Below are 71,588 nucleotides of genomic sequence, written 5' to 3' on the forward strand. Positions count from 1 at the left end.
ACCCCCCTAAAATACGATTCTACATCGCCTTCCTCGAGTATATGTCATCAATTTCAAAAAAAACGCTTGCCCAAGCTTTGCCCCCAATTTTTTTTTGATCAGTTGGACTGCCCCAGATCTCTAGACTCTGTCCTCGCCGCTGCAAACGCCATCCATTGTCGTCCTCGGAGCATTTCCATTAAATCTTAGTCAAGCTTTAGTTCATCCTAAAAAATCTGAATTTAATAAGCTGAGTAGTGAGTGCTTCGAAAAACGCCCTCAAAAGCAGTGACCATCATATCCCATTACGTAGATGTGATTTAACTTGGCTCTAGACTTCTTCACTTCTTGATCGAGGTCGATATCAAACTGACGTTTATTTTGTTTCGTGATTTCTTTTTGTCTTTTTTTTACCCAATAATTAAGTAATCACTGGATAAATAATCAGCCTTTTTCCATCTTGATCGATCAAAAAAAAGACACATACATACGTGCTGAATCAGAGAATAGGGCAGTGACTTAATGGACATCAGGGTAATGAGGATCAACCCTCACCTTCAACTTATTTCTATGATTTCCAAAAACTCTTTTCTGGTTTGTATATGCAATCTTGTTTGCTTGATAAGCTCCAGATTGAATTTCTGCAAAGACTACATTGTGCCCCTGATAACCACAGGTATGTATATTTTGATATCATATCTTGTGTCCGATATTGACCGCAAGGCGGCTGCAAATTAGCGGTAAAGCTGGGGTAGGATTTATGGAATTGCCTGTACGTAAGGATTCAAAATGCTTGCAGTCACAAAGGAATGAAGCAAGAAGAATAGATATCGATCTCTGCAGTCGAACGCCGGAACGTGTTGTGATCAGCTTAACAAAGCCCTATGTATCTGCGCCGCCGCGTTCTGCCGCGCAGATAGGGCTTTCTTAAGCTAAGTGTTGTGAATCGATGGTGCATTCAAGAAGTATGAAATCATCTTGAGCTTTGTCTTTATCTTGAATAAGTCTTTTGATCAGATTGAGTTTTCTTCCTTCTTAGACTTGGAAAACTCTTGGAAATTTAAGATTTGATCATCATGTGTATGATAATGTAACACCGACCGTATCCACAAAAGCCTTTCAGCGATATTTGAATCTATTAAGAGGCGAATGTCGATTCGGAATACCTGATTGATAGGTCATGAATTCAGTTACCTGAGGCACTGTGCTTTTGTATAATTGTTCTGAGTGGATGTCTTTCAATACGAGTTGAACGCTGCGGGATATATTCCGAAATCTTGACAAGAACAAACGACAAAACAAATTTCAGGTCTGAGGTTGTTAATGAGCAGCAAGCTTTGAGGTATAAGAAGATAGTTTTGGTTTGTGATAAGAGTGCTCGATGAGGAAACAGGTTTCTTAGTGCACCTCATAAAATTGTAGAGAAGGTCCGACCGATGGATTCATAAGGTAAACAAAATCAAATTGTGGGGTCCGCAGTGCGTTTTGGCGCGCCCTGCATCCCACCCGTCATATCACAGCGGCCTCAAATTGGGGGTGCGACGAGTGCGATCACTTCGGAAGCCTTTTCGCAAAAATGGGGCAAGATAAGACAAAGGACAAGGTTGAAGGAATTCTCGAATGTGATTGATGCTTGAAGAAGCTCTGGCTAAGCCCGAGACTGAGTGAGGATTCAGGAATGGCAGATTGATTTTTTCAAGGTGGATATTTGTAGAGGCACACATTCGATAATGAACGCACAACAACATCATCCCACGCTCTAGCTTGACACAAGGCCCACGAACTGCAAAGACGTCCCCCGGAGCCTGGCTCCGAAGGACACGCGCGCGCTCTCAGGAGTGACTTAGTTAGTCCCACGCTGCACCTCGCAACGCTCTGCACCACGTTGCACCGCTTCAATATGTGATCGTGTTTGCCTCGGCGCGGCACAGTATATCCAGTGATTATCATGGCTTGGGTTTTCTAGATGCTATAAATCCAGCAGCACTTGGTGATAAAAAATTCTGCCTCACTCCATCACCTTATCAGCGTCTTTTCCTCGAACATACTATCTTGAACTCTCAAAAAGAATGTTTTCTAAAGCTCGGTTGTTGGTGTTAATAGGCTTCATAGCTTCAATCCCTCTTAGTCATACTCAAGGAGACAATGTGATTCCATTGGTATGCAATGCTCGGTTTGTGGGTAATATCAATGGGGGAGGTGAGCTAGACACTCATCTGTGAAATGATACACTCTTAATAAGCATATTAATCTTGGCTTTTTCATTAGAATGTGCATCTAGTGACAAAGTGCGTTATCAATGCCAGGATTGTCCCCCGACAGCTCAATGTGAGTGCTGTGCTTCCCATCAAACTCGTACTCCAATCTGATCGCCAAGTTTTCACCTTCAGCTTTCCGGTACTGCCTTCCGCTCAACGGCGCATTGATACCCAGCAACGCCCGAGTTCCAGGCGCAGGAACTCGAGGGATAATAGGTGGTGACATAGAGTGCCCTAATTTTACGAAGCTTATTCGCAATGGGAAGGCATTTGGTTATGGTAGGTCGTCTCGGTGTAAGACATCCGCTGCTCACTCACTTATACTTTCCACATCTTTCAGCTTGTATTGCGCCCGTAGATAAATCAATGACACACTTTTGTGGCCAAGTAGCGCCGAATTCTAGGTAGGTGTCATTTCATCTATTGATCATGACCAGAACCCATCGATACACACTTCTGATCGACAAAATCACATTCATTCATATCCATCTTCCATGCAGACCAAGAAGTGAGTAACCTTAGAAATCACATCTTCCTCTATCCCAACTCACTTGTCGCGGTCTACACCAGTGATACCGGCTGAAAGAGTCAAGTGTCTTGAATGCAGCTGATCATCATTTTTCTCAACAGGATGTGCCCGTTGCATTCTCCCAGGCGAAGTATGGGACGGGTGGACCGTGTAGGAACAAACAGCATTGGGACCGCGGTTTTCCATACAGTTAGAATTTGATTCTAGACATGAAGGGTATTGGTTGCTTGTCCTCGCAAAGTTGTGAATTGCCTTGTTTGATTCTCTAGCATATCCACTTGAAAGAAATCATCAAGATGTGTTTGGAAATTGCTTTTGAATCTCTTACAAATGTTGTCAAACAAAACTTGCTTCGCCTCACTCCATCAAGCCCCTTGTTGGTTCTCACATCTTGTTTTCACCTGATAAGCTTCAATGTTATCATACTGGCAAAGCTGTTTGCAAAATAGACAATTATATATTCCACATATTCTCTGAGTTAAATTGAAGTTTGTCAAGCTGTGTGATGAACACCAGAAGCGTGACGTCTATTGTCAGGACGAGAATCCAAACACACCAGCAGCAGTATTGTAGACCAAAATCTCCACAATAGTGAGCGCATTGGTACGCACACACACACATGATATATGCAACCAATGCTGTGGGAATGGTTCAGTAAGACTGTATATGTTTGGGTCTGATCAAGTCAAAGTTTTGATATCATCAGCTGTTTTAACCAATTGCAATCTTGTTACTATATGGTCATGGTAACTTGTGCAGACCAAGAACTATTCCAACGTTCTCAGTTCCTACATCTCCACGCAGCTCCCGTAACGGAAGTGTCATACAGGTGTTTGTCTGCAATTAAATGTTCGAGTTTCCACTATCAATCGGATAAAGTCAAGATTCCGCGTAGATGACTTCAGCGTCAAAAGATCATGTTTCGATGGCAGATAAATCAATCTCATCTTTGAATAAATGTTTGAACACGTACGCTCGAATGTCTGAACCTCTCGGCATGTAGTGTGACCTAGTGTGACGCTATCGCAATCTTTGAATGATAAATATGACATCACAATGAGATGAGAAGCGAAGAGAAAGATAGAAATCATCTCTTGCAAGTAACAAAACATAGTCAAATGTAGAGGAATATTAATGGGTGGAATCTGTGGCTTTGTGGCCTTGCTTTACTGAGCTTCAACTCTAGCTAACCGAGGGGTAACAATGATACGCTCCCATTTAGACGTCACAACTCTGCTTCAGACGTCCATTACCTGGGGAATACAGTAAAGAAGCAAAGTATGATCCTCTTTTGATTACACGATAGCTGAATATGCATGTTGTCCGTATACATATATAGATGACGTGTATACAAGAAGAGATCACTATAGCCAACATGTGAATTATCACGGATTGCGTATTCATATACAAATTATGTTTGGAGATAAATGCTAGTGCTTCGAATCTGTGTTAGCTTCGTGTTTCTTTATTCAAGTGGCCATTGACTTTTTGAGCAAAGTGTCATGATGTTCTCCACAAGTTTTTTGACGGTTATTAAACAGCAACAGACGTTGCAGAAGGGGCCACATCAAGAGGACATTTTTCATCGGAGTGATTGACAATCACATCTGCCTCCTTGGCTTCATTCATTCGATGGATGATCTTGTCATGTACGTCAGCCAGAGCTCGAGCATCAACTGGGCTATCGGTTGATCGCTCCAAAAGTACTTTCCACCACGGGAAAAGGAAACGGTCGACGATCAACTTGAACCAAGGCGTGAAGGCATTATCTGAGTGAAGTGAGATTGAAATTGCATCAGTAGGCTGATTTTTCAATCAATATTGTAATCCAAGGCATGGCGCCAGCTTCTTGGTCACATACTTGGTTCATTTAACATATCCTGAAGTTCAGATTGAGAGACCCAAGCGACGTCGGAGCATTCATTAGGATTAACTTCCAAGTCTACTTCAGCAGTGATGAAAAAGATGTAATCGACTAGTACAAAGGGATCAAATTGATGAGAGTTCAAGTCAGCAATCTACACAGGCAAGGAAGCTTCGAAATAGATTCGAAATCAAGCTGTTATGAGCAAACGTACTTTCATGTTCACCCCATAGACCATCACTAGGTGCCAAATAGTGAATCCGGGTAAGGAAGACAAAGTCTGACAAGGGGACTTGACTAGCTTGGATGCCTAATTCGTGTTCAAGTTTTCTTTGCGCAGCACGTCTGATACCTTGAGTGAAAAATAGAGACATTCGGCAATCATATGAGAATCCGAATGAAATATGAGATTTGCAGGAAAGATAAGATATACAAAGATTTAGTATACTAACCAATGTGATCAGCTATTTCCATCTCATCTTTGGTAGCAAGTGGGTGACTACAACATGTGTTGGTCCAAAGGTCTGGAAAGGTAATCTTTTCACTTGCTCGTTTTTGTAATAATAATTTTCCATCCGATGGGCGAAACAAGAAACAAGAGAACGCCCGATGAAGTAATGAGCGAGGTGGCAAGATGTTAGCCATTAGATGACCTATTCAAAGACCAGAGAATGAATGAACCAAATCGAAAAGATCAATTTAAAAAGATCCAAGATCATCAGTCAAGTGTTCAACCCTGAAGAATCGTGACTTGATGGAATTGAAAACCATTTTGGAAGTCAACTTGCATGTCTTTTTACTTTCTACTCCAATCGGATTATCTTCCTGATCGACAAGAATCAAGCATTCCTCCATCATCGCGACTTGAACGGCATCGTGCTTTTTCATTTCCTCGGAGAGGGCTGACGTAGAATTATCCATTGGATGCTAAATAATAATGTTGATCTGAATGAATGGATCAAGTGATGGTCAAGAGGACCAAATCGAATGATATCGTGAAGCGAATGATTCGAAAGAGGAGACCAAAAGCGATGATTGTTATAAGTCGTCGACTTGAAAGATCTATAAAAAACAGGAGTCGAACGGAGATATGTTCAAATGAGCTTGAGAAGAACGAGAATATCTCGGAAGTTGACTGACTGGTATCATGAATTCAGATCTGACGCGGATGCTGTGTATGTATGCCGAATGAGACGGTCGTTAGATGTGTGGAGACTTGGATCGACAAAACTGTGTGTGGAATCGGTCTGACTTTTGAGATGCTGCTGGTCTTGTCTGTCTCAAAGTTGATACACTTGATTAAACTAATTTACACCTCACACTCCAGAGTCCAAGATACCCTACACCTTCCCCTCCTTTTTCATTGACGTGCATATCAGCTCATCACCGCATACAGATGAGTCAGAGAAGAGCCCCCTACTCAATCAATTTAAGCACTTCTGAAATTTCAAGACTCAAACAAAGCCTATGAAATCAAGCTACAAAGCATGAAAAGGCCTTGTATGCAAACTAGCCTAGGAGCCTCACAAATTGACGGCTTTGAAATCAATTCTGAAGAAAAAGGGGTTTATCATTCACTCTCTTGTGATACCACAACCAACTTTACAAGTGACCATCACGATTTGTAGCATGGTTGAATGATTGGAATGATCTATATGTACTCTCCACTGCCAGAAGTGTATATAGACTCTGTTTTTTCCGAAAAAAATCTGTGTCGTGTCATTCTACATTCCATGCTTTGCAATAGATATATATACAGCTATTCACGAAATTCGTGTCCTGTTCGCACTTTTTTTTTCTTTTTTCCCCCCCAAATACAGCTGACGCGCAGCGCAGCAAGCCTGTATCACACCGTGGATTTGGTCAACCCCGAACAGCCCGAACCCCGGGATCTCCTGAGATACATCCTCCCTCCGATTTGGTGCTTGCCACGTCGATAATTTTCACACCGACTCCGCATGCCGAGTGATCACGATTGATTGCTGTTCACTCTCACTATTGACTCATCAACTTATCAACCTCAATTCACATATGAATCTGTAAGTTTACATCTCTCTCATCTCTTCAAAATGTTATATGAATAAATAACTGAGATTCCGAGTCTCCTTTTTTTATACAGTATAGATGGATGTCAAAAGCTAAAGCAGAATCTACAGGACTTGAAATCAAATGTGAAGGTAAAGAGTTAATTAAAGATGAATCACCACCATGGAAAGAAATAGCGATCAAGATATATCCATTAGTAAGTGATTATAAATTTCCTTGAAAAACTGATATCATCATTTCAAATTCTGATTTCTATGCGTTTGTAAACCTTTTTTCTTTGAAGTTTTAGTCACTGGTTTACTTCCCTTACAACTCATGTTGTGGGCGCGGCGCAAAAAGCGCGAAAAAGGCGCGCCTGGGCGCGGGCGAGCCGAGGCGCGCCCTAAAAGGTCAAAATGGGTAGGGGCGCGCCTGTATATAAGTTATTCTGCAGGTAGCAAAAGTATCCTGTATAAGCTTCAAATGGACAAGTCAAAGACCCTCCTCTAAATCCAAACCAATCAATCTTCAATGCCTTATGTATGATTTTCGCTACCTACAAATCAGATCCGCCTGTTTGCCATCAAACTGCTCAAACTGGTAGCCCATGCTGGTGGCGTTGAAAGCCTTTTCACGTGTATGGCAGCTACCAAGACTAAGTCTTGCAAGCGGATGACTTCAACTCACCTGAAATGATATCGCAAGTCGAGCTATCATCACTTGCGCATCACTCAAAAAAGATTGAAAGCGAAAAAAACAACAATCCTAATATCGAAATCAAAAGCAAAATGTCCCAAGACTTGGAACCTCAGCGGACTTACTTTTTGGGAGTTGGAGCACTTGAGGAGTTTGAAGATGGAGTCCTATGGAGTCTTGTCTCAACAGAACCCTGCTGATCTTTTTATTGTATGTACAAATAATTTTTATGAGAGTTTTTGGGGTTTTTTTGCAAAAGGCGCGCGCCTCACGCGCCCCAGTGGCGCCCGCGCCTGCTGAAATTCAACTTTTCGCGCCTGGGCGCGCCTCAAAAATTTAGAGCGCGCCCACAACATGACTTACAACTCTGGAGCCAAACACATAATTAGTTATTCAATCGTATCCAATCATTCTTTTTACTTGTTTAGTCGATGTGATATGCAATCAATTCAATTTCACACTTGTTTAGAAAAGGCCAATCATCCCGTCTTCGAATTTGATGAGTACAACATCGCTCGCGCCATCAGATCCGTAAACATGTTTTTGCAAGCAAAATGGCTCCTTTTGAACGCCTCGGAGATCTAAAGCTTCAGCGGTCTCTGGACTCAGGATAGCATGAGATGAACCAAGGTTATTCATCTGAGAGATCCTTGGATGTTTAGACTGGAATTCATGGTGCAGAGACCAAAGCCAGTAACTGCTGCAAGTCGAAGTTGTCACAAGAAATCAATTTTTTGATGTTTAAGATGTGTATCGTCCATATGTCTTTCATATATCTCCCCTCAAGTCATGTTTTGCAAATCCACCCAAGTGATGATTTGACCAGGTTGTTAATTCTACCAAAGAATTATGAAGTGTTTGAAGCAGTATTAGGAAAATGAGATTGAAGGCGTGAACTGATGAGAAAAAGATACAGCATAATATTGATCATAAATTTTTCAAGAACTTGATAACACAAAAATCAACTATGAAAAGTCTTTCGAAAGGCTACATTGTTCAAATGTAAAGAATCCATTTAAGAAACCAATCACTCATCACCTCAAAACATTTAGATATCTAGGTATTCAAGTTTGGTTGATCTGTCATCAATTCCACACTGAACTCCTTGGTTCAGGATGGCTCCAGATACTGAAGAGTGAGCCTATAGAATATCAATCAAGTAATCAGAATGCGTCAGGAAAGCATTTGATAGCACCACCATTATCATTTTGATAATTTGATTGATCAGATTGATTTTGGTTTGATTAGATTGGATCACTACTTATTTTTTTGGTTCCGAATGGATGTGCTTTAAGTGACATGAACCAGTGACTATATTCTTCCATAACCTCAAAGAAAAAAGATTACAAACACATCAGAACCAGAATTCAGACCGATGATAATAGCTTTTCAAGGAAGTTTATATCCACTTACTAACTTGATTCCCAGTTTGTGATTCGTATGTGAATTGAAGGAGAGTGGAGTAGATAAGTTGGTAGGGATCGATCATGATCACGGATTGGGTGTGAAAATTTGCAACGTGGCGAGCACAGAATCAGAGGGAGGAAGTGGGAGGAAGTGGCCCGCGGGGTTCGGGGTTGACCAAATCCACGGTGTGATACAGGTTTCCTGCGCTGCACGTCAGCTGTATTTGGGGGGGGGAAAAGAAAAAAAAAGTGCAAACAGGACACGAATTTCGTGAATAGCTGTATGTATGACATCCAAACTTTCCTGAAATTGAGTGTCGCGTAGCGACGACTCCAAAGAATGCATTACGCGTCTAATGGAGGTTGTGGTAATATGAGCATTACTAGTTCTTTCTAACATCATGACGTCATTCATTAAGCTCGATGATCACATTATATATAGATCAACTTCTCTTTCTAAATGTTGTTCTCTTTTTCTCATCGAACTTAATTATTGTTTTTACAATCTTCTCATTTAGATTGTGATTTCGTTTTCGATCAACCATCAGTCTTTTGTCAAAGACTGAAGTCTGATCTTAACTGTTTCCAGATACCTGAAACTCTTTGGTTATGAGCCCAGCGCTCCGATAAATTCATCTCTGCGCTATCAAATCTCGTTCCTAAAATTCAAATCGATTCTTTCAAAATTCTCGAAATTTTCGAACATCTTCACCAATTTTGAAGATGTCAAACGAAAATAGCGGGGGAGGCTCAGCTCGGACTCACTTTCCGAAGCTGGCAAAAACCAACTACGTCAAATGGGCAGGAGATGTTCTCTCACATCTCATGACCTTGGGTCTTGAGGACTTCATCGACATCAATACTCCACTCATCGCTCCTATGAAGGCCGTCGATCCCGAAGCTCTCAAAAAATTTCTTTTCAAAAAGAAAAGAGTTGCCGGGATTCTCTTTGGATGTATCGATCAAGGCAATCGAATCCGTGTGATGAGTAAGGACGCTGTAAGTGATCCAGTCAAGATGTGGAAAACCTTGAAGGATCATTTTCAATCATCATCAAGCGAGAATCAAGCTCGCGCCTATCTGAGGTTCACCGATCTCACCTACACCAACGATCTAGAAACCTACATCTCCAAAACACATCACGTTCTAGCAGGCATGTTAGCTGTTGATGGAATCAAAATGATCGATCAAGCATACCTTGGCGAAACAATTGTCACCAAGCTACCATCATCGATGGACATCACCAAAACCCTCCTCCGAAAGGAGCACCCATTGACCACTGAAAAGGTCTTAACTTATCTCGAGGATCAACTCGTAAACATCAAAGATGAAGAAAATCATTCTTCTGCTATTGCATTGGCAGCTCTTCACACTCGTTCCGTTCAACGTTCTGTTCCTCCATCATGTAACTTCCCTTATTGTTCAGATGGTCGTCACAACGACTTGGTCAAAGGCCATACGGCAGCGGCGTGCTGGCAACTTCATCCTGAGTTGAAACCAGCCAACATGAATCGTCGTAACAACAATCGACCTCGTGCTGCAGTAGCTGTGGCTACGACTGACTTCTTTGAAGCCCAAGCCTTTATGGTCACGTCTTCTCCAAATAATGCTATCCTTCTTGATTCTGGTTGTTCCCATCATATGGTACCAGATCAAGATCTCTTCATCAACTATGAGCGTGTATCATCCAACGTCACTCTAGCGAATGGTCTAGACATTCACATAGCCGGTAAAGGTGATATTGTATGTAAATCAGCTGATTACAAAATCATCTTGAAGGCTTTACATGTTCCGGACTTAGGTTGTTGTTTGATAAGCATGGGAGCCTTAATCATGGATGGTTATAGCGTAGAAAATTGCGTGGATGACATTATTATGAGAAAGGCGGGTAAAGGTGGTTTCATAGGTCATGTTGTCAATCAAGTGATTGAACTTCAAATTACTTTAGGCATGTCTCTTTCTGATTCATCTGACGACTTCATCCAGCCCCAAGCCAACATTTCAGTCGCTGACTACAACACTCTACACAGACAAGGTGGGCATCCCGCTGAAAATCGATTAAGGCTTATGTATGATGTTGGTGCTCCGGAGGATTGGCATTGTGAAATCTGTAAACTGTCTAAAGGACATCAACTTCCCTATCCTGGTCATTTTCCTTCTACTTCTCATCCTTTAGAAATGATTCATAGTGATTTGAGTGGGAAAGTGGCAGTACCTACAGTGGGAGGAGGTCAATACTATTTTAAACTCACAGATGCTTTCACAAATTATAAATATGTGTATATTATGAAATTAAAATCAGGCACCTTTCAACACTTTTTGCAATATAAGTCCAACGTAGAGAATTTTCACAACAGGAAAATTCAGAGTCTTGTGAATGATCAAGGAGGGGAGTATATGTCAAAAGAGTTCTTGAAGTTATTGAAAGAAGATGGAACTACTTCTCACCTGAGTGCACCATACACTCCACAACAAAATCCGGTATCTGAACGAGGAAATCGGACGACAACAGAGAAAGCCAGAACTTTGTTGAGACAGGCCAATCTTCCGTACAACTTCTGGGGTGAGGCTGTAGTAACTTCTGTCTTTCTTGAGAACATCACACCGGCAAAGATCACGAAAGACAAATCAGCTTATGAGCTGTGGTGGGGAAGAAAGTTTGACTACTCACGCTTGAAGCCTTTTGGTTGCAGAGCGTATGTCCTGATTCCTAAACAGTTCCGACGAAAGTTTGATAACACCTCAACTCCCGGTATTCTTCTGGGGTATCAAGTTGGAATGAAGAATTATCGAGTGCGTCTGGACAACGGAAGAATCGTGTATTCTCACGACGTTACATTTGACGTTAACAACTTCCCAGGAATCAAATCAGGAGCAGAGTCACAGTCATCAATCAACAATCTGTTTGAGGAAGACGATGAAGACTCAACTGCGGAAATTCAAACTACTGATCCACCGTCACCACCTCCACTGCCTGATTCTCCAACTTCATCATCAAATGTTGAACCATTCACAACGCCGGTAGAAGATCAACCTGGTTCTGATCCGGAGGCAGAAGATGAAGAAGAGGAATCCGAAGAGGCCGACGTCGTTCAGCAGTTGACTCAAAAGTCAAAGCCTAGTTGGGAATATCAAGTGTGGAGTGAAGCGCCAAGAGACATTTCAAGTAACATCAGCACTTTCAACATTCTGCCTGAAGGATCGAGACGAACAGCAAATGTGGTGGTCACCAAAACTCTCTCACCTCGCACTTATCGACAAGCTCTCATGTCATCTGATAAAGACGACTGGACGAAAGCAATTGAAGCAGAGCTTAAAAACATGGATAATCGAAAAGTCTGGGAGGTTGTGATTTTACCAGCTGGTCGTCGTGTGATCGGCACAACGTGGGTCTTCAAGAAGAAGCTAGGTGCAGATGGAGAGCTGTTAAAATACAAAGCTCGACTTTGTGCCCAAGGTTTCTCTCAAGAGTTTGGCAAAGACTACAACGAAACGTTTGCTCCGACCGCTCGCCTCATCTCATTGCGAATTGTGTGTGCGCTTGCGGCAGTTGAAGATCTGGATGTCTATCAGATGGATGCTGTAGCAGCGTTTCTCAACGGAAAACCGGAGGAAACAATTTTTATGAAGATTCCAAAAGGTCTGAACATTGAAGGAGCAACTGCAGAAACCGTGTTGAAACTTAGGCGAGCTCTGTATGGTTTGAAGCAAGCGCCGAAAGTGTGGTATGATACAATCAAAGCCTTCTTTGCCACCATTTTCCTGTTTCCTTCTCCTGTCGATGCTAGTGTATTCATTTCCAATGACCCAAGTTGGAAATGCATTGTTCATCTTCATGTGGACGACATGGTTATCGCCACTAACAATTTCAAGCAATTTCACTCAGCAATCACTTCAAAATTTCAGATGGACGAGAATGTAGAGTTCAAATACATTCTAGGAATGAAAGTCACTCGCAATCGTCAAGCTAGAACAATCACATTATCGCAACAACAATACGTGCGTGATTTGCTAGAAGACTACGGAATGACAGATTGTAAGCCTGTCGGATCACCAATGGTATTGAACAGTTACTTAACACCGGGATCGGAAAAAGAAAATGAAGAGTTTGATAATCTTAAAGTCAATTATCGAAAAGCGGTGGGAAAGCTGATGTACCTAAATAACACAACAAGGCCTGATTTAGCATTTGTCGTCTCTCAGCTTTCACAACATCTCAATAGACCATCAGTAGTGCATTGGGTAGCATTCAAGAGGGTGTTACGCTTTTTGAAGGGTACGCAAGATCTAGGTTTGGTGTTAGGAGGAAAGGATTTGGAACTCAGTGGGTTTGCAGATGCGGATTTTGCGTCATGTCCGGTTACAAGAAGGTCAACTGGAGGTTATGTTACGAAGATGGGTACAAGTACGGTGAATTGGAATAGCAAAAAGCAAGAAAGTGTGGCGACTTCTACAACAGAGGCTGAATATAGGTCGGCTTATGAAGGAGCGCAAGATATTGTTTGGGTGACAAATTTAATGAAAGGAATGAACATTGGTCAAAAGTCAGCTCCGATATTCAAATTAGACAATCAAGGAGCAATAGCTTTATCCAAGAATGAAAAATTTAAGAGACGGACAAAGCATGTGGATGTGAAGTATCACTGGATTAGAGAATTGGTTGGATCGAAGCAATTAACAGTACATTACATTCTGACGGAAGACATGGAAACTGACATTATGACAAAAGCTCTTTCGCCTTGCAAGCACGGCAAATTCTGTGAAGATATGGGTTTGCACGATGTTAGCAAGATGGGGGGGAATTGAGTGTCGCGTAGCGACGACTCCAAAGAATACATTACGCGTCTAATGGAGGTTGTGGTAATATGAGCATTACTAGTTCTTTCTAACATCATGACGTCATTCATTAAGCTCGATGATCACATTATATATAGATCAACTTCTCTTTCTAAATGTTGTTCTCTTTTTCTCATCGAACTTAATTATTATTTTTACAATCTTCTCATTTAGATTGTGATTTTGTTTTCGATCAACCATCAGTCTTTTGTCAAAGACTGAAGTCTGATCTTAACTGTTTCCAGGTGTTAGTTATCTTAGAATTAGTTCTCTCTCTTTTTGTGTTTGCAATCGAACTTAATTATTGTTTTTACAATCTTCTCATTTAGATTGTGATTTCGTTTTCGATCAACCATCAGTCTTTTGTCAAAGACTGAAGTCTGATCTTAACTGTTTCCAGATACCTGAAACTCTTTCCTGAGTGGTTGGTTTTCTGAAACTATCTATCACTGCTACTGTCCACAAGGGGTATCTGCGCCCTTTAAATATCTACTCGAGATTTTGACAAGAGAGGGACAAGATATGTACAAAGAGGATAGAATAGATAAAATGATAGCTGCAAGTTTTGAGTTCATCGAAACACACAGTAGGGCTCACTAACACAAATGCTCGAAATCTTCAAAACGACAGTAATGGCAGTTTATCTTGAAAATAAGAACCCAATGTTTGCATCATGAGGGATATGTAAAGGGTGGGGCGGAGGAGCTGAACTCTGACATGAACCAAGCATATTTTTCATGAAAACATCTTCACAGAGTACTTACACCAACAGCACTATATGTTTGAGGCTCGCGTTCTATCAGGGAGATCAAGCTGGCGAGCTGTTACATTTAACTAACACCGGACACCAAAAATCACTGCAGTCCATGATTTTGTGAAATTGCGTGTGATGCTCAAGCAAAGCCACCAAAAAGATGCAGCATGTTGTCTTTTTCCTACAGAGGAATTGTTTTGGACGAGCAAACATCCTGAGCACGCATCCCACAAATTTTTTCTCAAGTTGAACTCTGGAATGTGAGAAAAGCAAAGTACATGGCAAACACGTATCCTGCAGATATACTCTTAGGCCATTGTCATATTCATGTCATCTATTTCCTTCCAAGAATGACACAAATAACTCTTGAGACAAACAAACAAAGCTCAAAAAGACATCAGTTTTGTGGCCCCAGAACAGGCACTTAAGACCACCAAGATGGACCTTCAATATATCAGTCTGTTACCATACCACTGAAAAATCCGCCAATTCCATGAACACGGAAATCTCCAGGTTGCTTCCACCATGTAAATATCCTGGTAGCATGTCAATGTGCACACATGTAGGTCTTTCCTTGGACCTGGTATAGACCCATCAATTAAGAGGTGCCACAAGGCTCATTTTCCCCTTATCAACTGCAATGTTGACACTGGACAGTCAGTTGACCCAGCTGTAGACAAAGGATTCTGCAAATCCTATAAATCTACTATAATGTTAAAAGACAAGTGTGTCTGTGTGAAAAAATCACCACACACCCATACCATGTCCTCCTTGTGAAATATCCATACCATTGTGCAAGTCCTTGACTCACTTGGCTAGGTGTTTCATTACTCCTTGATGGTGTTGCTTTGAGTCCAGCTCATCCTGTTAATTTTCTGTCCACTGACTCAGTTATGCTATCCTTCTAGCCGGCACAAGAATATTGGCAATCAACAACATGCAAATCATATCAATCAAAGGTTGTCATATTATTAAAAGCATCTCCATGGGATACAAGATCTTGATTGACATGTTATAAACATCACCTTTGACTTATTCAATAGTTCTTTTTTCATGGAAATTACAGATGAAAGGATACCTCTCCAAACCTCAAAAAAAATGGAGAAAATAACAACAACATGCAAACACTTTTTGCTAAAACAAGGAAATGAGCTAACACATTGCTTCAGTCTTTTTCTCCTCAAGTCCAACTAAGAAACTGCAATCAATCATTTGAGTTACATCTGCAATTCCAAGACTTGTGCTTCAAGTCTATTGAATACCTCAGATATATTCAACTAATTACAAATCCAAGTTCATTTAATCATCATAGTTTATTTCATTAACATTGCTTAAAGATTATTGATCATGGGTTGTTACATTGATTACTAATCTCCTATCTCTCAATCTACCTCATTTGATTTTATGCTCATCATTCTTTTTTCCGATTCTCAAACCCAAGTTTAATCTATGGTGCATCTTCTGTCTCAACACCACTTCTAAAATCATTGAAACAAGGATTCAACCAACACCTGAAGCGCTCCGCGGCGCTCCGCTTTTTGAAGCAAATTTCGGAGCGGTGCGCTTTGGCGCTACAGATGAACACGCTCTCGATTCGCTTTCAAAAAGCTCCCGCTACATGTATCATGAAGCGCGGCGCCTATCGGCGCCGCTTTTGCTCCGCTTCATTAAATTTCAGGGCAAGGGAGCGGCACGAGGCGGAAATTTATTCACATTTTTTTTTAATTATTCACATGCAAGAAAGATATATGTACGATATTGTAAAGAAAGTTAATGAAAGACTTACGTGACGTTGATATGCATGGGTTCGGTCGACTCGGTACCCGTGTCAGTTTCATAAAATCCAGATCCCATCCCTTTGATCTGTACTCTAGATCCAGTTTCACTTTGGATATATTTTACAAACATACCCTAACAATCGAAATGATTCAAGAAATCCTGATGATTAGTCAACCAATCTGAATCCATTGAGCTAAAACGATCATTTCTCACCCCTGGTCCTACTACTTTAGCCCTAACATTCAAGTTTCTTAAACTTTCAAGTCCGATTTCGATTTTATGTTCTGGCCATTTCTGACGTTCTCTAGGTTGTCTTTCACGTCTTTGATGAGTAAACCTGCAAGAAGAAAAAGAAAGGAAAAACTTTCTCAGGATTTGTGAAGAAAGACTGAAAAACATTCGTGAGACGTCCGGTTGTTCAGTTAGTGGACCTAGATCTTGGTCTATCAATTCATTCACTTTTGCAATCCCTTTATCTAATACTTCTTGAGTTGTAGCTGTTAAATGAAGATAAAGTGGTGGATCTCGATCGTTTGCCATCGTTCGATCTGGGTACCTAATGAACCCATCGTAATTCAGTAATCTTTTCGGGTTGTAAGAAAAGAGAATGTATGATACTGACCATTGACCTTTTGTCGTTACTGAACAGCCTGTCTCTTGTTGAATCTAAAACAAATTTCAAAATAAATTAGCTCTCATAACCAAAAATCTTGTTAATTTGATTCAGAGTGTGAATATGTACTTCAGCTCGGGTTGGTCCTTTAGTTAAGAGATACCTATTTCGTTGATCATTTATATCAATGTCTTTCACAAATTCCGGATCATTCATTTCATCTATATTCAAAATTAACAAAAAAAATCGTGTCAGTATTCAATAAGTGATTGTTGATTTTGCAAAAAGATTGATTCTATATGTTTATCTTTCTCATATTTGGGTCCATCATTTTGTAAGGGTTGTGACGTCAGTTTGGCTTGCACTCGAAGTGAGATAAGATGGAAGGAAGGGCATGGCGTCTTACTTTGAGTCATGCCAAACTATTGCGATATTGGAATCGTCAATTTGGTGAAGGTTTGGCCAAAAACAAAGGATATCGAGGGATATCGGAAGGTTTTCCGCCAAGTTTCGAAGGGCTTCGTGGATGACAATCGAGATATGATGGAACCTGCGGAAAAGGTGGTGGAGGCTGGTGAAGGTGTCGTACGATTTCGTGTGGGATAGGTTGAGGTGGAGGCATGGACACAGCCATCTGGAGATGGATGTGTCAATCTGGCACGAACCGCTGCATACCGCTCTGAGAGCGGCCTGCGGGGCGGACAAAAGACCCGCCGCGCTAACTGTCCGATCCGCTATGTACATAATCTCGGAAAGAAAGCGGTGGCGGGTCGGTTGGAGCCCAAGCTCAAAAAAATTGTAGGCCGGGGGGGCGGACCGCCCCGCCGCCGCTCCGCACCCGCTTTTTGGAGCGGGTCGCTTCAAGTGTTGATTCAACTATCCATCAAGGCTCTATCCTGTAACCATAAGGGTGAATCAAATCAAGTTTCTGCTTTGATACTGGATGCAGATGAAGGCAAGATTGATTTTTACCTTTAAACTATTGATCTATGATTGTGAGTCTCTTGTGAGCTTCTATGTGTTAAAATAATATGTGTTGGAATCATGAGGTGGTGTCTTCTTGGTTTTTGCCAAATGAAACTTCATTTTCAGCTCAAAAGAAAGATCAAATCTGTATCTGAATGTTTTTGATCAACACTTCTCTGTTTATGTAACAATATGAACAGCAATAAACCTTCTACCTGATTATTGGAACAAATCATTTGGAAATTTGTAAAAGAAGGGATCTTCAATAAATCATGGTTAAATGTTGCAAATTTTTCAGCTTTGCTTACTTGACCAACTACTAAATCAAACCAGGCTCAGCCCACCTTTTATGATAATATTGTATTGAATAAAGCATAGAAAATTATATAATGAGTGAATATCCAACAGTCTTGATCAAAAGATCAAACAAATTGCTCAAGAAGATGCAATCTCCAACCCTCCTTGGTTTCACAACAAGAATATCTGCATTCTCAAGATAACACACTGAATTCAAATTGAGGGTGCAGAACTATGAATAACTTAAAAAGAGGAAATTCTTATCCAAATGTTCTGTTGCACATTGGATACTGGTGACTTTTTGCAAAGGGAGAGTGAGATGATGATGATGAGATAAGATAATATGGTATACTCAAATTTGTCCAAAGTCTTTGATACACCTGCAGCAATTAATTGCCTATAAATTGGATTATGAGTATGAACAGTCACTACCAAGTGTGCTCTGAGTGTATAGTAGGTGGTATCTAAAGACACAAGTACCATGTGTTCCAAGATACAGCGGGGTATACACTAGCACTGTACTGAGGAAAATAATTGTCTGGTATGTGGCTCTTTTTTCCATTGAAACAGGAATTATGTCTTGCAAGAAAATGTGAAAAAAACCATCCCCTTTTATTCATCACCAATTCAACCCTCCTAGCCTTCAAGATTTCTTGTGTGTTTTTGCACATTGTGATTTAGAGAGCATTGTAGTTAGTTTGTGACTGTCAGAAGTTCCAGTGTGGGAAGTCTTTGGTTTGTCTACAACACAACCAAACATATATAAAGCAATACTCCACAACATCTGTGACACAAAAATGGATATATATGATATGCTCATGGACATATTCAGAGTAGACAGTGGATTGATGTGGGATGCATATACAAAAGAAGGTTGTGTCATAATTATGAAGTCTGCTCACCTGCTTTCTACAATCACAAAAGTTCATAAGCCATCTATGGTTACTTGACTCTGAAATAAAGGCCAAGATTTTCTGCCCAAGTCCATCCCTGGACTGGCCAAGCCAGGGCGGGGGCAGTAAGCTAATCACTGAATAATTATGCTTGACCCTGATTATCTCCAACTATGTTATACCAACCCGGTCCCCCAAGCCACCAAAGCCAGACTGGCAGCAGGGAGACTGGCATGCAACTCTACTGGTGCCTACATGTTTCAGAAGTTGAGAATATCATGGCAACATTGCAAGTGCAAGCTTGTGAGAGAGGCAACCCTGGGCCAGCAATGCAACACTCCACAAAACATGTATTTGCAGCAGTGTTGCACCACAACATGTAGCAAATGGCAGCCACCTGTGCTACAATAACCAAAAGGCAGGCAAGGTTGTGCAACACAACATGTGCAACAGCACCAAAAAAACTCAAATCTCAACTTTTTTGTGGACCGTACCACAACAAGTGCTGTTGCGGTTAAAAAAAAAACATGAATCCCAAGGATCTGGTTGCGCTATGGGGAAGGCCGCATATTTTGATGTGATCTATGCTGCAATGTGGTGCAAAAAAAGCAACATCTCTGCAGTGTTCCTGGCTCAGGGTTGATAGAGGTAGACACCACATTCCAAGGAAAGTAGCACAGGGGTGGCATTAGCTGAAATGTGAGATTCAAGTGATGTGATATAATAGCTGAGTGCCATCAACACACAAGGCAGAACAAAAAAGATAAATTCTCTCCCAACTTAATCACAGCATAAACAAAGTTACAATCCTCAAATTGGCATTGTGTAATTGCTCAAGATAAAATCAAAAAGGTTGACTAATCATTGTACCCCAGTTGCAGCACAACATTTTAGTACACATATTGTACACAACCAAGAAAAATACTGCATCTTTTCCCTTCTATTTCATTGCTGCCAAATGCAGCAAGATGACTTGTGGTCCTTATAGAATTGCAGAAGTAATACAGCGAATACATGTGACAGGTATTAGACCCACAGTTCCATAAAACTGTGGTGTTTTGTTGTTGTTTTTGCACTTGCATGTTGGCCCCATGGCAGAAGGTGATGCCTGCTTTTTCACATAGAGGGACTGGACTTCAAGTAAATCAGAAGCATTTAATGGGATAAGCTGTTGTGTCAATAAGCAGAGGTATTGAACAGCTAAGTAGCTCAAATTGAGACTAATATATGTTTATAGAATGTAATGATTTATGGAATTCAAGGTGGGATAAAGTTGAGCGTAGCAATCACTGACCTAAGGGATTTAAGGAATTTACTTTAAATAGCTAAGATTGATAGTGATTGGGACACTGTAAGCTTTAAATGCTAGTAAGAATAACTAAATTTTTTAAATATATAAAAGATGAAGAAGCAACAAAAGGATAGAAAGCCACAGGTCTTTTTATACCCAATTTGAACCACACTTAGGACACGCACACCAGACTAATAATCCTTAATTTGATAGATGTTTAAACAGGAAACCCGGTGACTGTCATTCTTACATAATTATTAACCCCTATCTGACCACTTGTTCACGTGGCCAAGAATCTTTGCTTCATATCTGCAATTACGAACTTATTCAGCTAAGGAATCTCAGACAGTTGGACAGACGTTTCCCAAGCGTCAAGTCCTAACTAGTTTTAGTTTTGAGATGTTGGGTTGGGTCATCACTCCAACCCATTATCCAAACTGAGATCCTGTTGCTTTACAAGCTCATAACTACATCATTCAGCTTAGAGACTTTTACATAAGTCCTGCTTGTAATGCCAGTTTGTGAGAAAAGAAACTAGTTTGAAGAAAAATAGAATATTTGAAAATATTAGAAAGAAGGAATTGAAATAGAAAGATATAGAAAAGAATTAGATTTGACAAAGAATTCAAAAACTGCTTGTACTTGTACTTGTTGCATGTCAGCCAGGAGATAGGTACACCTTGTACTTATGCCCTGGCTGACATGTTGGACAAATATTTGCTGACTGTGTTTATGATCTTACAATTATTAATAATGCATGCAAAAACAGCACAGCAGCATGGGGGTGTTCTATTAGCTAAAGTTTGCAATGCAAGTAATATGACATGTTCAGCTGTTTAATACTCAGATAATGCATGTGTGCATGTGGCATGGTGTGATGTAAGCAGCAAGCTTAGGCTATGTGGCGGCTGGGCGCCAAAGACCTAGTATGTAAATCACTATTCACAAAGGGTGCTCAACCTTGCTCAACAACAATCTCAGTCTAACTCCAACCAAAAGACTTTCAAATTTGTTTCAAAACTCTCCGTGTGTGCACGTTGACGTGCTACAAGGATATGTTAATTCAAGTTTCAACTTTTGTCATGTAGTGGAGTGTAACAGAGCAGTCACTATTCACACCATCATATGTGATTGGTGATTGTGATTGGTGTGACATGTCTGTGTCATCTTTCCATGACAGGTATCGTCTTGTAAATTGCAGTTGAATTAAATATCACCACTTGGCAATCATCATCTCTGGCCGAGAACAAAGAGTTTCCTGATTAGAATCAGCTTACTTTACCATGGCCAGCTTCATCGAATCTGATTCTGACAGAAAAGCTTTCATTGATCGCTTCGAAAACTATCTCTTCGATTGCGATGGTGTGATCTGGCACGGCGATCAGCTTATTCCTGGTGTCAAAGACGTTTTGGCTTATCTCCGTGGTCGCGGGAAACGGTTGTTCTTCGTCACTAACAATGCCACCAAAAGTCGGGAGAGTTTCAAGTCGAAATTTGATAGGTTGGGTATTGAGGCCGATTTAGTATTCCTTGTCCTTGTCCTACATATACCCGAGCAACATCACTGATGCTGCTAAATTGCATGTAGGACGAGATTTTTGGTTCAGCATACGCTACGGCTCTATACCTTAAGCGTATTTTGAAATTTCCTGAACATAAAAAGGTTTACGTCATTGGGGAAAAGGGAGTTGAGGATGAACTAGCGAGCGAAAACATCAGGTATTGCGGCGGCACGGTGGGCCTTTTTATTGACTGGTCGGAATCCACACAAGCACCTGCTCATTATATCACATTTAATCCAATTTGTGGAATCACTAGGATCCGGCCGATAACGAGTTTCTTGAGTTGATGGATTTTTCGTCTGTCACCACTGATAAAGAGGTTGGTGCTGTCCTTTGTGGATTTGATATGCACATCAAGTTAGTAACTTCTCTATCTCGAATGCTCTGCGAGCCTACATCTGACTTTCATCATACTTCCGCGCTTTATCATCTGTGCAAGTTACAAGAAATTGGCCAAGGCACATCGTTACCTGATCGAAAATGAGGATTGTCATTTCATCCTCACCAATGACGATTCTGTAAGGCCTGCCTTCAATTCAGTGAAGTTTTACGGAATTCAAACTGACTTCACCTTATCACTCTGCGCCACTGCAGACGTTTCCGACAGATGGCTCCATATTTCCAGGGTCTGGGGCCATCTCAGCTCCTCTGCGTTACGCTGTTGCAGGAAAGAAGACCCCTATTGTAGTCGGGAAACCTAATCAGCCCATGTTGGATTGCATCTTGGATAAGTGAGTGCAATCAGAAATTATCACAGGTCGTATTGCACTTGAACTGACGTATTTGCATTGAATCTTCAAGACATCATCTTGATCGTTCAAAGACTTGTATGATAGGTGATCGGCTCGACACAGATATTCTTTTTGGTATCAACGGCCAACTCTCTACTCTCTTGGTTCTGACAGGGGTAGTGAAGAAGGCAGAAATCGAACAAGCTGATGCTAAGATCATCCCGGAATTCGTGATTGATAGCCTAGGAGACTTTGCTCCACTAGCATCTGCTTGAGATGTGGTGGTACCGCAAATATCGTACTCTCATCCAGAGTCAAATCTATACAAGCTGGCATCCATTGGTCACCATTTCCTCATCATATAATCCGAACCCCCACTCCCCAAGATTCCCGCTTCGAATGTCGCAAATTAGATGGGTATACGGCATGCATATCTTATATACATACAGACGGGCCCTGCCTTGCATTGTAATGCTATGTGGTCCTATGTAAAATAGTATATCACATTTGTAGCTTGAGTTTCGCTTATTATAGGTCCATGCAGACAACCTGAACAAAATACTGAGGTCAAATGTGATCAGATATTCTTGACCTTTTCATTTTCCATGAACCGAGGTCCGAGGTCCAGTCTGTGCCACGGTCCACTGACTTGCTGACTTTCACGGGGCCCAAGGACCGGGTAATCCAGTGTGGACTTTCCTGAGAAAAAAGTTTTGTCAGCACAAGTCCATCCAAAGGTTGCTGCAAACCATTTCTCGACTTGAGGTCCCATAGGATTGATAACTTCACATATCGAATTCAACTTAAATAGCTACTTCACATCGAAAATAATATCATAAAACAAGTGATGTCTGAAATTGCCGAATCCGCGTGGCTCATGAAGGTCTGCGTTCTTATCATGAATTCGATGTTTTCGGTACACATTCGAGTAGAATGATATCTTGAGAAGAAACTGATCATCAAGCCGAAACATTCACGAGGAATCACAGGCTGAACCAGAGACTCGAATCGTCAAGGGTGAGTACATAAGTTTTATTTTCTTCGGTGATCGATTTGAAACATATCTGAACCAGAGACTTCTTGATTGAAGAGCAGGCAAAGATGTGGCATTCTCCGTGAGTTAGAGTAGCCAATCACGCTCGTATAGCAAGATATCACCATCTCATCATGGTCCTGTCTTTCTAGGCTACTCACTTGGAGAAAGCTGGCGTTGAACACTGGGATGGTGTACGCAGTCAGTAACCTGCCTTCACCGATGTCAATTTGTTGAGGAAATCCTGATTTGGGCAATTCCGCGCATCCTATTCTTATCAGACCACGAAGCCAAAAACCTTATGAGGGATCGAATGAAAGTTGGGGATCCAGTTTTGTTTTACCATTCGAACTGTAAGTGAATTATTTGATTCAGATAATCGGACATTCGTTCATTCCCGTTTCTCATGTACTGAATTTCTTCTCGTTGAGAATATTAACAGGTAAAGTTCCCGGGATTTCAGCCATTGCGAAAATTCATCGAGCTGGATATCCAGATTGTTAGCATTAACGGTCTCCAGCTTTATTTTCCAGGCGTGTTTTGGTCTCAATCAAAGAAAGCTGAAATTGGTTTCAATCCAAATCAGTTACAGCGTTCGATCCATCTCATCCCTATCATGATCCCAAATCATCGGAGAGCTCGCCAACCTGGTATATGGTGAGTCAATCATTAACTTGCACTTTGCTTTTTTTGGTTTTGTAGAAATGATTCTTACATCTGATTGACTCCCCTTATCTCTGCCAATTGTAGGTTGATGTCGAATTCGTCTCTCATCTTACTCACTTCGTACCTCTCAAATTCCTACAATCTCTGACTGAAGCATCCCATCCCATCCCACTTCCTGAATACATCACATCCGAAGATCTTACTGCAATTCGTGAAATGGCTCTTTTGAATCGAGGTCGACTCTCAGTTCAACCCGTCAGCTTACAGGCGTTTTCAGCAATTAAGCTTCTAGGGGAACGAGGTGGTTGGGATAGTTTGACTGCAATTGATTCAAATCGTAATAAGCGAAAAAGTGATGCAACTCCAGCTTCAGTATCCAAGTCCAAAAAGCCAAAGTCTTCGGCTGAGAGTAAAACTGAAGTAGAAGCTTTGTCCACCAAACGAAGGACTAGGTCAAAGCGTTGAATGTTATATTGGCTATTTTTTCTCTCGATCCACTTTGCAATCGACTTGGAATAGCTCAAACAAAAGCTTGGTGTGTAGTTATCATCGGCATGTCGACTATCCTGTACTCAACCTGATTTGGAGATTCAATCTTCACCAATTCTAAAGAGATCTGTTTGATGACTTCACTTGTATATCTATTGCTTAAATGCAATCCACTTGTAAGATCATTTTCAAGGTAGTACTTTGCTCAACTTCAAGTGTGTGAGATTACAGCCATCAGATCACAAGTGATGAAGAAAATCCATGATGATCTGTCTGAGTCTGATGTCAATGCCAATTCAAAGCACTCACTCTTTCACGAATCACAGCTCAAGAATTCAAGCTTTAGTCAAGTATCATGATCATCCTTCAATTGATGTAAGCTTCAGAACTTCGATCACTGTTGAACTCCACACTCTACCGATGTAAAGATCGGATTGTGAAGTTCAAAAGCTTGAAAGGACCTCTGATTCAATTCTATAGGAATCACAGACAGTTTTTCCAGGATCAAAAAATTAGAAAGTAGGATGTGATCGATGAAAAGGTTTGAATGGTTGGTTTCATTAATGATAATATTAATCAAATTCTGTAGGAATCACTTGAAACTTGATTGGTAATCTGTTGACTTGAAATATATGCACAGACTGAGATTCAACACTCAAGACTTAAAACCACTTTATCATTAACCAGCATTAACCTCAATCCTCAATCATCATCAAACATTCTAAACAGTAGGATATCATTCTGGCTTCATATTCATATCCATTGGCACTAGATCATGGAAACGACAGTGTAGAGTTAAACACATTCAACTTGATCATCAGAAATGGATATCAATCAACCAGGCTCACGATCTAATATGAGAACTTCACCTCAATCTCAACGTCAACAACATCCTCAACATATTCAAATCAACACAACTTCAAGTTTAACTCCAAGTAAACCATCAATCTCATCTCCCAACAGAATCACCAACTTGAACACTCTACTTTCAAATCAATCTAATCTTCATACTACTGAACTTCATCATTATCAACCTGTCGATCATCAGTCTCATCATCATCAACTCAGTAATGCTAATATCAAACCTGCTTCAGCCCTCTCTCCAGCTAAATCATATCATCATTCTACATTCGATCCATTATCACTATCATTATCATCACCAACTAAAACAACCACTACTAGCTTCGATCAATCACCTCCTGGTATCTCATTTCCTTATCGTATTACACCGTCAACAACAACATTCCCATTCCATCTACCTCCAATCTCACCTACATCAGATTTCCATCACTTAAGCTCAAGTACGATCGATTTTGAACATTTAAATGCACCTCCACTCTCAAGATCATCCTCTCATGCATTCTCTCATCAATCTGACCCTGCAATCACTTCAAATTTGACTCCCAGCCCTACTACACCGTCACCAATCCCACCACCACCAATCAGATCATTCTTCTCAAATTCACCATTACCAGCATTCTCAATTCCAGCTCAAGCATTACATTTAGCTCTCTGTCGAAGAAACTTTGTTGGAAAATTCGAAGATCCAGAAGAAAAAGGTCCAATTCCGCATGGACATCAACCTTCATCATTTGTCAATGAAAATGATGATCCAGCTTTCACTGCATCCCATAAAACCACTAGAACTGCTTCGGATTTGACTTTCCCTCATATCACAGGTGAGGATGCAGATGCAGGTCGAGATCGTACTTTGGGCGATCTTTTGAAAACTACTTGGTCAAATTTTGCAGCCGAGGAATTAGCTTGTAAGGTATTACATTATGATCTCAAATCAAGTCAGAGAGATAAAGACGGAAGCCTTTGTTGGGATTTAATTAGAGTCCTATCATATCAAGACCTGAGGAGATGGTTAAATTGGGTCAAAGAATTATTTAATAGTGATCATGACGACAATCATGAAAATCGTAGTGACATGAATCATAACCTTCCAATTTATGAGTTCAGGACCAAACTTCGTCCTAGTCTTCATTCTAGATTCAAGAATAATATAAGAAAGAAGGAAAACGATAATGATGAGTCCACACTTGGTGGTGATTCGAGTGCAGATGCCGAAGTGATCATGATACCTACGATCATCAAATGCGATTCAAGCAATCAAGACATTGAAGTTGAACAAACTTCAACACCGTCCAGAAAGTATTTTCAGAAACTCCATAGATATTCACCTCATCATCTCATTTTATTTACGGTGACCGTCATACAGGCACCCTCACCACTCCCTCTCAAATCGTTCAGTCCATTTCCTTGGAATACTCCCGTGCCTCAGGTTACCTTTCTAAATCCTCCAACACCAACTAAGCGAATTAAAACCAACACCACAAATGAGCATCCACCTACCTTGCATCTAGAAGCTAGTTTGCCGTTATTAGATCCTCTGAGCCAAGCAGCATCTCAACAACCCTTATCCTCACAGCAAGCATGGTTAGGCGAATCTGAAGCCAGAAGAGTAGTTTCTAGATCGAACAAAAGACGAAAATCAATTTCCAATGAACTCAAGCCAGAGCTAATCGAAATTGAGCATGGTAGTAGTAGCACTGGTAGTGTTGCGACTATTAAAGACAATTTTCCATCAATAATGATTGATGATGAGAAGTCGACTGCCGAGGAAACGAATCAATCAATTCCAATGGAACTAGATCCACTTCGTGATACTTTTCTTGATTCGTTGAAAAGGACCAATATGGGAAGAGCTATCTTGGCCAGAAAATGGGAAGATACGCCGATTGGTCCTATCCAAGATTGGTCTCCTACGCTTCGATCTATGGTAGGATTGATCCTAAGTGCTCCATATCGAATGAGGTTAATTCCCTTGATCATTGCTCATTCTTGTTGCGTTTTTCATTCTTTGGCTGAAATTCGGTCTTTTTCTTCTCATTTGCAGTTTGTTATGGGGCGAAGAGTGCGTGATGCTTTACAATGGTAAGATCATCGCATTTTGTTCATATGAAGCTTAGGGTGATGATTGACCCCTTTTCGTCTTACATACAACTCAAAGATGCATATGTAAAGACGTGTGGAAGGAAACACCCTACTTTGTTGGGGCAGAGTGGCGCACAGGGATGGGCTGAGTAAGATCTTCTTCCAGTTCTATTTTTACCACTTCAATAATTTGACTGTCCCTCTATGCACCACAGGCTATGGGCCGATCTAGGAGAGGTGGCAGATTCGGTCTTAAATGGAGAGGTCTACACAGTCTATGATAGTCTGCTATTTTTTGACCGAGATCCTGAAAATCCCGCGAGCGTGCGAAAAGAAGAATGTTATCACTCTTTCAGGTTGGTCTATTGCTCGCAATCTTGTTCAAACTACGAAGAAGAGACATTGATCCATATTCTCTGTTGAAAAGCTGGATCCCAGTCCGTGGACCAACTGGTCAAGTGGAAGGTATCCTAAACCCTTCTTTCGAGTTAGTACACGCTCACTTTTGTTTCCGATTAGCCATCTGTGTCTGATTTTTAATTTACGTAGGACCACCTCACGAGTTGTAGCAGAAAGAAGATTAGGCACGTTGAGAGACTTGGTTCAGATCACTTTGGTATCAAGGAACAGGATCTCATATAAAGAAGGTTGTTTGGAAAGCATCTCTAAGAATCCTTACGATTTACCCTTTGCCATTGTGAGAAGATTTTCTCGGGTTTCCCAGAAGTGATCTCACAGAAAAACCAGTTTCCTCAACGACTTTTTCTCATTTGTGCTCGTCTGGAAAATTTAGATGTATACCTGTGAAACCAAGAAATCGCCACGCAAAGCTTCTGTACTAGGAACAGGGGAAGACGCGGAGTCGACGACCCTCCTACAATTGACGTTGGATGGAACCGTCTCAGTCCCATCCGGACATCCCTCAGCACCAAACACGATAGAGATCAGTATACAATCAACGTCTGCCACAGCACCATCTTGTAGTGGAACAAGTTCTTCGACTAACTCTACAGTGGTCTTCAATGAAGATAAACATTTGACTTGGCCCTTACAAGAAGCGTGTACGCTCAGAAGGCCAATCTATATTTCTGATCTTGGTGATCGTGCGTTGGGATTTGAGAAAAGAGGTTGGAATGATGAACCTAGATCAGCTGTGTAAGATATTGAAAAGGATCAAGTAGATTCAACAAAGGAAATCTGATTCAAAACTCTTTTTATCTTCATCACTTTGGCGTATACAGTGTTATGCCTATCAGTACGAGCGAAGATGCTGCTCCTTTGGCCGTGATCGTGTTCGGTCTCTCTCCTAGACTCTATTGGACTGAAGCCTATGCTTTGTTCATCAATTTGCTTACGAGACAACTGTCCACTGGACTTTCAACTGTCATCGGACACGAAGAAGAGGTTTGTGTCTCTCCTCTCCTCTTTGTTTTCTGAATAGAAGGATTGAGGTGCGGAGCGTTCTAGGCTCAAAGACTCGAAGATCTGGCATCTCTGGATCGAGCCAAGACAGCATTCTTTACAAATATCTCACGTGAGTTGTTCTTTCAAGTTTCGCAACCTTTGGGAGGAATAATTAAATAATTAATGCCTTGTTTTTCTAACAGATGAGTTGAGGACACCATTGACATTGATTGTGGGACCGATTTCGGATATATTGAGTTCACCGCATGATATCAGTATTGCAGCACGCGATCGATTAAAGGTTGTTGAAGTATGTTGATTTTTTGATTCCGGAGCTCTTCGATCATTTACTCACTTATTCGCGTTGGTTTCATCTCTACAGAGGAATACTCAAAGATTGATCAACCAAGTTAATCAGTTATTAGATCTTTCAAGATTTGAAGCTGGGAAGATGGGTGCACGGTTTAGAAATACCGATCTATCTAAACTGACAGCTGATTTAGCTTCGTTGTTCAGAAGCGCGATGGCGAAGGTAATTCTCTCTCCTGATCTTTATTTTTCTCATCGAAGGCTTACAAAATCAATCTTATCTTTCGTGGGTTGGGTTTCGTAGAATCAATTGCAACTGATTGTTGACTGTCCGGTCTCAAGTGCGAGGGTGTGGGTTGATCACGATTTCATGGAAAAAGGCTCGTTCTTTTTGGTCTAAAAGCGGCAGAGGAGGGTGAAAACTGACTGGTTCTGTTGAATCATTAGTGTTATTCAATCTGATATCGAATAGCATGAGTATGTCTCCTTTGCTCATTTTCATTTGTATACATCGGAGTTCACCAACCAGCTGACCTATCTATCTTTGAATAATTTAATAGAATTCACGGGTAAAGGTGGAAAAGTGATTGTACGGATTAGATTTGATTTTTCGAAATGTTATTTATCAGTTAGTGATACGGGAGTAGGAATCAAAAGCGACCAACTCCCAAAGATATTTGATCGGTATGTTTTATGTCTGTAATATAGCTTTGCCTGTTCGCGAGTTTAGTTTGTTCAAATTTTGATTGGTTTGGGCTGTGGTTTAGATTTCATCGAGTTGAAGATTCTGCTCAACAGGCCGAAGGGACCGGTATTGGATTGGCATTGGTTCAAGGTGAGGACCACATCTCTCTGGTTTCGATGGGTTGATCCAATGATTCACGCTGGTATCTTGTTTGGTAACACAGATATTATCAAGCTACATCGCGGGAAATTAGAAGTCGAGAGCGAAGTCGGACGTGGTTCGACCTTTACTGCTACTCTCTTACTCGGCATATCTCATCTACCGTCCGATTTATTGGATTATTCACCCGAGACTGAATTAGAAAAGATAAATGATCGAGTAGTGGCTTCTAATGCAAGAAGATGGATGTTAGGAGACATTGAACCTATCTCATCCTCACTGATGACTGTATCTCCAGCTTGCTCAGATACGTCTGGTTCAAGATGCTCGTCGGATTCAATGGGAGGAATGAATGGCGAAAGTGATCTGATGTCGACTTCCGGTTCGACGATCTTGATTGCGGATGATAATGATGACATGAGATCATTTGTCAGGAGTGTTTTAAGTCGATACTACACCGTAGCAGAAGCCTCGGATGGATTAGAAGCTTATCATTGGGCTAAGGCTCATCATCCTGATCTAGTCGTTTCAGATGTGATGATGCCGGCCTTGAATGGATTCGAATTGTTAAAACGATTGAAGACAGATCCGGATACAGCAGGGATCTCGGTGATCTTACTTTCGGCTCATGCAGGATCAGAGATTCGAATTGAAGGATTGGCAGAAGGAGCGGATGATTATTTAGTTAAACCGTTTGAAGCGAAAGAATTAGTAGCCAGGATTAATACCCATTTACAATTATCGAAGATGAGACAAAGATTAGAGAATGCGGTGACGAGTCGAACGAAATTGTTAAGAGAGAATGAAGCAAGATTTAAAGATTTATATCATACCTTTGAAGCGATTTCAATGTTAAGTCCAGTAGGCATTATTCAATGGGATATTGAAGGAAGAGTGACCTTTGCAAATAATGCATTCAGATCACAATGTAAATTGATTCCATCAGATCATTCAGGAGAAAATTTAGAAGAATGGATAGAACAAATTTGTTTAGATGATAGGGATAGGATGCGAAACGAATTTGAAATTAATTTTAAAGCACAAATGACTACCAAAGGAGAATTTAGATGGAAAGATGGATCTTGGTGTTTATATGAACTTTCACCATTTTATGATGAATCGAAAGTGTTTGCTGGTTGTTTAGGTTCGACGACTGATGTGACGGCTCGTAAGGAATCGGAACGTAAACAGCTAGAAGCTGCTGAAGCTAGAGCTCGTGATGCTGAAGAAAGTAAAAGACAACAAGAAGCTTTTATTGATATGGTTCGTTTTTATTGGCTTTTTGATATAATTTTTCTTGAATCATCTTTGAGTTGTTCGTTTTCTTATTGATGATCATTTCTTATGCTTCTTAGACATCTCATGAGATAAGAAACCCATTACATGGAATTCATCAAGCTGCTGAATTACTTCATACTTCAATCAGATCAATATACGATAATCTAGTACATGAAGATGATGATGACGATCAAGATGATGATCAAGAAAGAACTTTATCTAAATCTGAATTAAAATGGTTTAAGCAAGAGTTAGAAGAAGATATCGATGCAGTGGAGAGTATCCAGCTTTGTGCTTCTCATCAGTTGAGTTATCAAATCGCCTACGTTTCTGTTTTTTCTGATGAAAGGTTGGAGAGACAGCGTAACTGAATGGCCACGGCTTCGAACTTTCATTTCATCTATGTCCTTCAGGTCAAGGATTGCGGATGATATCATCAATGTAAATCAATACCCGTCATTTTGTATATCCTAATACTTGGCTCACCGTCGTTTTCCTCCATCTTTTTCAGGTATCGAAACTTAGCATGGGTTTGCTTACCACCATCAAGACTGAATTCAACTTACTGGAAAGAGTTTGCGAAGTCTTATCAATGTACCTCATTGAAGGTAAGTCAAAGGAGTTTCTTTCCTGTCATTGATGTTCGATGTTCAGGGCATCTGATTCTTAACTGCGTTCTGAATTTGGAAGCTCAATCCAAAAATGTCAAGTTAGACATTCAAGTAGGAGAAGGTTTAGAGAAACCAGCTTACATCATAGCTGATCCAAATCGATTAGCTCAAGTGACGATCAACTTTCTTTCGAATGCATTACGATATACATCCACTAGTGAAGGTAGAAGAGTAGTAACGATTCATGTTGAACTTTTTACAAGTTGTCCAGAACTTGATCCAGAAGCCAGAAGAATTGGAACATTAAAACCCGAATTAGCAGATGAAGCAGGAACCCAGAATTTAGTGTACGCTAAAGTAGGAGTTAGAGATACAGCCAGAGGTTTAAGTCAAGACGAATTAGCTAAATTATTTGCAAGGTTTGCTCAAGTGAATCCAACACAAGATCAATATGGTGGTTCAGGATTAGGTCTTTATGTATCACGTTGTTTGATTGAAAATCATGGTGGATTTATTGAAGTTGTTTCTACTAAAGGTCAAGGTTCAGTGTTTTCATTTGTGATTCCAGCCAAACGAGGATCAGGTCCGAAAAAAAACCCGACAGTGGATAGTCCTGGTGGTGGTGGTGCATCCTCAAGATTGAGAGGAGTGGCTAAGAGGTTAGGGATGCAAAACGGTTTAGAGAAAGACGCAGAGATACGTTCAGCTGCTTCATTGATGTCAGTCGGCTCAATGCCCTTAACAAAGAAACGATTACCAAGCCCAGACGCAGGACGAATGGGAAGTGGAACGGAAGACAATAATGGTGAAAGTTTAAGACCACCTAGTTTAAGAAGACAAACGAGTGTTCAAATCGTTCAATCTTCAACAAGTACGGATCCTATCAAACTAGCTACACATGTTCTTGTTGTTTGTCTTGATCTCCCTCTTTAAAAAAAACTTCATCACTACTCAATGGATTGATTTTGATCCTGAATTTTTCGTTTTCTTTTATGAATAGGTTGAAGATAATTTAATCAATGTTAAGGTGATCAAACGTCAATTAAGTTTGAAAGGTTATTCTGTTTCGGTTGCCATGGATGGTAGACAAGGATTAGATATTTTATATGAAGATGATCAACATCCATCTGAATTAGGTAGGATTGGAATCGTCTTGATGGATATTCAAATGCCTGGTATGATTCATTGTTTTTGTTTCAAATCTTTTATTATTAAAATGCAACACTAATCTTGATGATTTTTTTTGGTTAGTCATGAATGGATTAGACGCTATCACTGAACTTAGGGCTTCTGAAAAGACAGGGAAAGTTAAACAAAGGTATCCTGTAATTGCAGTAGTAAGTCTTTGTAAATGTTTTCTATCTCTAATGTATTCGATTTGTAGAAGATATGGATTGTTAATATGTACTTTTTTGGGGAGTCAGACTGGGAATGCAAGGAAAGAACAAACTGAACAGTTTCTTGCAAGTGGATTTGATGACGTAAGTCATGATTTCTTAATCTTTCTTTGTAACAACGAAAAAGATTTTTATTTACCCTTCTTCAAAAGAAAAGAAAATAAAATTGTAGATCAGAACTGATTTTGTGTTATATGTTTTTTTGGTAGATTTGTGTGAAACCTTATAAGATTGAAGATGTTCAAAACCGAATGGAAGCTTTATTATTGAAAGGATCGTAAAGAAGAAGAAGAAGAAGAAATCAAACAAGATCAACTACAACAATTCAGTTTGATTATCAACATAATTTTTATTTATATATCTTTATTGTTATTGATTATGATCACATACATATAATCTTTGTTTTTCTACTCTTTTATATATGCAAGATTCAAGATAGCAACTTGTAAACTCACAATGTACCGTTTATTTTTATTTTTTGTTTGTTTGTTTTGTACTTTACATCACATCGCAGTTTTTTTTTGTTCATGCATCACAATTGTACTTATATATGTTTTCATAATCTTATTTTTTTTGTTCATAAGTTTATTTTTTGTATGATTTAGATGATTTTTTTTATAGAACATATGATATATTTATAATGTTTTATAGATTTCTAAACTAATGATGATACTTTTTCTTACATATTGGGTGAGTGTTAAAACTTGATCAATGAGATCAAGTGATTACATATGTATCAATTCATGATTTTGGGGGTTTCCTTTTTTTGTTTTTTTTGTGTTTGATGTTCGATTAAACAAGTGGGATATGCTAAGGAGGGTTGTAACAAGGCAGATCAGGCAATTTGCGCAGTTGAAGGATCTGTACTGATGCTTCCATACACATCACCTGTAGTGGACGTGCCAAACAGCGTCCCCGTGTTTCACACCGGGCACCTAGGCCGACACAGGCGACGGGTTTGTTGCTTCCAGCTCCAGTTTTGTGTTCTACCTCTTTGTCAGTTCCCTCTCAACCTTGCTCTTGCCGGCTCACGATTGGCCGTTGTCATCTCATGGTCGCACACACATCAGTCTAGGCTTTCAGAGTATTAGACATCACAACATGTGCGTGTGAAGCAAGGTATGGTAGAACACCCACGGAATATCAACCGAACCTTAGTTGGCCATGTTTTCAAATCTACCATTGGAGAGACACAGAACAACAATAGGAATCACAGTGCAAAGATCTGGAAACTTCTGATATATATGGATGGTCATCTAGATGAGATAAAGTTTTATCCCAGATAAACATCATCAAGATTTACACTATGCCCGTATTGGTAAACCTAGTTGACTGTTTTGTTTTGAGTCATCACATTCTCCTCTTCTCTGTTTCATGGAATCTATAATAGGAACAAGCAACCAAGATGCATTGCTGCAATTTAGAAATTCAAATGTTGCACAACAAAATTTGGTGGAATTAGTACGGTGGTCTGACGCGAACGGCGGGGCCCCAGCCATTGATTTGGGGCAGTTGCGGCTGGCCTTTGCGGAGGCAGTCCCCTTCTCCAACCCGTTCTTCCTACCAAAGTTTAACGACTTCAGGCTTTCAGCTGTCAAGCTGGACATAGATACAGAACGGAAGGACACCTTACAGGTTTGGATCTGGAGTACCTGACTCAAATGCGGGCATTGGGCTCCTCACCAGCAGAAATCCTGCTGCCGGAGGCCTTTGAAAATTTTGTACCACGGCTACCTAATCAAGGAAGCAACAATCAGAATCCGCTGATCAGAACTCACACCAAAATTGAAACTGTAACAACACACAGTCAGATCCCACACGTTCAGACAACCCAGCACTTGGACAAGCGGGCAGTAATGCAGCAGCAGCTCTTTGGTCTGGGAACTCTTTGTCCAACAACACTGAGGGCATGGTTGGACTTGCGGAAGTTTGGGAACGTTCCTTAAAATACGTTCCTTAAGACTCCTTAGGAACGTTCCTAAGGAAGTGTCACACACCATGACAAATGATGTGCAAGAACCTCGCCGCACTTGTTTGAGGCAGCAAGACACCAAACCCAATTCAAAATCTCAGCGCCACCCAGCAAATCAAAAAAAATGAAAGGCAAAACTTACGACGTGAATGATTTGAGAAAGAAGAGAAAACCAAAATCTCAGATGATTGAGATCTTGATGGCTTTATTTAGCACAGACCATTGATTGAAATAATATAAATTCAAAGAGATCATTAAAAAGTTTTATCAACTTGACAAAAGAAGATATAATCTTCTTGACCCATTCAACAAATCTCATTTTCATTCACAAATTCTAAACCTTCAAGCTTCAAACTTCAGAAAATTGGTTCACCACTGAATCAGTTTTGTTAGTGCATAACTGTTTGTTTGAGTGGACTTTCATTCTACAATTAATATTGTTTATGTGCCTTCAACTTTTAAGCCATTTTGGCTAGCCATTACACACGATAACTATGAAGGTAATATTGCTCGTGAGTTTTGATAAAATCCGACTCAAACGCCTCCAAAAAAATTTCAATACTCTCGCAAAGCCGTGATCCGTCCATTATTGATCACAACCAACATGGTCGGAGTCCCTCATCTATATGGGTACATACCCTTCCTTCAGCCTTGTATCAGTGCTGGCATATGTAGATCATCCAGACCTCAGATCTTCAAGAGCTCACCCACCTGGGATCAATTGGGGACAGTGTCTGTATGTGAGAAAACGTCACACATATGCGGTGTGACAGTGTATTTAAATTTCATTTTTACAGTTGTTTTCAAAAAGGTTGAAATCAAGGCGCTTCAAAAATTGTGAGGTGGACCATGTGCTACCCGTGAAATGTGTTAAATATGCATTTAGAAACACTGGTCTAGAAGCATAACTACACCATCTTCAAAAACTGCTGTGGCACAGTTGGATGAGAGCCCCTGTCACACTGCATCAAAAACGTTTCAAGGCTCCTACCTTTTTGAGTTTGAGCCGTACTGGCTTTCTTTTTTGTCATCACACATTTTTCCAAGTTTTTCTTGTTCAATCTGCTTGTTGTTGTAAAATATAACAATGAAATAACTCAACTATCTTGTTTGCTTCCATGTGATATTTTTGCTCTATCAGCAAGTCGCTACAAAAACTATTGGCAACAAAAGATTCACACTGTTTTGAACATGTGACTACCATCAACATACCGTGCCTTCTGACCACTGCACCACCAAGGAATGAATCGTGATGGGTGGACAGCTTACCTCATACTGTACAATGTCGATCTGACCTGATCTGACAGGTAAGTCTGATACCTTTCACAGGTGGCGCATGGTCCACCTCTCAATTTTTAGAACGCCACAATTTCAACCTTTTTGAAAACGACTGTACCAAAACGGCCTGGGAACTATGTTCCTTAATTATCTAAAGAACATTCCCAAACTTCCTCAGGTCCAACCATGTTCTGACAACACTGGTACCAGCTCAAATCCACTGGGCCTCACAGCCAAACATGTGGAGACCGACACAGAAGGTTTCAGGAAGTGTCAATCAAAAACAAAGAAACACAGTTCACACACAGCTAAGATTAGGCGACTACAACGAGAAGAAGGCATTTGTTCCAAAGACAAAGTTTTGGTTTCAGACTTGGACGACAGTTCTTCTGACGAATGTCTCAAGAAAATTCCGTGTTTGGCAGGAGGTCTCAAACCAGCAAAAGCATTGCCTCCTAAAGCTCAAGCAATTCAAGAAGCCATTGACTTGTACCAAGATGCAGGGTGGTCAGCTTTGATCAACATCATCAGCCGCCTACCAAACCGGCCTCTGGGTTTTCCTTTTTCTATTTTTCAAACCCTTATGCGTGGTTTTTACATCTGTCCTGCAAAAGTTTCTTCTCCTGACGAGTACAACAGCAAGAAAATTCCTCACCCCACCAAAATCTTCACATCAGTTTGTCACCGGTTTCCAGTCAAACGAGAGTGGCAACGGGTTATGGACATCATCAAAGACACAATCATCTTTGCCTTTCACAGCCCCCAACTACTGGCCACTGGCAGGCCAGTACATCTGATGTCTCCAAAATGTTTTCAACAAAACTTCATTTGTTTTCAGCATAACATCCATCTGCTATCAAGATGTTTTGGGTCAGTCGCCAGCAAAATACGACATACCAGCAAAATTGAGATGAGGTCATACAGCATCATAAATCTGTACAAACCTGCTCCTGCATTTTTCCACCAAGAATATATAGTTTATTAACCTTTGTGACATAAATTTACTGAGTTATTGAGGTTTGAAAAAAAGTCACGGACAAAAAATACTATTTTTGTACTATACTTAAGAATTAATTTGGAATATCTTCCAGCTTCATCAATTTACATACACAAAAGCATTGATATTCCTTTTGAAGATATGTTTCTCCACATTTTTGTCCCCTAAAGCCTTCCTGTATGGGCAATATTTCTATATGTAATTGTGGTGTGTACATGAGCAGTCAACATTTTGATTGATTCTTTGATTCTAGGCAGAATATGGCAACATTTATGGCCAAAATCTTTGTAAAATACCATTTACTTGTATATCAATCAAATTCAGAATGATTTTGGCAATATGTTCCCTCAAAATTTGTCTGGGGGCAAAGAACTTCAAAAAATCAAACTTGCAGACACATTCAGGAATTACATGTAGAAATACTGCCCATACAGGAAGGCTTTAGGGGACAAAAATGTGGAGAAACATATTTTCAAAAGGATTATTAATTTTCTATGTATTTATATTCCTAAGGCTGGAAGATATTCCAGAATCAATTGTTAGGTATAGCACAAAAAAGTATTTTTTGCCCGTGATTTTTTTAAACCTCAATAACTCAGTCAATTTATCTCACAAAGGTTAATAAACTATACATTCTTGGTGGGGAAATACAGGAGCATTTTTGTACATATTGATGATGCTGTATGACATCATCTCAATTTTGGTGGTATGCCAACCACTTCTCAAAAAATCCTCAATCAATGGATGTTATCCATTTGATATCCATTTCATAACTTTCTGATAACTTGTTCATAACTTGCTAGGGTTGGTGGGATGCACTGGCCTGCCAGTGACTTGTGATTGGGGGCTATGTTTCCTTGCTCAAAAGACAATGTCAACGACTATTTCAAACACCTGTTTGAGATGGCTAACCTCTTTGCCAACCAAGGAGACTGGTCATACACCGTCAACTACAACACAAAACTCTGGATGGCTTTTGCTTCGCAGCCTCAACTCACCTTTGGCAACTTCAACACCAACCAATTGGTATCAATACGCAGTTTTGCCACAGCAGCAGGATGTAACTCGAAGCTTGTTAGCTCGGAGCAAAAAGGTCTCTCACAACAAAGTGTATTCAACAATGGTGCCACAAACACTTTCCCGGAAAAGGGATCCCCAAATGCTTGGCAAAGAGTCACCACGGCCTCAGTGCCTAAGGCCCCATGGGCCGGCAATATCAAGCCAAGTGAGTCCTCAAAGCTCATCCCTTCCTCACACCTGGTGCGGTTGTATGCCAAGCCACAAACGCTTACTTCCCTCTTCCGCCAAGCAGGTCCAAAAAATGCTCCTGTTAATATGCAGATCTGCGGTAATTGGAATAATGGCAACTGTATGGATCCTTGCAAAAACGGAAGGATCCATAATGTGTGCAACGTCGTTGGATGCAACCACACACATACCAGGAAGCAGCATTACTCCGCAATGTGATTATTCAGTGTCGCCTATACCAGCTTGCGTTGTCCAAGACACATTGAAGCGGTTGACCAAGTAAGTTGAACAAAGCTTCTTTTTCCCTTTATTTCTTGCCAGCACATTGCTTTTGAGTTCTCACAGTCAGGAGCCAAGTCTAAAGTGTGGTCTATTCCTTGTGTTTTACCGCCTTCTCTCATGTTGCCGCGTTTCTTGTCTCCCGTTGTCTGTTCTGTGCCAGTCCCGTCGCTGCTAATCGCAACCCACGGAAGTACAGACATGGGCTTGTGTCGAACTGGGAAGAGCCAGTCAGGTTCTCAAAGGCTCTAGATTCCAGCCTCCGTGCAGAGCCACTACCATGAGCCCCTTCTCTGGAGGACAACCCATGCGCTTGTTACGCCTTATCTCAATACCCAGGTTTCTTCAAAATCATGTGCCCGCTTAATATCCCGGTTTTCAAGCACCTCCTAAAAGACCACCCCAACGGTCCTTTAGTTGATTCAGTAGTTCATGGTCTTGAGCACAGTTTCTGGCCACTCTCAGCAGTTCCAGATGCTAACATCAAGGACCATCCTAATCACTCTATATGCAACAATAACCCAAAAGCTCTGTTTGATGCCAGGGATGAGGAAGTGGCGGCGGGTCGTTATTCCCCGCCATTCTGCACCCTTCTCCCTGGTATGAAGGTCTCGCCCCTCCATTTGGTCACAAAGGCTGGCTCCTCAAAACAGCGGGTCTGCACAGACATGTGTTTCGGATCTCCTTTGTTGAATGATCTTGTCAACAAAGACAAAGCTAAGGTTGCTTATGACTCCCTCACATCCTTTGGACCGTTCATGCTACACATCTTGCGCGGCACGGGCCATCTCATCATGTGGAAGAGCGATGTTGCCCGTGCATACCGTAACCTACCCATGTTGCTTCTCTGGCAGATACGTCAAAGCGTCAGGAGTGGCAACGATTACCACATCAACAGGTGTTCTAATTTTGGCTCGGCTGCATCACCGAACATTTGGTGCCCTTTCTTCTTGCTTGTCTTATGGATATCCTATCAGAAGATGCAACTAAGATGTTTCAACAACCTCATGGTCGATATTTGGGGTATTTCTCACCCCAACTCTCTTACCTGCTTCAAAGGTGTACCAATGCCCCTGAACCAAGCACGCCTCTTGCTTCTTTTCGACACGCTCAATCGCCCATGGGAATGAAAGAAGCAACTGTCAGGACGTCAACTCAAGGTTATAGGATACTACATAGACACAGATAATCTTTGCTTCTCTCTCTCTCCAGAGAGGAAAGCAGCCCTAGTTTCTGCCCTTTGCCATTTCGTCTCTGCCCCTAAACACTGCCTTCAAGACTGGCAGAGCGTCTTAGGGTGGGTGTTATGAGTCAATCACAAACAGGCAAATACATTGTAAGTAAGAAGTTGCTTGTGAAGTGATGAGATGACAAGTTTGAATAGACCATTTATTTTGAGACACATACACTACACCAGATCACCAATTTACCGCTGAGTTTATAAAATTGAAACTGTAGAAAAATGACATCAATACAGGGGAGGTAGAAAAAATTGAAAAAATAATGATTCAATTCATGGGTGCTGTCCCCTCATTTTGCATATTTTTGCCATGATTTTTGAAGTCTCCCCAACCAAAATGCTCACAGGGGATATTATGTCAGGAACTCAAATTTGGTCCAAAACTAGCAATATTTGGGCAAAAACCTCCAAGCACAAAAATATGAGTATTTTTGTTCAATCATCTGAGCACTTGCAATTTATGGAAGCCACATGATGGCTCTACATGGTTTATTAAGGTGCTGAAGCCATTGTAGTAATGACTTCTATGCTTATATATGGTTCCTGCGGTGTACGTCTCTTGATATATTTCACCCATTCTTGGAGACACACAGCTTTTTTTTGCACCCAAACTGTAGAGCCAGAATGTGGCATTCAGAATGTCAAGACACTACATGTGTTGGAGCAAAATTGATGATTTTGTTGGTGTTGCAAGGTCACTGTCTCTCTACCTGCCAGTTTTGGACCAAAATTGGGTTTCTGACATTATTTGCATTGTGGTTGTAAAAATATGAAAAAATATGCCAGATGATTGGAATGCACCAAAGGGCCCAACCAATATTTTTTCATATTTTTCTGACCCCTCCCAGCTTTTCCATAATTTTCTATGTCTGCTCAATTTTCTAAACTCAGCGGTAAATTTTCAATTTGGTGCAGTGATAGGAGATCACACACTAGGACACTAAAAAATAGAAATAAAGACTGATAAAATGAAAACATGATGATGAAGCTTACCTATGAGTCAATCACAAACAGGCAAATACGTTGTAAGTAAGAAGTTGCTTGTGAAGTGATGAGATGACAAGTTTGAATAGATGAAGATCAAAACTTGTCAAGACTCATAGATGGCTTTATAGGAAAAATAGCACACAGTCGAGAGTCAAGAGTTAAGATAGAAAGAGAATAGAGAGAAACATAACCAACATATCAAATGAAACAGATCAGCACCATAGCAACAATACAAATATGTGTAAAACATTACACTAAAGAAGAAAAAAACATATTTGAAAACAAGACAAGAAAAACACCACTCTATTTGTCTTGACCAACAGGCGTCATGGGGACTGAATGTGTTCCCTTTTGGTAGGTTTGCCCTGCAAGCCGCTTGGGACAAGTTAACAAACCAGACATCGCGTTTTGCCCCAATTCATGTAAATCAAGAGGTTCAGGACGACCCCTGTTGGCTGGCAGACAGCATCGAAGCGTCTCAGGGTCAATTCTTCCTAGAGGCCTGAACGTGGCTGGTTGACACCGCCAATTTTCTCGTGATAACGGAAGCCTGGCTCACGGGGTTGGGGGTCTGGTTTCCTTCAACTCGAGTGGGGTTTTATGCCACTGTTCCTGCTCCCTCCCGCAACATCTATTGGATGGAGCTGTGCGCGGTAGGTTGCACAATTTCTATGGGGCTCAAGGCCAGGGCAAAAAAGCTGTTCATCTGCATGGACTCTATGAACGTGGTGGACCTTTTTCAGTCACATTGCCCAATACCTTTGGTTTGACCTCTTTTTTGCCTCATCATCCAACACATTGTGCTTGCGGGGGCCAATGTCAAGGTAGCCCATCTCCCTGCGTTGATAAACTCCTATGCTGATGCTCTCTCTCAAAGTGATTTGGAGAGCAAGTGGTTAAGCAACCTTCCCACCCCTCCTTGACCTCTCCCTTCTTCCTTTGGTCTCCCAGACGGGGGCTACAGAAGATAATATGCATGATTCTCTCTCATCCAGGCGTCACTTCCGAGCTTTGCTCACGGAAGCTGACGCCGCCCGCAGTCTGGCCCAGTCCACAAAATCTAGCTATTTGTCTGGTCTCAACGCGTTTTTATCTTTCTGTATTCGTCTTAAACTGCCAGCCACTCCTACTGTCAATACTTTATGTGCCTACGTCTCAGACGCGTGTTGCACTGTCTCCAATTGTACTAATAAGCCTCTAGCTCCGTCGACCATTAAAGGTTACCTCACGGCCATCGCAAACTCCTTCAAACACATTTACCCCAATATACGTCTCGCAATCAACTCTCCTAAAATTCAGTTCTCTCTGCCCACCAACCGGAAGGACTCACTCACTCTCCCAGACCTTATCCTTGTTTTGAAAAACTCCTGTCTCAATTACGGGATGTCTCACTTACGGGAGATCTCCTTTTCACTGCCATGCTTGTGACCGGTTTCCATGGCCTCCATTGGCTGGGTGAGCTGGTTGTCCCGGACACGGTTTGTTACCGCTGCTCAAGGAAAGCTATACTGCGCTCATCCCTTTCCTTCTCGAAGTGTGGGGGTTTTGTCAAGTACCTCCTACCCCATTTGAAAACCAATCCTTTTTACAAAGGCAGCACCGTGATCTTGGCAAGGTGTGCGGTTAAAGGCACCTGCCCAATTGACACACTGTCTTGTTATTTGCTTTGATGGGACTGCCGTTTTCCACCTTTGTCTCCCCTGTTTCTTAAACTCTCTGGCAACCCTCCCTCCCGCTCCTGGTTCCTGTCCAAGTTTTGTGGTTTCTTCTCCTCACATAAGTCAGGTCATTCAATGCGGTCGGGCGGGGCTACAGCTTTTGTCCAGGCGGGTCTACCGCTTGATCACATACAAGACTTGGGTCGCTGGTTGTCCAAGGCGTTCAAGATCTACGTTCACGACCACCCAATCATGCGCCTGGCCACTACCAGAGCCCACCCCCTGTCCCTTGACGGTCATGTTGGGGTGCAAGTGATCTTTGAGTAGTGGTGAGTCTCCCGGTTCTCCTCGCCTCTCCCCTCTTTTTCTTTCTTTCCCCGCTGTTTATTGTTCCGGCATGGCCCTTCTTCTCTCCCTTCACCACTCTTCCACACATTACCCGGCTTTGCCTCCACGTCTAGTTGGGTGGAAGAAGGGGCGCCTCCATCTTGTTGCAATTGCATCCCTCGCGCGCACAGCATCCGGCCAGCGCAGCTACGCCTACATCTCTGACTGTGTGTCATGACCCAATGACAAGGCTTAGCCTGTGACAACCATGGAGCACATCCCTTGTGTTTGATGTTCGATTAAACAAGTGGGATATGCTAAGGAGGGTTGTGACAAGGCAGATCAGGCAATTTGCGTGGTTGAAGGATCCGTACTGACGCTCCCATACACATCACCTGTAGTGGACATGCCAAACAGAGTCCCTGTGTTTCACACCGGGCACCTACGCCAACACAGGCGACTGGTTTGTCGCTTCCAGCTCCAGTTTCGTGTTCTACCTCTTTGTCAGTTCCCTCTCAACCTTGCTCTCAACGGCTCACGATTGGCCATTGTCATCTCACGGTCGCACACACATCAGTCTAGGCTTTCAGAGTCCCACCCTTCCACTTCCTGTTTTCCGCTCTAACACTTGGCTATTGTTTTGTTTGTGTTACGGTTTTTGTCTTATGCTTTCTCCTCTTTTGGTTTCTTTCTCAACCTCTCTGGTTTGTATACTATGAAAAAAAATGTTTTCTTTCTGGCTCTTTCTCATGTTTCTTGCTTTCCTCGTGTCCTTACGTTTCTCTCTACCTTTCTTATGTCTCCTATTTCAGTCTGTTCTTGTTTTTTTTGTGCTTCATGTCTCACACCTCACGTTAAATGTCACAGCTCAGTTGGTCCTTGGTTTCTTCTTTTTGTCTTGTCTCTCGTCTTTTTGTTGTTGTTGCTTTGCCTCAACCGCCCCAAGGGGCGCCTCCATCTTGTTGCAATTGCATCCCTCGTGCGCACAGCCTCCGGCCAGCGCAGCTACGCCTACATCTCTGACTGTGTGTCACAACCCAATGACAAGGCTTAGCCTGTGACAACCATGGAGCACATCCCGCCTCTGAAATGACTCAGTGACAGAAGTAATATAGTGTTGGCATACATCTATCCTTTCTTTATGAATTTCAAATGTTTGAGTCAAATCACCTTGCAACTGGAATTAAATTTTAAGATGAAAAAACAGTAACTGTGGAAGACATTCTGATGTCTTTATGAATCTACATACACTCTGATTCATAGAACAGATTCATTAGATCATTCAAAACAAGTCTCAACTGAAGTATCAATCTTTTATAAAAAAATTTATAGAGTTAGCCAATTCAAAAGAGCTTTTTCAAAGAATTCACACCAATTTGTTCGAGTTTTGACTTCACAAGTTCCCTTGCAGGTGATGAAACTCGAAGCCTGCTTGGGGAATCACGCCAGATCTGACCTTCCTCGCGTGAGAGGTCGTGAGATTTACGTACGCAGTTGGACCCAAAGAAAAAGTTTTGCAACAGAGAACTTTTCAAAATTTTACCTTGAGGAATTGAAGTTTCGCTGCTGCCGAGTAGGACACTGCGTGTAAAAATTGAAAAGACAGAATTTGGAGGGTAATGAAAACTTGAGAATGGCTGCCGCTCAGGATATGAAGGATATGAATCAAGGGTGAAATGGCTGGAAGAAGCAGGACTGTGATCGCTTATGAGTAAGTCAAGGAATCTTTTGTTTGGCAAAAGTTTTTGATTGGGTCCGATTTCCCCCTGGGTACTAAATCTAACGACCTCTCACGCCAGGAAGGTCACATTTGGCGTCAAGTGTGTGCAGCCTAGACAGGCTTCGTTCTGGCTTTAGCGCCTGCGAGGGAGTCTGTTAAGTTTGGAGTTTGGTCCTGCGGTCAAAATTGGACAGATTGATCAATAAGATCTTGATGATTCGATTCTGTTTGAAGACCAAAATAGTGGAGATATGTAGAGAGTGATCGATTGAGGATGATTTTTTGATTGGATGAATGATGATGAACAATGATGAAGTGGGATGATAGATGAATTGGATGTTGGATTGGTAATCACTAATAGTTTAAATATTAGGAGTTTAAGAAGCTTTAAGATGATGTTTTGAGTTTAATTTTAGATTTTAAGACCAACAGATCAACTTGTTCTTTTTGCTTGAAAAACTTTGATCATTGTCCATCTCATTCTCATCCTCTGTGTCTCGTCTTATATCTTATAAAGAACTGATTCGAATTTCAACTTTTCAAAAATTAATCAACTTCAGTTCTACATATTCAAGCTCAGTAAACTAAATAACAAAATCAAAGAAACACCTTCACCAGTTTGTTTTTCAAAGTTTGAATGATCTTCTTACCAATCCAATTCTGACTTCTTTTTGACTCATCGATTACTAATTCATCATCATCACTTTCAACTTTAGAATTTCAACATAGCTTACTAAATTTCGATCCTATCACTGAACTCGAAGCTGATTACCATTTCTATCATCGATCAATCCATCCATCCATCCATCAATCCATCCATCAATCCATCATATACTGAGTATCTCCTCATTCTCATTTGATTCAATAAAGTCAGTCTTCATCATTCCCATCCATCAATCTCTTTTCAACTTGGATATCTTTCAATCGAGCTGTTTACCAGCTTACATTTGGTGATTTCCTATGAGACATTTCATCAAATCCTTTGGACTTTAAAACTCAACTTTTTTACGCAGTTTTCATATCATCTTGATTCGAATTCATTTCCAAACCCTGCCTAAAAACCCTTCAGACTTTTCATTCATACAGATTCACAAAAACACACATAAATTCAAAACTTGTTTCAATCTTGACCCTTTTTGACCCTTTTTTTCATTCTCTTCTCTTTATTTTGTTCAATTGAGCTCAACAACAACCCTTATCGACCCGATCGAACTTAATCAATCAAAATTCCAGTTTCAATCCTATAATATTTAAAGAAACCGTCACCTCGATTTTTTGATTTGATTTCGTACTTCTCCTAGTTTTGGGATTCTAATTTTCACTTCAACTTTTCATCTTTACTTTCATCTATCATCAGCTCAACTTTCTTCTCCTCACTATTTACCATCAAAGAATTACACTCATTCAATCTTTCTTTTCTTTACTTTTAAAACCTAATCGATCACAGTTCAATCACTTCTCATCTTCGATTCCGATTTTACACAACTTTACACGAAACCAACATCAATATCACATCATCAAGAATCAAAAAACTCTGACTGATCTTATAACCTTCTTCACTCAATACAATCAATCAAGCCTTGATCTTTAAACATTTTCATCATGACATCCACTGTCATCGCTACTACAAACCTTGACTCAAACCTTGAGTCGACGGAATCCATCAAATCACAACTTCCACCCGCTGCAGCCACTGCATCATCAAATGCTGTACGAGCTGCTATAGCCGAAACCAACTCGATACCGTCTTCATCAGTCTCATCTCCAAGATTACAACAAACAGATGAAGAAGATGACGCATCTTCATTGGAGGATGGAGAGATTAGAGGACCAGCCGGACCTCAAGATCCGAATGCCCTTATAACAGTCTTTAGCTCTCAAACCGAATTCAACGTTAAACATCCTCTTTATTCAACTTGGACATTATGGTTCGATAATGCTTCAAAGAATGATAAAGCTAAGAATTGGGATGAATTGATCCAGAGAGTGATGGAAGTAGAATCAGTTGAAGAGTTTTGGGGGTACGTTCTTTCTTACTCTTATTACGCCCTTGGTACATTTTGGATAACTTATCCATTGAACTTCTGTTTGTGTTTGCCTCCTAGCCTCTATCACAACATCGTTCCTCCTTCATTGATTCATATCGGTTCAAATTACTACCTTTTCAAAGAAGGTATCAAACGTAAGTTGAGTTGAGCTATCAATTAAGATTCCCCCATCTGACCTATACTTTCTTTTGAACAGCTGCATGGGAAGATCCTTCAAACCACAAAGGTGGTAAATGGAGTGTTCAGCTTCCGAGAGATAAGAACCGTGAAACAATTGACAAATGGTGGCTTTACACTGTTCGTATTTTCATCTTTTGATTTTTTCGTTTGAGATCAAAACCATTATCCTAATCTCTTTGTTTTTTAACAGATGTTGGCAGCAATTGGAGAAACATTTGAAACACCCTACACATCCAATGGAAAATCACCAAGCGAAATGACTTTTACTGATGAAGTGACAGGAGTAATTGTTTCATCGCGAAAAGCTTTTTACCGAATTTCTATCTGGACACGTAGTTCAGAGACAAAAGCTTTGGCTGAGAACATTGGACGACATTTTAAATATGGTGTTCTTGGTATGCCAGAAGGTAAAAAAATTGCAAGTGACGGACATCGACTTGCATCAGATTGTGAATTTCAAAGTCATGCTGATTCTATGAAACGGAAGAAAGGTGGTTGGACTGGTAAGTTTTTTTGGTTTTTTGGAACATTTAGATCATGGTATAGTCAATTGATTGATTCTTCTGTGTGATCAACTTATTCAGTTTAAAACGAAAAGAAACAGAAAAGTGGATCATAGAAGCCAGTGCGATTTTGCTTTGAAACTCTTAAAAAGAGTTGAGTCGGAAAAAGGTTTTTTTCGGTTATGATCTCTTTTTTTGATCATATATTTTCATTACCTATATATACATAAAATCTTCAGTATTTTTGAATTGAAGTGTCTTTTTTTGTTTGTTACTTAAAAAAGAGAAAAAAAAGGGAGTCCATAAAAGGATATGAACTCTTTTTTTTCCTCATAATGTTTTTTCAATTTTCCTGAAATTTATCATCACAGAGGGGATGGTTTTTTGTCTTTTGTTTTTTTGTTTTTAAAAAAAGAAGAGATTTTTTTTCTTTTGACAAAAACTTAAAACTCATGAGATTTTTTTGTTTGGTTTGTTGATTGATTTTATAAGTTTGGGTTTTGATTTTTTTTTCCAAAAAAAAAGATTGTTTTTTTTTCTTTGTCTTTTTCTTTGCTTTTTTTTGCTTCTTTTTTGGTTACCTTTTTTAAAAGTAATTTTACCTATGATTTTTTTTATGGTTGATCCTTGGTTTTTGAATTTGTTTTTTTTGTTGGTGAAAAATAAAAAGAGAAAAGTTTAATGAAATTAGGGTGTTCAAACCTCAAAATCAATTCATGCAAGTTTTGTGCAAGTTCTGTGCAAGATATGAATAGAACTTGCACGGATCTTGCACAAAACTTGCAAGAGTCGGTCTCACACGGTTTTTGCACGGTTTGGAACACAATAACTCGGGTTGTCAAAAAAATTACTGTGCAAGATTAGTGCAAAAAATCTTGCACGGATCTTGCACGGATCTTGCACGTCGGTCTTGCACATTTCTTGCACAGGTTTGAACACCCTAAATGTTAAGTTTTGAAAGATTGAGAGATGAAAAACAAATTATCTTATGTGATTTTCATTAAAACTGTCTGGTTCATCCTTCATCATAACACAAGAAAATCGAAAACAGAGACTGCAGACAAACTTGAAATAGTCGCAAACTGGACCTAATCACCATTGACTTACAACTGTTCTAAGAATGATTGATTGGAAATTTGTAAAAAGTTTATCAGTGCAGCAGATCAAATGACTGTAAATGGTTTTGCCAGTCTTCTCTAGAATCAACTTAACTGTGCATATGATGTGGCTGTTGTCCATGGCCTGGCTATGAGAAATCTTACTAACTGATGTGCAAAGGATGTTCTTGCCACTAGCTATGAAGACCAGATAAAGGATTTATCAAACATATCACATTCTAGGTACTTCATCAGCTCATCTTTTTGTCATCCTCAATATATTACTGTCTCTTTGATTATTTCTTTGAATATATTTGCTTCTTGTTTTTTGTATTCAATTATATATTTTTGTTATGGCAAATGGTGTGATATCTTTCAACAATCAAATTTGTACCATCTATTACTACACTACTTTTTTGCATTCCATCATCATTGTATTGGCCTTGAATTGTATCAATCTTGTTACCTTTTGTAAACCCATGATTAATTTGCAGATGTCAATTATTCGGGGCATCTATTTTGTCTTTTTGGTCTTTGATTGTATCTATTAATCTTAATCTTTGGTTGTATCAATGATAACAAAAAACAAAATAAAGAGATAACAAAAAACAATGAATGAGCACTTGAAAGTGAAGGTGAAATTGTATCTTGCCAACTTGAGCACTGCCAATTGAAGGCAGTGAACTGCCTAGCCTTGAGTTCTGGGTTACATGATAACACTTGAATCTGTGATCATTTGCTTCTGTTGGACTGAGTAAATCAATTTGAGTACTCTGGACAGAAAACTTACAATCATTTTGTTTCTGTTCTTGATCATGCATTAAAAACTTTGTCTGACTAGATCTGAGATCTCATTGCAACTTGTCTCTTGCTCATGATGACAGATGATATAAGCAATTCTAGGGGTGTACTTGAACCGGGAGTTTGTTTGCTGCATGCATGTGTTTATCATATTCTCCTGTTTTTCATAGTGAGCTTGATACCACATGACAAAGATGTTTATGTATATTGCCTGAATAAAAAGTCTTACCATCTTGAAAGGACTCCAAAGTTGCTACAAATCTTCAAGTAATTTACACTTTGGTGAAAAGTTCTAAACTTATGTATCTCAGACATCACTTAAAATGATGTTAAAGTAACAGTTCTATAGTGTCTACTAGGAGGGCTATCATCAATCAGAGTGGGGTAGGTTATAGTGTGCTAATTTTTAATGAAATGTGATTTTATGATATTTCCCCTGTTGGGGGCATGCCCACATATTATCTTGTTTTAATTAAACATCAAGATCGAGATGAATTTAAGTGATCTTGATATGATTTTTTAAATTCTTGACTCAATCATCTTGACCTAAACATTAACAAAAAATTACAACATCTTGAAGGAATCAAAACATAGTGAACCAAATGCTTAAATTTATCACCACAACCAAAAAGATCTTGGTTACTCATCACTTCCAAGTTGATCTCTCTTGCCTAAGGTATGATTCTAATGGAATTTCATGGGTCTCTATCCTTTACACTGGTTGATGTAGAATATTCAGTCAAGCTTGTACAAAGGAAATATAAGTGGAGTGAAAGTAGGGAGTGAATTCTGGTCAAACATATTCTAAGAAAAATTACACCTCCACATCTAAGTTCTGTGATGATCTTTTTAATTCAGCTACCTTATTGATTCTGCAAAAAGTGAATGTTAACAATTAAAATAAGAAAGTGGTGATTCACTTGACATTTCTAACAATCACTTTGGTCTTTGATGTCAGAATTTGAAACCCAAAACAAAGTAACTTATATAGGGTAATAGGAAATTCTGGAATGTATCAATTGCTAACAACACAAAGACAATCACTTGACCAGATATTGAACAACCAGGTTAGAAAAGTTGCAATGCAAAAAAGCGTTGGAGACTATTTACAGCTCACCTCATAATGGAACAACCAGATCTCAATTGCATGCAACATCATGCCATCTGAGAGTTGTTGTGTAAATGCACAATCCTCTAGATGCATTAGAAATCCCAACACCAAAATGTAAGAACTTAGAGGGAGTTGAATATCTTTACTCTGACATTGGAATATCCCAAAGAACAACAGTGAAATTCAGGATAGGTCAGAAACTTAAATGTTGCCCAAGACTAGCACAAGTTGGGCAGGAACCTTGAATACAAACAAAGATGCTGATCCTTGTCTAATTATTTTAATCGACATTTGTGAAACACCATATACTGGCTCTACCAAACCAGTGTGTGTCAAGTTGCCAAGGTCCTTGTGGTAACAACTTCAAAGCTTTTCTAGAATCCCTGGTGGGTTTTGTCATTTATTTTCCCTACACATCTTTGGTGGTCCATTTACATTGGGATCTATTCAAAGGATAGAGTGATTATGAGTGCTCTTATGGGGTGAAGATTCACATTTTCTCAGATCCTCAAACATATTCTTTTTGAGGTGTGGATCTAAAGCATTTTCTTGCATAACAATGTCTTGGAAAGAGGCCTTGTACAACCTCTGCCCCCCAATTGACATCCAATGATCCCACAGATTCCTCCGCTAAAGATATCCATGTAGGCAGGCAGCTTTTTGACAAAGGACCCCATGGCCTATAGACTGTGGAAAGGCTATAGTGGCTAGTACCAAAGCCTTGGAACTACCAGAAAGATCCCAAAAATAGCCAACTACCTCACTCAGAACTCAACATTTTCAGTATTTGAGATCAGTTTGATGGGGTCCTCAGCCTGACCATCTGTCAATGTATAGAAGTTTTCTCAAATATTTTCCTAAAATTCTTCATGGATTCTTCAAATATTGAAACGTTTTGCAGAGACAACTCAATCTCAATCTCTCAACAAAAAAAACTAACAACCCCCTGCACAACTTATCAACTTATTAACAAATCAAGATGAATTCTAATCATCTGATCACATGGTTTTCTATGTAGATTCTTTACAATCATATATCTTGACCTAAACAACAAAAGAAGCTAACATGTTGAGGGGGGGAAATGAACACCCATAATAATATTCTTAAATTTACCCCCACAAAAGAAAAATCATGCATATTCACCATCTGAAAGTTACAATCTAATGTCTGGGGTCTGATTCTAAGGACATCACTGCCCTTGTTGCTGCTTCAAAAAAAATTATCCAACTTGTCCCAATGCAGTGGTTTCAAATCAGGAAGTAAAATCTGGCAAAACATGTTTCAAGACAAAGTACGCCCCTGCGTCTCATCTTGTGGGCTTCCTAGGCACTCAACATCCGTTCTGAATTGGCAAAAAGATGCGCCCAATGGGGGGCTCGAACCCCCGACAATTCGATCACATCCAAGAGTGTGAAGACTTTGTAAAAGTCGAATGCTCTACCGACTGAGCTAACCGGGCTTGTGATTGGAATTCCCTGCTAGGTTTCCATAACACGCGACAGTGCAGCATTGACTGGTGGTATTGAATGATTGGTAGACCCAAGCATGCTAGATATAATTAGGAATCCTAAAAAAAAAATCAAGTGTACTTGCAGAATAAGATGTGAAGACAATCTAAGAACAAGAAGTACAAATGAGTTGTTTTTCTATAAAAATCATGACTGATCAAATAAGATTATGTAAAATTTTTCAGGAGGTTTTTGAATATAGTTTATTCTTGAATATTTTGTGAAGATATTCATCAAAATCAATTGACAGTATCACCCTAACACAGAAAATTGTCTCAAAAGATGATTGGTTCACAAATCATTCTGAGAAGACAAGGATATATAATTTGAATTCTATAAGGGGTTCTCAAGTGTAAATCATGGTGTCTTTGAAGATAATCCTGTACACACACTTTGAATAATATTTTGGTTCAAAAAAAGAAGACAGTATTAGCACATTAATGAAAGATGTGGTTCTTGGACCTTGGCTTTTTGCATAGATGATTGGTCTGAAATATGTGTAAGACTACACCTCATCATGTCTTGATATATTTTTGTACTCATTTGGGAAATTAGTTAATATAAATTACTTGATGATCCTCAGGCAATGGTGATGAATACAACATATGAAGTCAACTCACAGATAAGTTCCTCAAGCTTTTGAAAAGACTGGGTTTCCATGTGCCTGTGGTAAGGATGGTTCCTACTGAGTATTTTCAGCATCAGTGCTAAAATCTGGTTACTTTTCTTTGAATTGTGATTGATCCTCAGGCAATGGTGATGAATACAACATATAAAGTCAACTCACAGATAAGTTCCTCAAGCCTTTGAAAAGACCAGGTTTCCATGTGCCCATGGTAAGGACGGTTCCTACTGAGTTTTTTCAGCATCAGTGCTAAGATCTGGTTACTTTTCTTTGAATTGTGATCAAAAAGGACAAATTTCTGAACAGCTAGTTATAAAAAATGCTCTCCATCTGCCTTTTGCTGTTTTTGGCTCTTTTGTAAATATCATAATTTTGCTCAAAAATGGTACAAAAAGATCAATTGGGGCCAATCTTAGGGCCAAAGTGACATACATGATTTTTTTATGCTGTATGTCAGAAAGGCACCCCTTGAACTAAAAAACATTATGATCAAACAAAAGTTCCTCCTTAACAGGTTGCTTAATACCAATTCGTTTTCCCGTAAAATTTTGAATTCAAGTGCTAGTATGTGTGAAGATACCTGAGTTGAGAAAAACATTCCACCTACTTTTCCAGCTGATATGGTAGTCAATCACTCATTAGGTCTCAAAGGTAGAACACAATCAGAACTTGAAGGCAGAGTTGATATCTCCAGGTCATACATCTAAATTATTCATTGAGAGTACATATCGTTGGTCTGTGGTCTGTGATTGTATTTCATGAAATATTATGTAATGTGTTTTTTGTTTGGTTGTCATATGTCTGATCATCCTGTGTGATGAACTGTTGTGTGTGCTCATCCTGTGTGATGTTTTTATATATATTTCATTATTATTTGATGATCTACACTTCTGTGCTTTAACTCTTGTCTCTCATCAGTCTTACTTTTTACTATAAAGTAGTATATGAGTCTGCACTAAGCTAGACCTTCATCTATTCAAAGCCCTATCTTTTTGAGGTCATAAACTAATCAATGACATTGGTAATCTGTTCATGACTCATAGGTATGTCTCTTCTTCTATCTGGTTCTTTATCTTTCTCTCCTTTTGCTTGTATGATGCTTTTATGTTGCAAATAATAAAATCAATCTATCGGAAGCTCTATCTTTTGGAGATCACAAACTAATCATTGATGTTTGTAATCTGTGCATGACTCGTACGTATAGTTATTGAACAGCTGAGTTTATCATACAAGGTTTGGTGAACATATACTTGGTTGTATATAAATCATTCCCAGACCCTGGCATCATTTCCAGAGGAGTGAATGGAATTTTTAATCCTCCTGACTAGTTATCAAACATTGATTCTTGGCCCCATTGGTGTGCCAATTGGTTTGATATGGTAATTGGAGCTGAGGATGTCAACTTTCAAGGGTAGAGAAATGAAAAGAGAAATTGAAAGACTCGCATTTGATTTTTTTTGCAGAAGTTTTATTACTTTTGCTAAAAAGGAAGCCCGGGGTGAAAAAAATAAAAATAAAATGTAGCCCAGAATTTCACCGCAGTCACTGCAGTGGGCATATGTACAGCAGCAGACACGGTCAGAGATTTTGCAGGTGCAGCCCCGCCTCCAATCTCGACCAATTTGATTCAGCTCCTTCAAGAGAGCCTGCCAGCAACCATAAATTTTCATACTTGTCTTCTCAATGGGGTTCCGTAAATATTCAGCTGATATCAAAGTGCTTGCTGTTCGCTGGAGTCTTCAAGGAATTCCAAGATCTTTAATCCGACAGCGACTCAGCAAGCGGATTTCTCGCCGATCCTTTGGCCGATGGATCGAGCTCTACAACCTAACTCGTGCAGTCATACGCAATCCCAACACCTACGAACGCCGTGGTCGGCGCCAGCACTTGAATGCCACGGATCGCAAATTCATGGAAGAATTGGTCCTCAACCAGCCAGCACTTTTCCTCGACGAGATCCAAGAAAAACTTTACAATGCACATGGGAAGATGCCTTCCATAAGTACCGTTCATCTCGAACTTATGAGCCGTCTTATGATAAGCTTGAAGAAGGCCTGTGTCAGTAACGCTCGGAAATCCCTGATGCCAAAATTGAAATGGATGCGCGATATGATGGGCTATCCATCCAACTTCTTAGTTTTTACAGGTCAGTCCAATTTCACTTTCTATCTCATATCTTCTGTATTGAAATCCTCTACCTGCTCACGAATTGCAGACGAGAGCGCAGTCTGTGGACGGGATCTACTACGAAAACGTCAGCGAAGCAAGATTGGAGTACGCACCACTCGCAAGGTTCCTAAGATGCATCAAGGACGGTATTCCCTCCTTCCAGCCATCACTTATGATGGCTTGCTGGCTCTTTCAGTTCTTGAGGGGCCGGTGAATCGGAAGCGATTCGAGAAATTTTTGAAATACAGCTTAGTATGTGGTTTTCCCTTTACTTCAATAGCCATTGTTCCAGACTGACCTCAATCCAATGTACAGCTTCCTCGCATGAATCGATTTCCAGCAGACAATAGTGTCTTAGTACTGGACAATGCCTCAATCCATCGTGGTGGATCGATTTCTGACCTCTGTCGTAAGAGAGGTATGTCTAATCTCATCATCTTTCCTCGGTCATGTTTTCATTTCACTGACTCAAGCGGGACAAATTAAACTTTAGGAATTCTTCTTTGTTACCTACCACCATACTGTCCTGAGTTGAATCCGATTGAACTCGGATTCAATGCCTTCAAATTTGACCTCCGAAGATCACAAGTATTGGCGACTAGGACTAACCCAATTGGACCAATACGAAGGGCTGCCCATAAGACCTTTGGACCCGAACTATTACCTAAGTTATACCACCATTGTGGTTATCGCACATTTGATGAAGTGCTCGATCGTAGAATGGAAGAAATATGATACTTTTCAGCCAATGAGGTATGAGACATTCGTTTGTAGCTTTCAAGTTGTTTAGCTCAGTGGATTGATTTCCTTTCAAATCATCTTTTTAGCTCATATGATTCATTTCCTTTCAAATCATCAAGATCGACCTTTTCATGGACTGAGTCTTTCTTTGGTGCGACTACACTTCAGGGAATCCTTGGATGAAGTTTTAAAGAAATGAATTTAAATCCAGATCAACTTTGGTTTAAAGAACACGTTTATGGCTCGAAGATCTTCTCGACAATAGTGAATTCGAATCGATCGATCTCAAGTTTATGACTTTCTTCTTGGCTTACAAGTCTTCAAGGAAATTGATTGCTTCACTTGGCTTTGGTTTTTCGATTTCATTTTCACTTTATCTTTTGATCGTTAACTTCGTTGGACTAGATGGGATCACAGGGATATATTCGGCTTATTGGAAACAATCTTTGGTGCGACTACACTTCAATATGAGTTACATACGTCAAATCGATCAGCTTCATATCACATCTAAATCTCCCAATCAAATTGAATCGATCCAAAGTCCTCAAATCCAATCCCATCAGTCCTGTACATTCAAATCATCATTCATTTCAAGAAACTATCGAACCAAATCAAAGTGATTCAATCGGTGGATCTAGTTTTGTCCTTAATTTACATACTAGTAGAACTATAGTAGAACTATGATTGTCTAGAGCACACTTTTGAATGAAATTTAAAAATAACAGTTTGCTCTTTTGGCTGAGCCCGATATACATAAGACACAACTTAGGTGGATCTTTAGACATTCAAATGGGCTAAGAGCACCATCTGCTGATGAGAAAGTTGGAAGAAAGTTGTGATTAAGCTATTCAAATGGGCTAAAATCACCGTTATCCTTGTTTTGTTGAGTGTGATGTAAGAAAGATCAGATCGAGCTGAAAAATTGACTCGATCCTAGGGCAAAAGATACACATCATGTCCAATCAAGAGTCAAACTTGATGTCTTGAAATCATCCAGATCGAGCTTAATTCGAAGCTCGATCATTTGAGTCTAATTGTCTTTGAGGGCACAGATAGAGCAGGATCGAGCTGAAGATTCAGCTCGATCCTAAGACAATCAAAAGTCACTTGGTGGCGACTTCAGAGGGAGAGATCTCTGTCTCCAAATCACCATGACCAAGCTTTGTTTGAAGCTCAATCATGTAAACTGGTGTGAGGCAGGGTCAGAGGACCATGATTCTAACAAATGGTACGGTTATATTACTTTTAAAACTGTAGTCTTAATATTACCCACTAATCACAACAATAGAGGGTCAAAATCTAATCAGTAATGTAAAGCCAGGATTGAAACATTGAAGTGCGCCTTGCTTTCCGAGCGGTACTGCGTTCACAGGTCCTGTTACTTATATACTTCCGAGAATCTAAGTATAGCATAGTGATTGAAGCCTTGGACAATCCATGTTGAGCTAGATCCGCTCGAGATAAATGTTCTTCTGTGATCATTCTATGGTCGGTGATTTCCGCTTCTTTTAAAATCTGGCGAATGTGGTCTTTTCTATCATCTGGTAAAGTGCAGAACTGAAGGAATCCTTCGGTTCCATTTGCGGCGGCGGGATCATATGACAAAGGTGAAGATGACACATGAGGAAATGATTCGGGTGTATTCTTTCGTTTATGAGAAACATGTGGAGTTGTAGGTGGCTCGACATCGCCAGCTAGTTGCTTTTGAGGTGATCGTACTGCTTCACCAATGGCTCCCGCGAGGCTAACAACAAGTTGAGTGATAGCGGCAGGGGTGAAACTATTGGATTCAGACTTTTCAGTTGATGAAGCGGGAGGTTTGTTTTTGACCTTCTTGCTGAGGTCATACTTGAAATGGGCGGGAGGGGTATCCATGCTAACCTCATCTTGGTTCTTGCAAATGATACACCCAAAAGTCAGCTTACATAGGTAATGAAGAGAGGCATTCAACTTACTCGTAGCCTAGCCCACTCTTCTGCTTTATCAAGCGTCAAAACAAAGTATTGAGTGGAATCGGTTGGATCTGTCACAATCGGACACCTTTTGTGGTAGCGACCGTCCATCTTGTGGTGGTCAAGAAGGTCACTCGCAAACTTGTTCTCGTGATCGCCAGCCGTTTGTTCCGTATTGTCTGATCCACCGTCAGACTTTGGGTTTGAGATCAAATAAAGACACATCAGTCTAGTTTGAGAAAAGGAGTGGTTAGTAGACCGATAATCTCACCTCTTCAGAGTCAAACAAATCCTTGTCGATTCCTTGTTTCACCTGAAGCTTGTGCTTGCGCTCAGTTGAAGCCACAATTAGCTCGGTGCGAGCAGCCTGAAGAAATTCAAAAACAGATGAGACATAATGAGACCCCCTGGCTTGAGATAGGGCGGACTCACTTTTTCAGCTTGAGCTTTGACCTTGTTTGGATGAGGTGCAAAGTAGCTGATCCCAGCTTCCCGACCTGGAAACACAGCTTCGCCCTCTTCGACCCATTGTTGAACCTTCTCTGAACTTAAATGCTTTCAAGCCTTAAGAGTCTTTGGGAAATCAGAATGTGATTTGATGTACCAAGTCCACACACCAGGGTTCTTCTTGCTATTTGATGAAAGCTTGATCAATTTTTCAAGGGACTGCTTGTTGTCCTTGGCAAATTCAGCGCATTTTTCTTTGAGTTCCTCCAAATCAAATTGCTTCGAATTCCAAGGGATTACACATTCAGAGCATGAGATCTGTGAAAATCCTGACTTAGCCGTCTTGCAAGGAACCCAAAATTCACACTCGAAGTAGAAGTGATATGCAGTGTTTTCTTCATCGTCTTGTTTATTGTTGATATTGGGCTGTGGGCTCTGTAAGATTTGGAATAGTCAAAGATGAGTATGTTGGATAATGGACATGATAGGTGGAAAAAAGCTTGAAAACATCACCTGAACAGTCACAGAGTCCGGGGAATCAACATTGACACCTTCATTGGCCAGTGGATTGGATGGGGAGGAACAATCAAGAAAGATTGGGTTGACGTGCTGATCCTTTGATTTCATGATTGAGTTCTGAAAAAGAATGAGTGGTAAGGGGATTGGCAAATTTGGGATAGGCAATGCGGCTGCTCAAGCTCCAGGCCCACCGCAGTGACTGCGGTGAAATTCTGGGCTACATTTTATTTTTATTTTTTTCACCCCGGGCTTCCTTTTTAGCAAAAGTAATAAATAGATCCAGTTTTTTTCAACAAGCAAGGAATCCTTGTAGGTAAGAGTGGATTTTCAGGTTTTGATTGGCTAAAAAGAGAACCATTGGAATTGTGAGGCTTTCATCTGCATTGTCCCTCAGGATTGTTTCCATGACGTCCAGCTGTGGACCTACACACGGCCGGTCTCCGGTCATGACATCCAGAAACATCTGAGGCCGAAAATTTTTACCTCCTGGTGTATACTTTCATTATCTCGCCTCGCCCTCAACTTTGATTGTTATAAATAGAATGGATATAATTAACTCTTGAGTTGATATATACATATGTACATACAGTCAAACCGGAAAAAGCTTGTCACAAATTCCCCGCCAAATTGCTCGAGTTTTGCGGGCAAGATCGGTGAAGCTTTTCCGATTTGACTGTATTTGTTCTCACAATTTTTTTTCTTTGCCATTGCGATTTGAAAGATAAGATTTTCTCTTAACCGATGGATGAGTGTTGGATCGATGATTCAGAGCGGAGCGGAGCTTTGTGGAGAAAGAGATCTCATGATTTACAAGAAAAGTTTTAAATACCCCTTTAAAGTTTTCGCTGAAGCCGCCGGCGCCGGCGCCGGCGCCACCAGAGAACAGAGAATAGTGAACAAAAAGATAAGTAAGATCTGATGATGAGAAAGATGAGCCAATAAGGTTTTCTGTTGGTTTTCGTATGAAAGAAATCCTACATGAGATTCTATTGATGGATTCTTTTCTCAGATTGATCAAAACTTGATTGAGATCATAAAGGGAAGCACAGAGATAGAAGTTAATCAGACAAGGTACCATGGATTGTTTTTTGACTTTGAGGGATAGGACCCTGTGCCCAACCCATGAAGAGATTCAAAAGGAAAGAAGAATCCCCTTGAAAGTTCACTCAAAGAGAGCGGAGGTGGTCGCGTCGGAAGAGGGGCTTACATAAATGGTGAAGCTTAAACAAAAAGAAGTGAATGAGATCAGGTTTCGATCAAACTCATTCGGGTGTGAATGGGATTTTATGATTACGTAAATTGTGAATAAATATCCAACATGAAATGTGTTTCTGTGATTATCCATTGAAGTGATCGAGCAGTCAAGAATCGAGATTGTACAGATGATGATGATGATACTCTGAAACCTTGTTATGATCAAGAAAAATCAAGGTGCTGGAGTCGAAATCAAGATGCTTGAATCCAACTTGATTCATCCCGATTCCCGACCGAATCTGATGATGTTCTGCATACAGAATTTATGCAGCGAGCTTTTCTTCAATTCACCAGTTTTTTCATATTTCAGACTTTCAAGTAGTCAAGCTGGAGTGTGTTATGAACCCCCTTTCAAATTCGATTCCTGATTGCTCCCCCATTATTATTTTTGACACTGACATCGTCCGAGTCCATCCGAGACCGAGCAAGTCCGAGCCGAAGCGGTGCAGTGAGATAGGAATTCAATGGATGAACATGAGAATTGGAAATTGGATTTGAAATTAACCATTAAAAATCAATCGATATCAGATGGTTTAAGATTTTTGACAGATTTCAAGGTTTTTAAGGTTTTGACTTGATGGATTAAACTGTCTAATAGACTCTTAAGGTTTTGAACCACTCTTATCTATCTTATCTATCATGTTCTAAGTATGCAATTAATTTGCTCAACAGTCAAGAGTACTTACTCGACTGAATTTACATACTATTTTGTATATAGGATTCAGTTGGATTTCGATTGCTGATTAAATTCCACTTTCCATCATTTCCATCATTTAAACCCTTACAATCCTTCGCTACCTTTTTTTCATATCACATTCGTTTTTTTTTGACTCTTATCTTGGAACTCGACTTCAAAGGTTAAGCTCAAATCAATAAATAGATAGAAATTGATTGATTGATTGATTGATTTGATTGAGATTTGAAGTTTAAATTTGGAAACCTTACAACTTCACCAATATAAACCCAACTCGTCTTTTTTTCTCGATCGTCAATGCTTCTGGAAGTACAGATTCACCATAATCTTCGATCATCATCACCATCATCCAAAATCAAATCCATTGGAATTCTACACTTCACTTGATTCCTTTACTATATATATACCTTCGAGTTGAGCTGGCTGGCTAGCTATCAATTCCGATCTTGATACCACCCACATCCACCATCTCATACAGGTCCTTTCTTCTGATCTTTACCACCTACATCACAACATTTCAGCGCCATCCATCTTCATCGGTTGGTTAGTACTCATCATATCATTCTCTAGCTCTCTTTTCCATTCTGCTTCATACTCCAAGAACCACAACAACCTAAAGTATTAGTAGATAGTCCAGATGAGATCTTGAAATGGTTCATCTCATCTGATATCTTCTAATTCGAGAATACTTGAACAAGATGTATCAAGTCTATTAAGTTGAAAGCAAATTTAAACTAGATTGCGGTTCAAGCCACTTTTACTGAAATCTTTTTCACTTTATATCAATCCTAAATCTCAAACCAAAAACTTACAATTCCATTTTGTAAAACTTTCAAGAATCGATTGAATTTCCATTTTGATTACCGACACCGTTTACCAAGATCTATTATTAACCTCTAACTTGTTTTTTTTCTTTATTTTTGTTTTAGAAATCATTCTTACCTACCAATTGAAGCATTGGACTTTTTTTGGATATCCCAATTCGAATCATAGAATCCAATCCATCTCTGAATTCAATCCGATTGTTTTTGATCAATTCTTCGTTTCAGCTTGAGATTCTCTTGATTCTGTTTTTTGAACTTCAACTCGATCAACAAACCATTATTTGAATCGATAAATAGATAGATAGATTAGTTGATTATTTCAAACTTTTACTTTTCTTTGTGCTATCAATCAATTCAAGATTATCAAGACTCTTGACTTCCATGCAATCCGATCATCATCATCTTAACTCTGATTCAACATCACATCGATCAATCATATCAAAACCTATTCCACCACCTATCTCGATCATTCCTTTAAGATCTAACCATTCATTAGAACAAGCCGATCAATACTCAACTCAAAACGAAGAAGATCACAACATGACCGCTCGTTGTAGTCAATTCCCACCTGATATTCTCAACTCTCGATCGATTTCTTCATCTCATGATCCAATTCATTCATCATCTCGTTTTTCAAGTTTTCTAAACAATCTCAACAATGAACCATCGACTTGGTCAGACAATCATCATCCTATCGCTTCATCATCTCATCAAACTCAATCTTTTCGATTAGATTCACCTGTCTCTGCGAGTACAAACGAGCTGAGCTCAAGTTGCTCTTCTTTAGCTTCGTCTAATAGTGCCTTCTTACCTAGCACTTCTAAATCTTCAACTTCACTTGATTCATCTAAATTCGATTCACCTCCTTCTCATCAATCTAATCCTACGGTTCCGTCTGAATCATATTACCCTTCTCTCAATCCACCCAGTTCAAACTCACTTCAATCCAATTACCCTTCTTCAGCTTCAAACTCAACTCAAGCTAATTATCCTCCTACCACCCCTCAAGGTTACCCAACGTATCAAAATTATCAAAATCTACCTCCTCAACCTCGTCACTCTTTACCCATTCAGTATCCTAATCCAGGATCTAACCCTGAGGCTGTAGCGGTAGCCCCTCCTGCTGCAGCCTTCACCCCAAGTGATGGTTCACCACCTCTTTTACCTCCCAACCTCTTTTGTGCTGACTCTGGTTCGAGGCGTCATACTGTATCGGCTTTTATGGCACCTTCTGCTCTTGAAATCGGTTTATTTGCTCGACATGATCTAGAGGATACGATGTTGAAAGAAGAAAAACGTAGAAGGGTCAGTCTTGTTCGTTTGCACCACTTTTCTTTTGTTATCTTTATTTTCTCCACGCGTCATTTCAAATGGGTTTGCCCTGTCACTACAAGAAAATATCTTACTTGTTTCGTCTCAGAGACGAGAGAAGACATAAGCGGAATAGTCAAACAATCATTTGGACCACTTTGTTGACTCGATTGATTTTTATATTGTAGAACAAAGAATCCAGTCAGAGATTCCGAGATCGGACTCGCGAACGACAACGAGAGAAGCAGGAAAGATTAGAATTCCTGGAGCGAAGGATCAAGGATTTGGAAATCCAACTTGTACACGCCAAGCGTAACAAGAGCAATGCGAATTCACCTCGTGCTACTGAAATCATCCAACCACCTAGTCGACTGGTAGGAGAGAATGAAACTGCCCTTACTGCTATGCAGCGATTACACCAAGAGAATGAAAGTTTGAGAGCAGCTTTGAAGACAGCTGAACAAGAGGTGAGTAATTTCAAGCCAACTAGACGCAAACCCTTCTGATGCTGAGGTATGTCAACACCAGATCCAACGACTCAGCCCTGGAGGAACGAGTGCGTTCAGTATCGCTCAAGTGTACGGATCACTTCCACAACTCTCGCCACCAGCTTCAACAGGTGGTGAATCATCTTCGCCGCCTACTGCGATGGACCGCGAACATACCAATTATTTTACTTCGACTCGTACTTCAAGTCCTAGTTCTGATCATCATTATCCTCAACATCAGCAGCAGCAGCACCAACAAGCACCACAGCATCTTGGGCTCAATAACAGTACCTCTACTATCAATAGTGAATGGGAAGCTTCTGATTCAATGGTTAATTGGAATCTTGATCCTCATACACTTTCTCCACCACAAGACCCATTTCATTCAACTTGATTCTTCTTTCTCTTCCTTTTTCTTTTTTGATGGTTCTAGTCATTCTTTTGATGACTTAATCAGTCACCTATTTCTTTTTTTTCTTCTTCTTATTTATTAGTATCTTTGTCAGTGGCAAGAATTTGGGGTATCTTGGGATTTTGAAACATCATTAGAATCTTGTAAGATAGATTTTTTTTTTCAAAATGTCTTTCATTTGTTTTTGGGATCAAGTGGGTGTGGGGTTTACCTTGTTTGAGGGGAAAGGTTTTCAAAAAAAGAGGTATGAATTATCAATGCCTTTTGATTATAGCATTTTTTTTCTTTTCTTCTTCTCTTTGTCTTTCTTTTTTAAAATTTCATGTTTTTTTCTTGGTTTTTCTTTTTTTTAAGTTTTGGGTTTTTTTAAAGAAAAAGTGGAAAAGAAAAATCAGGAAATCAGTTTATAATTTTAGTTTTTGCTTTTTATTTTCAAAAAATAATCTTTTTCTTCTTTTTTTTGGGGAAGAAGGAGGAGGTTTAGATAAATCATCTTTTTTGGCTGGACCTTTTATAAACTTGTTGATTTTTTTTGTATGATTGTAATTTTTTTTGATTTCTAAACACTCATTTGATTTGATTTATTTTGATTTATTTTTGTTTGTTTTTTAAAGCTTCTGGTTATTGCTTTTTTCTTTTGGATTTTCATTTTTTGATTTGAAGTAACATTAAAAATGTGAAACAGTTGAATATATTATTAATTCAAACAAAAAACAAAAGAATTTGTTGGTGGTTTGCAGTGAGGTATTGAGTTTGGTGAGTTGGTTTGGATATGAATGAGAATCAAGAGTGTGAAGGGGTGTAAAGAGACAATTGTTTGACTGAAAGTACTTGTTAGACAGCAGAAGATCAAGATGGTTGAACTTGAATGTTGACTTGCAGACCCCTTTTATTTAAAGAGATTGAAATTTTGGACCTAATTGTGCATTACCACACCAATGTCCCACCAGATCACAAGCCTTGGGAGTCTCCACTTAATTTCACAGGTGGATCTGAATACTTGATACCACATGGATCACAACATGTAGATTGAGACATCTTGGTCCTGACAATTGGAAGTTAACCATAGCCTTCCTTTTTTGATATGATTGGATGAGGTTCTTGTCAAACCAATGGGACTTGTTGGGAAAGTTCATGTGGTTTCTCTATCATTTCATGCCAGGGATGCAGGTATGAGTCTGAGTGTACTCTACTCATACCCACTCATCACGGGTTTTGCCCTGGTACCACAGTACAAGTACTGCCAAACCGTGCTGTACAAGTTTCATCCACAACCCTTAAACCCACTTTAAAGGGTTAACTGATTATGCCGGACTCATATATGCTCTCTCTCTGTGGCCAATACCCACTAACTGATTCCTCACCACACGGTTTGTTTGGATGAGTACCCTCAAGGTATACTCAGCCAAACAAACAAAGTCAGCCAAACCAAGATTAGGATATCAATCTCTTCACATTCAACACAATCTAGGATATCAAACCGCTTAGGACACCCCCACAAACAATATTCTTTATCAACCTTTGAGGTTGTCCACCCCTCCTTCATTCAGTTATCTACTCTGGACTTGTTTTTTTAACACCAAATCTACCCATCCAGTTGGTCATCGTACAACACTTGCTCAAGAAGTGTGGCTTCTTCCTTCTCCAATTCAACACTTCATCAGTTGTTTGTTTGGGTGGCTTCTTCCTTCTCCTTTCAAACAATCTATTTCTATTATGGGTCAAGATTCTTCTGGCGCCCACATCAAGTTATGGCTACCAGTCTTGAAGTGGGTCAATTCTGAGATGGAGAACCTTTCCAGTTCCTTGGACAAGTGGCAATATGACCCCTGGTGAGGTTTAAAACTTGATCGAGCTCATAATATCTCTCCCTCTCTTTCCCTTTAATCCATTTCCAATTGGCTTATTTCAAATTCTTTACTTTGCTTTAACAGACCTGCCAAATTACTAGATCTCATCATGCCTTGACATGTCCAGATATCACCTTCCTCAGGTTCCCCTTACGCCCGGCGGGGTACAACCCCAGGTGCTGCAACTTCTTGTGTCCCGTCTTTGACTTGTATCCCCTTGTCTTTGTCTTGTGTCGTTTCCGCTCCTTGTCTCCCATTGTTCACACATGTTCCTCCTGACTTGCTGGACTTGACAGTTGCCATACGACCAAAGGTGTATATAGTACCAGATGCAACCTCTCAAGACGGTGGAAACACCATGCTGAGAGCAAATCGCTTCCGTTCAGACGTTTACCTCTACTTTGACGTAAGTCTTTCAACAAATCCAAAATCTTTAAATTGGAGCCAGACTGAGAGTCTTTCTTTGCTCATGCTTCTAGGAACCTTTGCCCTTGACTGACGTGACCAAGGGTGACAATCCAAAGTGCTACCTTTGCCTTCACTGCCTGTGAGTTGTTTTTCCCAAAGTTTACTATCAGGCTGGAGCTAACGGCTGTTACACCTTTTTGCAGTGTGGTCCTTTCTGTCACAGGTTGTCCTAACTCAAACCTTCACAAGCACCACCGTAGGTGTCTTGGTTTGGCGTTGGCCTGGTTCAATCATGCTCCTGGCAGCATTGCCCCCAATGAAGACCCAATCACAGCCGCTGCTCACAAGAAAGAACTTTGAGGCCTGCTTGTTGGAGCAATCATTAGTAAAAATCTACCTTTCCCAATTTTCAAAGGCAACCGTATGGAGAAGGCCCTCCGGGCAATCTGCCCCTCCTTTCATTGGCTTGGTTGAATGTCGGTCAAGTCGGACTCTGAGGCTCTGTTCCTTGATTTGCGGAACAGAAGCTCATCGACAAGGTCTCCCATGTACCCGGATCCATATCAACAGCCACAGATTGTTGGACTAGTGCTGATTTCTCACATACTTACATGGCCATTAACGGATTTTTCTTCAACGCTAACGGCAAATTCTGCCGTTGACTTCTTGCTTTTAAGGTTAGTCATCTCCCTCTAACCTGTTTCATTAAGATGAGTTTACTGACTGGTTTTGATGTTCAGACCCTCAAAGGGAAACACACCGGCAAGAACCTTGCCAAGGTGTATTGGAAGGCTCTTGACCATGTTGGTGCAGTTTGCAACCGTTTCTCAGTTACTGGGGACAATGCCTTGTCCAACCGTTCCATGGTGGAATTACTCTCCAACTGCTATGCCATGATAGGAATCTACTGGCCATTTGAATTGCGCTTCCACAGGTGCATGTGCCATGTCATCAATTTAGTCGCTAAGGACTTTCTTGATGGCATGGGCGAACTGACGGACGCGGATCTGGAGGTGTTTGAAACCTCCGGTTTGGCTGAACCACCCCTCGCTTTTGAACCCGATGAGATTCCAAACTCCAATGACAACATTCCCATGGATGCACCTTCTAATGTTCAGCCCCACCCCAAATGATCTGATTCTCTCAAAGTTCATGGGCCAACACAAGAAGATTTTGATATCAGTCAGGAGACCTATGAAGATATAGTCAATGCTGCCAAAGACTCACCAACTGTTTCCGGTCTTGGACTTGATTTCGGCGATATAATGTAAGATTCTGTTGGGGGCTTCTGATTTTTTCTTTAATAAATAAATCCTATTAAATCTTGAAAAATCGTCGATAAGTACTAGAACATACTTGATACCTTGACCAGTGACCGGAGTTATTTGAAGCAGATCAGAGTGAATTTTTTCAAATGGTTTGGAAGCACTGGGAATGGGATTGGAGTGTGGAGAGTTTTTTAATTTACAGCGAAGACAGATGAGACACCCAGTGCTATCTTGAACTGCAGATGATTTGATGTCATTTAACTGAAGAAATTTTCTTAAGTAGACATCGGAGGGATGACCAAGGATGATATGCCAGTCTTTGGCTTCGGTAAAATTGACTTCTTGAGTCATATTGAGAGAGGAGGTGTTTTTTGATACGTACAAGTCGCCTTCTCGAAAGAATCGAAAAATGATTTTGTCGCCTAATCGAACTTGTACTTTTCGGTGAGAATGTATGATATTCATACCATGATCTTCGAGCTGAGTTGTTGAGATGAGATTTCTGGGGCCATTTTCGGAGTAATATACTGGATGAATAATTGTACCACCAAAGTTGAGTTTGCCGACGTGAGAGATTGCGACAGAGCCTCCATAAGTGTTGAGAGACTTGGAGATAGGGGCGGGATTGATCAGTAGATCTAGGTTGTTGACAGTGGATTTGGTGGCTCCTGAATCATAAACCAGTTGAAATTTCTCAGTTCCAAGATAGTTAATAGAATCAGTCAACATAAATCCTGAATTTTCGATATCATCAGAAAGATTATCTTGAACATGATCGACTTGTTCTTCGTCAGAGTCGGAATTTTGTTGAATGAGGTTAGCTTCAGACTTCTTAGATAAGTGTTGAGCGACGAGTCGAGCGACTTTTTCGTCAATTGTTTCAAAATTTTTGACAAATGGTTTTTTAGTCATAACGATACTTTTAGGATTAAAGGTTGAAGAGTTAGGTTTATTTTGAGATGAACTGGGCTTTTCGTTGTTTTTTCCTTTGACTTTGGAAAAATTAATGACATCTTGTTCTTGTGAATCTCGACAATTATGTTCCATAATCATCTTATTGTAGCAAGTTTCAAAATTAAAAGGACTTAAATCCCAGCAGTTCTGAATGAGAGGAGTAAGTGTTTCGTCGTCGTTGAAACTTAGGAGGAAAAAGATAGCTGCAAGTTCAGTTGATATGGTGAGAACAGCAGGAGTGGTGGCGGCCAACGATGCTGTTAAAGAGGAATAATTGCCAAAGAATTGGTCGCAATGTTCTTGAATTGAACCTCCAGGAATGTAATGGATGGACATCCAATGTTGAACTTTCATTCCGATCATTAAGATTGAAGAAACTCCACAGGATTTCGATAGAGCGGTGTAAGCGTTGAAGAAACTTTTACTATTCTTGAGTAGAATTGCTCGAAGTTCAATCGAGACGGTTTCGAAGAGCTTATTAATTGCCCACGCGTTTTTTTGTTTGAATAGAGGCTTATTCAAGTTGTTTTTTACCCAAGTTTCATCAAGTAAGTCGTCATAGCCTTTGCTGACCAGGATATTGTCAAAGCGGATTTGCCATTCGTGCCAATTCTTACGAGTCAGCTTGGTGATTTTGACTTTAGAGGAATGATGGTTATCTGATCCGGAGGATGATTCGTTGTCATCTTCCTTTTCAGCGGCCTTAGTCGAAAAAGTTGGTTGGGACATGTTGTCGATCGATTTGTTCTGGACTGCGAATGATTAGAGAAATAATATAAAGTTTTGTCCAAGAGGAGTCTCTCGCTACCATGTGGTGAATGGTAGGATCTCTCTTTCTTTAAGACAAAAACTTATATTTTAATTTCTTTATCAATAAAACACTATTGTAAGTAACCCGCAACAAATACATTTAGATAGAGTGAAATGAAAAGAGAAAGTTGTACCTTTATCAATAACTACACTAGTAAGATTCAACTTTATAACAGCAATTTTAAATCGAACAATGTAATCAAAGAGGAACTTCTTCCTTTTTTGATAGAGACTGAAGTTCGATTTAGATTGAGCCTTATAGTTGAAGAAGATTGTCGTGTAGTATTGAGTCACTTTTTAGAACGAGTCAAAAGAGTTTTGTACGAAGGGACTTTTAGCGAAAAGAGAAACGCTGAATAGAGAAGATGATTTAAGTTGAAATGGGTTTTGCGAAGAGTGGGACAAAGTTCTTCAGAGTAGAGCGGTACTTAAATCAATTCTGAGATGAAACATATCAATGATGTCATAGAGAAACATATCATCGGTCAGCACACACGTCATCAGGGCACACAGCATTACATAAACATCACACAGCATCGAACAGCATAACACAACAATCCGATTAGTCATAACAATATCCGCAAGAGTCCTCAAGAACTTGAGGCGTTCATCAAGATCAGGAACAGCATACACAATCCTTGACTCCTTCCACTTAGTTGCCTTCCCACACGGTGGAATTACTTTTACTACATGGTACGTAATTACACCTTATCAAATGTCTCCTTCACAAGCCATCCATAGCTATCACTAACGTCAATATATGTCTTCATAGGTCAAACAAACTATCATTCTCAAGAAGTCTCTCGAGTTCTACACTTCCGATCCCAAACGTGCCAAGCTTGCCAGCTTGAAGGCTGATTGGTCAACCATTGAGTATATGTTACTGATCCTGGAGATGTTTGAGACCTCTACTCAAATTTTCCAATCCAACAACACAACAAAGCAACATGTCCTCCCGGTCCTTTGGGCCCTTCAGAAGGTCCTCCAGACTAACCAGAGGGTACCCGGTGCTTGGGGTCGAGCATGCAAACGTGCTGAGGACAAATTAGTGAAGTATTTGGTATGAGAGGAGGGTAACCACCAGACTTTGGTGGCCAACCTACTCGACCCAGCCCGCCAAGATACCAATTTTCAAAACCACCGTGATGTAGAAGTCGTGGCAAAACAATGCCTGCATGACAAGTATGACCTCTGGAAGCCCAGTCCAACTGAAAGCGGCGAGGACTCCCCCCCTGAGGTTTCCGAGGTCTCTTCCCATGGAAGCAAGCACTTGCAAGGTATCTACTCACTCTTGGGAACTTCAACTATCTACCCCCCAAAACCCACCCAAAACAAATCAGATAAAGTCACTTGTTACCTACGAGGAGAAGAGCCTGTCCTCCCCAACAAGACCATTGGTGTCAGCCCTAGGTACATATCACTGCGAATATAATGTATTTTTCCGAGGTGAAAAATGATTACATTTATTTCACAAAATGATTAAAAATGCATTAATTCTGCATTAATTCTGCATTTTTCTGCATTAATTCTGCATATACAAGTACATGTAAAATCATATGTAATATGTAATAAAACATTATTTACACCTCATAACTCAGTGTCAAGAGTTAAAATGCTTATACTACATAATATACATAACAGGCATATGTAATTATGTAGCATTAGTGATAACCATAACTAATAGTACTAATTAAACCCTAAACCACAGTAGTGATATAAGCAAATATCACCACAGTTAGGTTTGGAGAGAAGAGTATATAAACCTCTTCTCTCTCAGCCTTCAGAGATTTCCTCCCCAAGAAATATTTACCCACTACTTTTAAAGAACAATTAAAGTTCAATTGAAGTACACATCAAAAGTCTTATATATAATTAAGGCTAGTGATAAGCTTCATCAACTTTAATCAGCTTCCTGATTAAAAGTAGGTAATACAATCTTCATTCCTCTCTGGATCCTCTACTTCCCCCAAGTAGAACTCAAATTAGGTTGGTGACCTCAAATCAACCCAAGGCTAGTGACCTACATACAAGCACTTTGGTTGGTGACCATAAGAACAACCCCCGGTTGGTGACCATAAGAACAACCAGTGTGGTGATCTAGACCTCACTCTTCAACCTGTCAACTAGAAGTTTGAAGGAAAACCTTGGATCCAGTTTTCAATTATAATTAATTATAATTATATTTAATAAATCTTCTTTTAAGAAGTCATTTAACTGTAGTCTGTCTGGATTTATCCAAACAGACCAGTCCCCCTTTCATTTTTCTCTATCTTTCATACATTTCTTTTGTAATTACATTATAAGTGAAATATAAAAGATAGATATTCAAACAATAACCAACATCTAGTACCCCCTTAGTGAGCATTGAGTCCTCTTTAGAGCACCCAACCCTCACAATTGGGGTGTACTGGACGGTAAGTGTTGCTTTATATATTTACTCTTCTGCCCTCCAACATAT

At 40.1% G+C, this 71,588-nt stretch overlaps 10 protein-coding genes across 10 annotated transcripts; 7 read left to right on the forward strand and 3 right to left on the reverse strand.

The window, feature by feature from the left end:
* Nucleotides 1–2,048: 2,048 nt before the first annotated feature.
* Nucleotides 2,049–2,992, forward strand: MELLADRAFT_124003 (uncharacterized protein; the record flags this gene model as incomplete). Its single annotated transcript, XM_007406347.1, has 6 exons — nt 2,049–2,178; nt 2,248–2,307; nt 2,370–2,516; nt 2,578–2,641; nt 2,738–2,745; nt 2,868–2,992. 6 exons carry the CDS (start codon nt 2,049–2,051, stop codon nt 2,918–2,920), a joined length of 462 nt encoding a protein of 153 aa, XP_007406409.1.
* A 1,041-nt stretch (nt 2,993–4,033) lies between these two features.
* MELLADRAFT_71054 (uncharacterized protein) lies at nt 4,034–5,877 on the reverse strand (the record flags this gene model as incomplete). Its single annotated transcript, XM_007406568.1, has 6 exons — nt 4,034–4,535; nt 4,628–4,741; nt 4,845–4,982; nt 5,083–5,283; nt 5,419–5,692; nt 5,771–5,877. 5 exons carry the CDS (start codon nt 5,549–5,551, stop codon nt 4,300–4,302), a joined length of 822 nt encoding a protein of 273 aa, XP_007406630.1.
* A 10,252-nt stretch (nt 5,878–16,129) lies between these two features.
* Nucleotides 16,130–17,155, reverse strand: MELLADRAFT_94464 (uncharacterized protein; the record flags this gene model as incomplete). Its single annotated transcript, XM_007406567.1, has 5 exons — nt 16,130–16,258; nt 16,340–16,682; nt 16,749–16,792; nt 16,869–16,960; nt 17,146–17,155. 5 exons carry the CDS (start codon nt 17,153–17,155, stop codon nt 16,130–16,132), a joined length of 618 nt encoding a protein of 205 aa, XP_007406629.1.
* A 4,274-nt stretch (nt 17,156–21,429) lies between these two features.
* Nucleotides 21,430–22,969, forward strand: MELLADRAFT_47200 (uncharacterized protein; the record flags this gene model as incomplete). The annotated part of the gene is made up of 6 exons (XM_007406348.1): nt 21,430–21,709; nt 21,775–21,921; nt 22,005–22,105; nt 22,188–22,266; nt 22,343–22,479; nt 22,550–22,969. The coding sequence occupies 6 exons, from the start codon at nt 21,470–21,472 to the stop codon at nt 22,752–22,754; spliced, it is 909 nt and encodes a 302-aa protein (XP_007406410.1).
* Nucleotides 22,970–23,326: 357 nt separating this feature from the next.
* MELLADRAFT_103498 (uncharacterized protein) lies at nt 23,327–24,643 on the forward strand (the record flags this gene model as incomplete). Its single annotated transcript, XM_007406349.1, has 8 exons — nt 23,327–23,362; nt 23,469–23,496; nt 23,575–23,594; nt 23,665–23,713; nt 23,794–23,865; nt 23,955–24,011; nt 24,099–24,169; nt 24,263–24,643. 8 exons carry the CDS (start codon nt 23,327–23,329, stop codon nt 24,641–24,643), a joined length of 714 nt encoding a protein of 237 aa, XP_007406411.1.
* An 847-nt stretch (nt 24,644–25,490) lies between these two features.
* MELLADRAFT_115552 (uncharacterized protein) lies at nt 25,491–33,798 on the forward strand (the record flags this gene model as incomplete). The annotated part of the gene is made up of 22 exons (XM_007406350.1): nt 25,491–27,487; nt 27,570–27,587; nt 27,823–27,963; nt 28,035–28,094; nt 28,157–28,304; nt 28,401–28,762; nt 28,849–29,011; nt 29,075–29,141; nt 29,215–29,321; nt 29,394–29,543; nt 29,625–29,661; nt 29,881–30,004; nt 30,088–30,155; nt 30,229–31,427; nt 31,520–31,791; nt 31,856–31,883; nt 31,954–32,050; nt 32,133–32,962; nt 33,054–33,228; nt 33,305–33,390; nt 33,478–33,534; nt 33,660–33,798. The coding sequence occupies 22 exons, from the start codon at nt 25,491–25,493 to the stop codon at nt 33,729–33,731; spliced, it is 6,258 nt and encodes a 2,085-aa protein (XP_007406412.1).
* A 956-nt stretch (nt 33,799–34,754) lies between these two features.
* Nucleotides 34,755–35,450, reverse strand: MELLADRAFT_94468 (uncharacterized protein; the record flags this gene model as incomplete). Its single annotated transcript, XM_007406566.1, has 5 exons — nt 34,755–35,010; nt 35,084–35,093; nt 35,134–35,184; nt 35,229–35,391; nt 35,448–35,450. 5 exons carry the CDS (start codon nt 35,448–35,450, stop codon nt 34,755–34,757), a joined length of 483 nt encoding a protein of 160 aa, XP_007406628.1.
* A 3,150-nt stretch (nt 35,451–38,600) lies between these two features.
* MELLADRAFT_94469 (uncharacterized protein) lies at nt 38,601–40,354 on the forward strand (the record flags this gene model as incomplete). Its single annotated transcript, XM_007406351.1, has 5 exons — nt 38,601–38,922; nt 39,007–39,160; nt 39,203–39,224; nt 39,291–39,459; nt 39,510–40,354. The coding sequence occupies 5 exons, from the start codon at nt 38,601–38,603 to the stop codon at nt 40,352–40,354; spliced, it is 1,512 nt and encodes a 503-aa protein (XP_007406413.1).
* Nucleotides 40,355–47,007: 6,653 nt separating this feature from the next.
* Nucleotides 47,008–47,871, forward strand: MELLADRAFT_28398 (uncharacterized protein; the record flags this gene model as incomplete). Its single annotated transcript, XM_007406352.1, has 4 exons — nt 47,008–47,177; nt 47,262–47,338; nt 47,401–47,501; nt 47,575–47,871. Coding segments are annotated over 4 exons (645 nt in total), but the record flags the coding sequence as incomplete, so codon positions are not given.
* A 14,139-nt stretch (nt 47,872–62,010) lies between these two features.
* On the forward strand, nt 62,011–63,822 carry MELLADRAFT_115554 (uncharacterized protein; the record flags this gene model as incomplete). Its single annotated transcript, XM_007406353.1, has 3 exons — nt 62,011–62,934; nt 63,129–63,407; nt 63,469–63,822. The coding sequence occupies 3 exons, from the start codon at nt 62,011–62,013 to the stop codon at nt 63,820–63,822; spliced, it is 1,557 nt and encodes a 518-aa protein (XP_007406415.1).
* Between the last annotated feature and the right edge of the window lie 7,766 nt (nt 63,823–71,588).

This window comes from Melampsora larici-populina (assembly GCF_000204055.1).
Source record: "Melampsora larici-populina 98AG31 unplaced genomic scaffold MELLAscaffold_6, whole genome shotgun sequence".
NCBI classification, from domain to species: domain Eukaryota; kingdom Fungi; phylum Basidiomycota; class Pucciniomycetes; order Pucciniales; family Melampsoraceae; genus Melampsora; species Melampsora laricis-populina.